This window comes from Populus euphratica, unplaced genomic scaffold (assembly GCF_000495115.2).
Source record: "Populus euphratica unplaced genomic scaffold, PopEup_1.0 scaffold2.1, whole genome shotgun sequence".
NCBI lineage: Eukaryota > Viridiplantae > Streptophyta > Magnoliopsida > Malpighiales > Salicaceae > Populus > Populus euphratica.
In genome coordinates this window covers 5,943,746-6,013,379 of record NW_011499846.1, presented here as the reverse complement: position 1 = coordinate 6,013,379, position 69,634 = coordinate 5,943,746, and the positions used below count along the sequence as shown (strand labels likewise).

Genomic DNA, 69,634 nt, shown 5'->3' with positions numbered 1-69,634 from the left:
ACTGGGTAGGTTGCCCAAAGCAATTTGATCCATTTTAAAAAAAAAAACAAAAAAAAAGTGGGTCGTCTTCCAGATGTCTTGTTCTCTCTATAAAAGTCATGTCAATCTACTGTTTTTTTTAGGTTTTCAAGACTCTATATATAAAAAAATTTCTTTCTGTATCTAATTTTCTTTATAAATTTACTACACAAAGCTAAAAGAAAATGAAATTTTCTTATATCGTTGCATAGTAAATGTTATAAAGAGGGGGCAACTGTCATAACCAAATTTTTGATTTTTTTTTTTTATTATTTTTTTTTATTTACTAAAGCTTGTTGATAAAATAAAAAGTAAATGAAGAATGAATTACAATTTGAGTTAATGAAAACATGATTGGAAAGTTTAAATATTTAATTAAACTCTTGACTAGTTTAATTAATTAAATCAAGGGTTTAATTGGAGAATTAATAAATTTTGATATTTAATTGAGCTTGGGATTAAGTTAATTAATTAAATTAAAAGAAATTTGAGGAATTATTGAGTTTGAGGACTTAATTAAATTTTGATTTAATTAATTAAAAGAATCAGGGGTTTAATTGAAAAAATACCAAAGTTTGGAGGTTGTTTAGAGAAATTATCAGAAAAGTAAAGTTCAAGGACTAAATTGAATAGTTCAGAAATTCAGGACTGTTGTGTAAATAACGTATCAATTTAGGGATCTAATTGAAATTAACCAAAAAAAAATTAAAAGGAATTTTAATTGATTAAGGGGTCCAATTATCGAATTTCCAAAGCCCAGGGGTCAAATTGAAAACTCCCGTTTCCAGCCGAAACGCTGTTGTTGCCATGTCTTCTCCATCCCGAGTCAATAGGGAAGTTTCCGATTCAGCAGGGGAGCTGATAATCTGCAACAAACCCGATCTTGGATAACATCTGTTGCCAATAATCTCGTTCAAGGATTCCATAACACAGTCCTGCAAAGACAGGACTGGGGAGAGCCAATTTCTCTATAAAAGGGAGAAGAAAACCAGGCGTGGGGGGGAGAAAAAGCTAAAAGAAAGGAGAAAAGGAAAACAGAGGAGGAACAACGAAAACAGAGCAAGAATAGAGGCAAAACAGAAGGAACCCGTAAAATACCAAAGAAATACCCAAAAATTACAGAATAGAGTAGAAAAGAAATCAACCCAATTTACACAGAGAAGGAATCAGTGACCGTGGTCTTCATTCCTACAGAAAACGACCCAAAGATTGTTTTTCATCACCCACAGAAGCCAACACCTTCATTCTCATTCCCGGAGAAATCCATTCTTTCCATTCCATTTAAATTATTTTTAAGGCCGCCGCGATGTCGGGTGCGACACCTGTAATATTTAATTTTCATTTTCATTTTTATCTATAATATTTAAATTAAATTTTCAATTTAATCAAACATTTTTAGAAACCCCTCAAATATTACCAATAATTTTTCAGATCGCCGAATATTCTGTCTACAATATTTAATATAAATTTTTAATTTAATGATAATTTTTTAAAAATTCCTTAAATATCACTATGACTATTCAGTCCGTCGAAAATTTTATCTACAATGAATGGTAATTGACAGTATAATTGAGAAGTGAATAATTTCAAAGCTTTCAGGAAAATTCCGATAGACTTAATCTATTGGTGATTTTGTATATAATTGATAACATGAACAGTGTAATTGATAAATAAATAATTTCAAAACTCCCTAAAATATACCAATGAACTTAATTTATTGTTGATATCTATATTTAATCCAATAAACAGTATCAGAGAAAGAATGTAATAGTTTTAATGCTCTTTGGAATATATCAATAGACTTATTTTGTTGGTATGTTTGTAAGTATTTTATAGTTTCAGCACTCTTTTAAATATTACAGACTGATTTACAAACAGATTTTATCAACAAATTAATATTATCAATAATATCGTTTATATAAATAACACATCATCATAACTTTTGACTTTTTTAAAAAAAAATTCTCATTATAATCCCTTCATGTGGAAAGAATATTTTTATTAATGTTTACCTATAAAAATAGTAAGGAAATATTTTGTCAATAAAATTCATTGTAATTTATCAACTGAAATATTTTGTCAATATTTTTGTTTATATTTGTTAATTTTTTAGTAGTATATTATGTTGCTAAACAATTCTTATGTATATTTTTAGGTGAGTAAAACATTATACTTGGATCTGTTTCATACAAGTGTGTGTTTTAATTCTATGATAGAGATAACTTAGGACTAGCTTGTACGTCAACTGTGATCCCCCATCCACACACACACAATAGCATAGTGTATTTAGAGGAATTTAATAAATTTCTCCAATATTGACTCCAAGATGTGAACATAGAAAGTCAAGAAAGAAATCAAACTTTCTCAACCACCCAGCAAACCCTAGCTTTCACTCCTTGTAATTAATGCAATATAAACATATTTTTCACAAAAAATTCTATACAAGCGCATATAAACTTCTTCTTCTTTTTTCATGAAAAAGCAATCACTTATCATTTATAATATGCACACTTTATCACAACTTAATACATCAGTTGTAAAAATTTTGTTATAGAAAAATTGCTTAAACACAAGTAATTTTTCTATTCTACTTCTATAGACGAGAGGAAAGAATGACTTTTTACTTATATATATATAAATCACAAGGTTGGATTTTTTTTTTGTTTTAGGGTATTTAGGCCCTACTAGTTTGGTATAAATTTCAACCCGTATAGACAGCATACCACTGCTTTATAAAACAAGTGATTTTGATACATTACCTAATAACCTTTGATTTATCGTGAACCAACCACTTCCATCTTTTGAATCCATTGTCAACGTCATCTTTACTTGTTACAGGTGATGGATATCATACCCTTTTTAGCAGTCTCTAACATTTTATAATCAGAGTCCTCCAATTACTATAACACAAGTTATTGTGCCAGGAAGTAGTAGGAATACGCACGCATTACAGGGTGCTATATATTGACTAGCTCGTCAATCATCAGTGTATCTCTATTTCCTTTCACATTTGAATTTTTCTGATTAATTATGTGTTTGTTGTTGTGGGAAAAAGAGTATTTTTGAAACTTTGACTTTCTACGCATTTGTAAATGTACATGACGCATCACTTGTCAGGAATAGGAGGGTTTGGAAAACTTCAAATTAAGAATGTTGATGAGCATGCTCTTGCGGATATTCTCTTGGACTCTATAGATTACATTGAATTCTCCCAGCCTAGGCAGACCACAGCTGTCTGATCTACTATCCACTGCTCCATTCGTCATTTCTCGAAAAACAAAGTTCCCGCAAGCTTGATCTCATCGAACATCACTTCTTAAGATGAGGTAATACATGTAAAGACACCGTGCATCCCCATATGGAAAAACTGTTTATAAGGTAGTGATTACAGGTTACAACTAAAAGGCAAACGTCTTTCCTCCATGATTGAGCATTAAAAAAGTTAATAAGATCTATATATCGCTCGGTATGAAATGTGAGAGACACATTAGCGGTAAAGAATGGCATTTCAGAATCCCTAACCAGAAAAAAGAGAGAGAGAGAGAGAGACGATAATAATCATAGTTGATAATTGACCCCATTCAACATGATTAATTATATATCTAGCATGAATACAGGCAATCCTTGGACATGCAAAGTTGTAAGGGTCCACAATTTGAAATATAGGTAATATAACTGAGTAAAATCTTAAGCTATATGTTATTTACATATAGAGAAAATATAATTTAATCTTCCTATTTTGAATGAAATAATTAATAAATCCCATTTCATTTGAAAAGTTTAATGTTGAATTTTATTTTTTTCTAACTTAGTTGTTCCATTAATTATTCATGAAAATTTGATTACTTTCATACCTAACATTTCATGTCATGATAACTTCCATACCTGCCATGTACGTCATTGTTTTAACTCTCTCTGATTTGACGGCCCACAAAAAAACAACATTAAAAAGGGTAATTCTTACGTTTAAAAATAATTAATTGTTAACTCTAGTACAATAATTAACATTTAGTGTTCAATACTACAAGTCATTAAAATCATATATATAATTTGCTTTTATTCTTGACGTTGAATGCTTGCACAGACGCGATATAAATCATGATTTATTTATTTATTTATTATTATTGTTGTTATTATAATCTCATATTAATAATATTTAATTCAACGACGAAGACAGCGTTTTGTAGCCTTGACAATCCAATCACCAGTGTCCTTGAAGTCAAAGTAGAAGCAGCCTTTCACAGAATGAACGGTCCTAATTGAGCCGCCACGGTGCTGATCATTGCGAATAAGGAGAAGGGCAGATGGGGAGGAAGGGCCGCTGAGTTACGTGCTCATTAATGCACGAAATTTAAGTGGGCAATGTAAAGTGTAAACCAAACATGCCAATTATAAATAGAAATTGCCTCGTTTTAAAAGCAAAGGAGAATGAGTGTTCTGGGTCTTCATTAATTAATTTGCTAGAGGTTTAAAAGGGGGGGAAAGCCTGTCGATTATTATGCTCATAACTTGGAGCATCTTAAGTCTTCAGTAAGATCCCCCTTCTCAACGATGTCGTTTTAGCTAGCTCGTTCTCTCACTTTTTTATTCTCCTTTCACACTTGGAATTTGAGTGAGGAAAGAAACATAAGCAGGGAAATGGGAAGGGCTCCTTGCTGCTCCAAGGTTGGCTTGCATAGAGGACCGTGGACTCCCAGAGAAGACGCGTTGCTTACCAAGTATATTCAAGCTCACGGTGAAGGACATTGGAGGTCTTTGCCTAAAAATGCTGGTAATTATGTATCTAATTAGTCGAGACTAATTGCCTCGCTCTTCTTCATTCATTTTCCTTTCGTTTTGATTTTGTTCGTTGACTTTCTTTTATTTTTTTGTTCTTTTCTGCGCTCTCCTTCCTCTTCAAATAAACAAGCTTTAGTAATCCTTCTCAAAAAAAAAAAAAATAGTACTTACCAATCAAAATAAACGTTCCCTATAGTTGCTCTTAAAATTAATCGTGGCTTGAGTTTTTGTTTGTTTGTTTGTTTTTATAAGTATAGTTTCGGGAGAGTTTTCTTGACGACTTCCAATTCTTTTTTCTTTTTACAAATTTTCCCTTTTCTTTAACTTTCAAATTTCAATCTCTAAATCAAACAAAAGCAATATTAAATTGTTTTCTTAGCTTTTTCAGTGTTGTTAAACTAGTCCGGCCTTACGAGTCAACCTGATGATCGGCAAATCTAATTTCTAGCTTGGGCTAAGTTTTAAATTTAACAGAATAAGAGTTAAGTCGATATGATCTAATTACTTTTATAAGTTCATTATAACCTGATTAATCATTTAATTTTGAAATGATTCAAGTGAATCTCTCTATCTATAACCCAAGTTATTCCATTTAACTATAATTCGGGTCTTAAATTAACTTTATAAAGAGTGTTCAATTATATCTTCATGATATATTCTCTGTTAATCCAGACCGATGTATTTATGATCTTTATGTCTCCTCATGTTCCTGTGCACTTTTTTTTTTTGTTTTTTTTTTTTTGTGCAAATATGTCATGTGCCATACGTATGTTTATAATTGGAAGAAACCCGACTTTAACTAATTATCTGACCTATCTTCCGCCCTTTGTATTTCTAAATGAAGGTCTCCTCAGATGTGGCAAAAGTTGCAGGCTAAGATGGATGAACTATCTAAGACCAGACATCAAGAGAGGAAATATCACTCCTGATGAGGATGATCTCATTATTAGAATGCATTCCCTACTTGGTAACCGGTGGTCTCTCATTGCCGGGAGACTTCCAGGTCGAACCGATAATGAGATCAAGAATTACTGGAACACTCATCTCGTTAAGAGACTTAGAAGCCAAGGAACTGACCCCGGCACCCACAAAAAGTTACCAGAACCGGTAACACGTGAAGTGAAGAGAAGAAGAAGTAACAAAAACACCAGTAACAAAAAACAAAACAAAAGCAAAGCAAAACTTTTGCCTGCTGAAAAGCATAAGGTCCACCTCCCTAAACCTGTTAGGTTTACCTCTTTACCTTTACCAGGAAATGACAGTTTTGAGAGCAATACAATTACTATTTCTCCAAGCCAAGGAAGAGATCAAGGGTGTTTCGGTACTGGGGATAGCTTTCTTGTTGGAGATAATGATCGATACGGTCTTGTTAATGGTTCAGATCTTGAATGCCAGTCTCTTGTGCCTACGACAAACACATTAGAGAAGCTGTATGAGGAGTGTCTTCAGCTCCTGGAGATAGATGATTGTCAGGATCAAGTACTATTAGACTCCTTTGCCGATTCATTGTTGGCATGACAATTAATTTCAAGAACATGTAATAATTTACCCATGCATGATATGTAATATACTTTCAAGTTTCGTGGATGATGAGCTTGATTGACTCGTAGTTTCCACGTGCTTGCCTTCTGGCTTAGCTGGCCAGCCGGCGAGGATGGAGTTCGAGGGTCCGATTCTATGTTTAATAATTTGTAATTAGATAATGATTAATGATATGTAAGATAACGATATGAGAGGAAACCGTGTGTTTTATGTGATACACATTATGCTATTTGTATCATTAATGACTCTCGTCGCTAATAATAATCACGATGTGCAGTAGAATACAAAAAGTATTGAGCTCTCCTCGAATTAGGAATAACACGATGCATCATGTTGGTGAAATTCGAACTCTGGGTTTCGTTTTTACAAATTACTGGGTGGTTGAAATTTTTTGAAATTGATAATTATCTTCTACATAATAAAATTCAAAACATTTTTTTTTTAAATTAAACACATTAACCTGAATCAATTCAAAATAGTATTATTTTAAAACTTAAAATAAATTAAAATAATATTATTTGTTAAAAAATAATTTTTAAAAAATAATTTTTTTTTATTGTGTTATTGGTTTACTCACTAGGTTGATTTGGTTTTAATGAGTTAATTTCCATTCATTTTAATTTAAAACCCAGTCTAAACTAGTTACTGATTTAGCTGATTTCCAGGTTAATCACCAACGCGGACAGGTTTAATAATTCTAGTATTCGTAAGTTAATTTCTGATAATGAACAAGGATGCTATAACTAAACACTAATCTTTTCTAGTTGTTTTACAAAACTTATTTTTCTTTGATTTCGTAGATATTAAAATAAATACTTATAAAATTAAAATAATTGAAATCTTAGAGTAAAAAATGTATTTCTTCATTCCTTTTTTAATTCATTTCTTTATTTTGATGAAAAATAATTAATTTCTTAACAACATGGTAATTTAAAATCAAATTTAAAGAAATTAGAGTAAATAATCATAAAAATTAATATGGTTTAAATTCAATAGAAAAAATATGTTTCTTTAATTAAGATCCATTTTTTTTTATCCATTTATTTGCTTTAATTTTATCCATTTTTTCAGGATATTAACCTCTATATTCAAAAGTTATCTGCTATAATAAATCATGACCATTGGAGGTGATCAGAAAATCAGAATGTGAATAATTTAAATTTAAAAACCTAAATTTTAATAGTTTTTCACGTAAAATCAACTTGAAAGCATACGAAAACAATAAACTAACAAAAAAAATTAATGTAACACACTCATTTTTTGATAGCGTGTATGACCATTCCGGCCACTATTAATTATTTTTCTTGATATTCATGGATTTATCTTAATAAAATCTTTTTAATAATTCTAAAGATATTATTATTGGAGTTTCATTATTACAATGGTTTCTTATTTTTTTTCATTTTTATTTATTTATTTATTTTTCTTTCCTGTTTATTTATTGTGGAAATTAAAACAAACTTTAGTATTTTAAGATTATAATTTTTTTCAAAAAATAATTTACTTGCGCTAGTTTTCCATTTTCGAAAAAAAAATGTACTAATTTTCGAAAAAACTTTCTTTAGCATGTTACATCGTCCATTTACTTGGATTCCTGCCCCCGTCTATCAATGCTTTATACGAAAACAATGAGCTGACAAGAAAAACTGAGTGCAAAGAAAAACGAGACCGCATAGAAATTATAGCTTCGAGAAACATGCACTTTGAATCCGAATTTCCCAATCAATCAATCTATCCCGATTTTTCTGGCATTGGTTGGACGTAAGCACATTGGCTGAATATTATATATGCAGCCAATTAGTTTTTTTTTTTTTTAATCGATCTCCGAATGTTAAATATCGGATGAGTGAAGGAGCACTATGAGAGCGGAACATTACAACAAGAGTAAGAGTTTGTTTTTCAAAAAAATTAATATTTTTTTAGATATTTTTATATTGTTCTATATATTGATGTTAAAGTAATGTTATTTTAATATATTTTTAAATAAAATATTTTAAAAAATAATAATTATTATTATATTTTTAAATACCCATTAAATGTAGATGGGTGCATGAAGTATTGAAGGTGGGTATTTATTTTTTTTAATGGCTCTGACCTCTCCGATTGTCTTCCAAGTAAAGGCGAAATGGGTTGTAACTTTTCCCCTTTCCATTACGCTCAATGGGAGCTTCATGTGACGAGTTTATTGGATTTTGGGGTGTACACTACAGACAGCTTTCCAATTACAATGCCCAGACCTCTATTTTTAGCAACCTTAGTTAGTATGTCCCGTGCAAGTTCTTTACATCATTTGAGCTTTCTTCACAACACCTGCACTGTGCCAAACACACATATTTACTCTTTTCTTTTTATATTTATAGAAGAGATTTTCGAGTAGAAATCTTCAAGTTTTAACCATGAGAACGTTCTTATTCCCAATATATATATATATATATATATATATATATAAACACGCGCGGGGGGTTTAATTTGAAAATAGCTTCAATTTTAATCTAGACATGGATTATAGACATGATAGTTTGATTTTTAAAAATACTTAATATCTCAATGGATTCTGGATCTGATCCTATCCATCACACAAATCTCTCCCCTCAAGAAAATAGAACTCAACTAAACTTCTTAATTAGAATTTCAAATTGAAATCATTTCAATGTATTATTGGTGGGTGAAGTTTTCTAAAATTGACTGACCTAAGGAAGGCTAAGGAGGCGCTATTAGTTGATTTTTATTTGTTCTCAGATAAATATTGCATGATGCCATTGATGATGTTGATGCAAATATACAAAATGGCCCCTCATTCCTTCTCGACACTCTATTACTTAAAAAAAAAAAAACAGTGATTGTTTAGCTAACTTATCATAAATATGTTGATTAATTTTTTGAGATCTTAAAATTTATAATATTCAAACTTGTAATTTTTAAAAAATTAAATTTAAAATCTTATTAATTGAACTATACACATCTAAGAGTTGATGGTCTATTACTAATTTTTTAATCATAATATTCAAACCAATTTATGTATATGTTAACTAATCTTTCAATATTTTAAAATTAATAGTTATATAAGTTTTTAGTAATTTTAAAATTTATAATATTTAAATTAATAAATTTTATAAAATAAAGTTAGAAAGTGATGAATTAAATTATGCTTTTTAAATTGAATGTGTATTACTATTAGCATTATTAGTTACGAACTTAATTAAAGACTAATGCTGCCGAAATAGAGAAAAAAGGATATTTGCTAAAATGCAAGTGGTCGGGGCTCGAGAAAATTTTCAAAGTCACCAGCAATTTGTCGTTGGCGATGACAACTATAAATTCCAAAGGCTGATAATTTCTGATTATTACCAACTATGACTCTCCAGTATTAATTAGCCCTCGTCAAGAACGTGTCAAATTAAAATGTGGATCCACCTATACGCTATGCTCCTATCTATTGTTACTACTAGCGTGATCGGATTCTTTTTTAAAATAATAATAATTTATTTGTTTTGATTTTTAAAATTATTTTGATATATTAATATCAAAAATAAATTTTAAAAATTAAAAGTGTATTATTTTAATTTATTTACAAGTAAAAGCTATTTTAAAAAATTAAAATAATTTTCTAGAAATGCATGTACGTATTCGGCAGGAATACCATCAAATCTTTCGATAAGTTTTCTATCACCCTCCACGAGTACAAGGAGAATGTTCAGATGGCAATTTTTGAAACCCTTTTGCATTCAACCTTTCACTCTCAAGACTCTACCACATGGTTTTTGAAATATAGGAATTATGACATTTCTCGAAACGACTCATCAGCATTCGGATGCATTGCATTTTGTGGGAACGATTTTACATCAGAAATGAATTTTATAAACAGTTGTCTGCATCAGTTTCAAGGAACCATCTAGGAACCATTTCATCTAAAAATTTAAATTTTTAGGTGAGGTTTCAGAATATAATTTATATTATTTTCTAACACACCCCCTCAAGTGAAAGTCTTTTAAATTTAAAACTTGTATATGTTTATATTACTCTGTACTTAATTTTTATCAAATAAATAAGGATGATGAGATTCGAACTTGAGACCATTTGGTTATCAAGACTCTAATATCATATTAAAGAATTATCTCATCTAAAAATTTAAGTTTTTAGATAAAATTTTAAAATATAATTTATATTATTCTCTAACAATCAGGAATATCTCAATAGCATAAATAATTAGGTTTTAATTGGATTTGGCCATGGCTACATGCAAGAAATGGTGCCTAGAATTTTATTTTTATGTTCAACGCAGAAGGAGAAAGTGTGAACACGTTAAGCTTTCCGATTATGTTGGCTATTCACAGGCAAAGTAGAAATACCATACGCAATTTATTAGTATTTGGAACTGTTTCTTCGTAAGGAAAATGCATCATGGAATATATAGAAATAATTCGATCATCCACCGTTTCTTTGTCCAAATTTAAAGTGACATGCAATGAAAGTTAATTTATTTCAATAAAAGAAAAATCCCTGTGGCCCCGTTGATATATTTGATGGAGCCCAACAACTTTCCTTTGCTAAATTATCAGTAGTCTTGTTATACGGATCCACTTTGAAAAAGAAGTTGGAACTTCCATTTTCATGCACCATTTAGACATCCATGTGTACTGCTCCTCCCTACACCACAGCTATTTTCTTCAATTGCTAACCCCACATCCATTGTCATCAAGCTCACGATGTTGATCTTTATTGGACAGACACGTGAAGTACTCGATCAATTAATTAAGTAGTCTTCAACAACTGGTCTGTTGCATAGCTGGGCACATTTATGTTTGAAAATGATCGAGGAAGCATTATTGCCATACATTTCAATCTAAATGATCGCCATTTTAGGACATTAAGCTTCCACGACGGCTGCTTAAGAAATTAATTGAAAAACACAGTTGTGATTTGACAATGCTAATTGCCCTTTCCTTTTCTTCTTGCTCCGAGGGGGATCAATACATCCTTTCATAGTGCCGAAGGAGAGATCTTGTTTGTCAGGGCAATTAATTATGAGCTTCCAGGTAAACGATGAGAAGTACCGGTTCCTAGTATATAGATCATGAAGGGAACCGTCATGCAGATCGGTCGGTAAATCCAGTATTGGAGTACATGTTCTTGATCTGCCCTATATTTTCACGAAAAAGAGAGAGATGGGGGCGATTTTTGTTATAGCAAACCTGTTACAGCCTAAAATCTTTTCCAGGCTTTGGGTCGCTAAAACACCGCAGTTGAATTCACTAAAATAAAAATCTGCTAAGAATTGTGGCCCCAAACATATCTATGTTAATGGGCTTCTTGGGTGGGTAACAGAACAAACGGCCCATAGAATACCATGACAAAATACCATTTCTAGGCAACGAGAGCCCAAACTGTTCAAAAGAAAAAAGCAAAGAAAGCCCAAAAAGACTTTACTGTTTATAGATTTCGAGAGAGCAGGAACGGGGAAGCAGAAGAAGTTAAGGGGAGAGCAGGGACAGGGAAGCAGAAGGAGTTAAGAGGAGTGGGGGTGAAGGGTGCGTGAAATGGGAACAGTAACTCAATGGAAGCAACTTCTTCTAAGCGCATTAGAGTCAAACTCTCACCTCAAGCACTCTCCTTACTTTCAATTTGTATGCACGTCTCTCTCTCTCTCTCCACTCATAATTTTTGTGCTGATTAGTTATTAATACTGTTACTGTTTCTTTCAGGCAACGATTGGATGTAATGGCAGACCATCCAATCGCTCTGTCGTTTTCAGGTCATCCTAATTCTTTTATTATATCTTGAAAATTTGTTTCTATGAATTCTTAAGAAGGTTTCTTTCTGTCTGACTGTTTGTTTGCTGCTGCTGCTGCTGCTGCTTTTTTTCTTACAGAGGATTTGAAGAGAATAGCGATAGAATCCAAATCAACACAGATTTCCGTACACGCAAGGTTTGCTTGTTTCTTCGCTTCTTTTTTTTTTTTTTTTGAATTTGGATAAGAATAATCCATTATTTCATCTCTGAGAAAACATGAAGTCTTGTGCTATTTTTTTTATTAATAAAAACTTGACTATGCAGATTGAAGAACTAAAGCATTGTCCATTTGCCGAGGTAATGATAAATCTGCAACTCCTGTATTTCAGAATTAGTTGTTCTTCATTTTTTTGATAGGAAAGTGTTTTACTTCGACTTAACTCAACTTGTTGTAGATATGTTGGTATTTTTCTGACTCTTGGGAGCAATTCCGGATCAGTGGAAGAGTTGATGTTATAGATGGGTCCAGTCCTGATCCGGAAAAGCTTCAGGTTCCATTCCTCTGTCCATTACATTATTATCATATTTTCTTACAAGATGTCTTACCAAACATATAGTTGATATTAAGTGTAGATGTCAAATGGTAATGCGCCATTCTTGGGCATGAGAAGAGGACATCTCATGCTGAATGTTAAGTCGAGGCTCATGATATATTCCGTATAGTTTTATGCTTGCATGAAAATTACAATTTTATAAGCAGTTTGATTGTGTGCAATGCACCAGGGAGAATTAAGTTTGAAAGATACAAACAGGGTAATGAGTAACGATACCTATCTAAGAGGAGATGCTAGCATGAGAGGGTATATAACTATATATTAATTGGTACTGACACTAAGAAGAGTTTAAACATGGAGGGAAACCATTTTTTGTTGTGGTTTTTAGTATGTGTAGATGACATTACTGAAGTAAACAACCCTGTCAAATTGTGACAATCATGAAAAGATTGCTTTGGATTTGAATCCCTCATATTTCTCATCTTGTTAGTTCTTAATGCCTTCAATTGAAGACTCTGCATGTTTGAACCATAAATTTGGGGCTGAATCCTGCCCATGGGTTGTTGTGGCTGTTTGAAAGTAAAAAGGGAGGGGTTCCCAGCTCTATGTACCTCGTTGTCTGCAAGTTGCAACATCACCCTTTCAACAAAGAAAAAAAGAATATTTGTCAATTTCATGGCATTACTTTACTATCAATCTTTAATGAAAACACAATATTATCTTCATTAATGCGATGCTTCAGTTTCATTATAACAGCAGCCCATGAATCATAGAAGAGCAGTATCATCCTGTTATCTTCACCTTAATATTATTGTCATTGCAGAATTAATTGAAAACAACATGATATCTGCAAGACTTTTCTGGTTAGAAATGGCAAAACCAATTTTTGTAAGGAATGGTTCGTGTGGTTGTATGCTGAAATAAGGCTTTTGTTAGTTCAAGATAATGATTTCTGATGTGTTATGTTATTGATTTTTCCATTTCTCATGCTTTCATTCACCTGGAGCTGCTTAGAGTTTGCTCATTTCTTTAAATCAATCGTGCAGCAAAGAGAGAAATCATGGTTTGCTAGTTCTTTGAAATCAAGACTGCAGTACTTGGGACCTAATCCTGGTCTTCCTTGTCTAAGTGAGCAATCTCTGAACGAATTCTTTCTTGACCCCTCTTCAGGCCCAGTTGCCACATTTTGTCTGCTGGTTTTAGATCCAGATCAGGTTCAACTTTCTGCAATATTGAATTAATTGATGCCACTTATTTTTTCTTTTAGTCTTCGTAAAATCCATCCAACTCACAGGTTGACTACTTGAATTTGAAGAGTAACCAGAGAACAGTGTCCACCTTGTCACGATGTGCCAACGGAGAAATGTGTTGGAATTCAGAGATGATCAATCCGTAAATCTACATACAGAAAGAGTTGCTAATTTGCAACCATTAATTGTACACGTGGCAGAGAATAAAGAAGAACCCGCTGATGTTTGCTTGAATGAGTTTTATATAATTATCTGTTTTGCCTTCAATAAAAGGACCAAGATGTATTAGCTAGAAAAATCTTCAATGTCATCTTAATGTGAAAAAACCCTGATCAGGCCCTTGGATTTAAAACTGTTACTAGAACATAACCTTTATATCTATGTAAGAGTTTTAGTTACCACTTGGATGTGAAATCTCTGATACGAATCATGTGATGTTTGCCAGCCTCCCATGTAAAGCATCTTGCCTAAGTGTGCATCTCATTCCTTAGGTTCAAAGATACGAGGAGAATGTGGGACAGCCTATTGGAACAATCTTAAAGAGGAAACTTAAATTCACCTCCACTGGGATTGTGGAATACACATTTGAGTAAGAGGCTTTAGTGCTTCCCTGCTGTTCAGGGCAAAAAGGCACTGCTCTTGTATTCTCAGTGTTGCACTTCGACTTTATAGTCCCCGTAGTTTTGTTTCAACTACCTGAAGTTTATCTGGGCATGAGAGGTGGTTGTACCAGCCCTGGAAATGATTCCTGGGTTGTATTTACGTTGTCTGCGGTAAAGATCTTGTCAGCTGTTAGCTGGAAAACATGTTTGCTGGCTTTAACCTGTTATTCTAGAGTTTCCTTTTCCAACTGTTAGATAGTGTTCAATACCACCAGGAGGTCTCGAGTTTAAGCTCCCTCTCGCTCCTTTCCTGGATATTAATTAAAAAAGAAAAAAAATGTGTTTCCTTGGTACTTTCCAATCGTCAATATTCAATGGAAGTTTCTATTTCTATGAAGATTTTTTCAGTTGTTACTCGTCTAACTGGTTGAAATATTTTCTCACCATTCTACGGAACCGGTACAATGTTTCATTCCAAGTTTATTGTACTTCCAAGTTTATTGTACTACGCTGGAGTACTGATTGTTCTATCTGGAGGAGGTACAATTGATTAGTTTATGCATATATATATAGTAGTGCAACTATGTTGTGCTTATTGTTTCTTATTTCAACACTTGCAAATCAAGGAATTTGGAGAGCCATGAAAATATGCAATCATTTCATGCATGTTTTTTTCTCTAGTTTGATTTAGCTTAAAATCTCTTGTAGCATCTTGTGTCTTGTACGCTTCCAAAACTATGTTAAATTGATGAAGCTGTTTTATGATACTGTAGGATATAACAATGTCAAGTTTGGTTCAAATGGATGCAACCAAGTGACTAACTGAAAGTACATCAAGTCAAGGTACAATCTTATTTCCTATTACATCTACTCTTTTTTCTTATTGATATCCCTTGATCTCTCTGCAATCCAATAACCACACACCATGGATCACACAGTTCATGATCAGGGTGCCATCGCCTTTCGTTAAAGGTTCAGGACCCCATTCCATATAGTGTTTGACTTGCACAGGCAAATGTTTCTGTGTTGATTCACTGTCATGTGCACGGTACCTGCTGCTCTAGTCCTAATCATAATCGTCCCCATAATAATAGCTAAGATCAGCCTGAATGAGTGAGGTTTCTTTTGGGGTTGTTGTATAGACTTGTCAATCTGCATTAATCATTGTGTGATGGGCCAGTTTCTTAGTTGCTTATTTATGTGAACTCATTAGGTTAATGCATCTTGTCATATTCTCAATGCCATATTATCTCATCTGCAAGCATGAAAGGTTCTTTTCCTCCTTCAAAGCTCTGTATGTTTCCTATTCCCAACTTGTGGAAGTTGTCTCATCTTTCTTACCAACATCTTGGATTCTTGACGTACTGACTGGATTGGCTTTTGCGTGACATCATGTGAGTCTGCCATAGTTTGAATTTGGGAATTAGGCGTGGTGGTTTTGGAATTGCATAGTTGACTGCATAATATATCAGTATACTGCACCAGCATTTCGCATGGGGTGGTATATTTTTTTTTACCAATTTTTTTTTTAAAAAATATTCTAACTAAAAAATTAAAAAGTCTGTGCATGCATTAAGAACATCTGTACCAATAACTGTAAAAAAAACAAAGTGTGAATATATTTATTCAACTTACCTCGCTGTAGGTCAAATATTTTTTTTTTAATATAAAAAAATTAATATATAGATATTATTAACATGTTTTTTTGACATCAAGTAAAAAATATAACTGTAAATTAAAAAAATTGATACTTACATGTAATAAAACATAGAATGTTAGTAAAAACATGTAAGATCTCAAACTAATTTTTAATGTTGTAGAAGAATATAACAATGTTGAAATTGCTACAGTAAAATATTATTTTCTTAGTTTTTGCATAATAATTTTTCAAAAAAAATTAAAAAAGAATAAAAATAAGAACAAAAAAATTGATATAAATAGATGAAGTATATATAGAATAATAAATATTTAAAGCATAAAAAATAAAAAAATAATATTTTTTTCGTAAAAAAAAGGAAAAATAAAAAAATATATAACAAAAAGATAAAGATAAGAAAAAAAAATGATGATAAATAGATCAAGTGTAAAATGATAAAAATATCAAGTATAAAGAGAAAAAAATATAAGAATATTTATTTTTTTTATTAAAAAAACCTTGAAAATTATAATTTTGCCATCGATGCACTAAAAAAAATTAGCAAAATTTATAATTATATCATTTCTACATGAAAATACCATTTTATTTTTATTATATGTATAATTTAGTTTGTTCTACCTTAATCCTTCAGGTCAGTCAAAAACATTATAGGTTGCTGTATCATCCCCTGGTGTGGTTAGCATGATTTTTTTTTTTCTTTTATGGAAAAACATAAAAAATAGGTCACAGGAGGTTTATTACCACCAAATACTTGTAGAAATACAAATGCGAAAGGAAATGGAGAAGTTTATTGGTTCTTTTTTCCCCCCTCTTTACACCCAGAAATTGATGATCTGAAAGAAATTGACCACGCATATTACACTAGCTGATAAAGAATCCATGATTCAAAAGATCACATCCATCCATCCATCTTCATGTGCTATGTATTGAAAAATCTGACGGCCCTAGCAGCGGGGCAGATCTGCTGGAGGATGAGGGAGAGTCTCGAGGTGCCCTTTCCCATTCTTCACTATAAAAACCGTACCTAACCCCCACGATTGGTGTATATCAAAGTGACAATGCATAAACCAAACACCTATAACAAAATTAAGAAGGTTGGTCAAGTAGAAGTTCTTAAAAAAATAGCAGTAATGGACTCGGATAAATTTTTTTTTTTAATCAAGTGATATGTTGGCTTATAAATGTCTTACCAGGATTGTCAGCAACAAATCGAATGGCGGCCCATCCACCCACTGGAACTCCAATTGTGTTCATGTATGGTGGATCAACTAAATTTAGATTTACTGTCTGCGGATTATAGTTTCCTGCGCCATAACCCACAACGTAGAAGCTATAGCCGTGAAGATGAATAGGGTGATTCTCAGTTGTTACCGTCCCAGTATTCTGCAAGATCATTTGCACGCGGGTTCCGTATTCAAGGACCTTGACCCTAGTCCCATTCATCGAGCTGGTGTCGTTAGGAGCGTTGTTCGGGGCCCCATTGACAAAGTCATAGAATCTGAAGGGTGCCCCGGGAAAGTTATCGGTGAAAAACCCGTCAATTCCTTTATAATAAGCTTCCAAAACTGAAACTGTTGGCTTGATGAAACTGATATTGTTCATAGAAGCTGCCATTGTCCCATTATTTAGGCCTTGGCAGTTCTGCTGTGGTGTCTTGGACGTACACTTGTTAACGTTCATCCCAATGGTAAGAAAGAGGTTGGTATCAATCTCTTTTGGAACATCGGAAGTGTTTAGGCCTCTTAGGCCATCCATGACTGTCTTAACAGCCAAATTGTCGTTAAAGCTAGGTAATCTAGCTGGTAAAGATAAGCTGTTAGGCATTGCTCCCACGTACTGGAAGTACGCAATTGCAGATATATTCTGGAATGGAATGTTTTGACCTGACACATAAGGTCCCATGGCCATGGAGTATTTTCCAATTGTCTGATCAGCGGTAACTAGGACGATCATGGTCTGGCCTGGTCCGAGCATCACACGGTCTGTGGTGAATGGTTTTGTGTATTCAGCATCGGCTTCCACTATTGTTAATTTGTGATTAGCAATAGCGAAGAAGTTCTCCATGTTTAAGCCTGCGTTTATCAGCCTTAACAAGTAGGTCTTCCCAGGGACCACATCGATCTTGTACACATCTGAAATGTATTACGACTTCATAGTTACCACGTAACAAATTTAAAAGCAGGATTAAATGTAATATAGTAATGAAATAGTTAATAGCTGAGCTGGTAAAAAAGAATCGATGTGTTCGATATTCTTTTGTTTTCAAGACTTCTCATCATCATGAATTTAATATTTTTCTGCGTACTTGAATGTTTCATGATTTAATTTAATCCTTGAAGTCATTTCTTGCTGACGAATGCACTAGGAATTTGACTGCTTCCAACTCTCTGAATGAACTTATTGTCTCATGTAATATTATTTGGTTGAAGCTAATTGTCTTACGGCGTCACTGTTAGCTCTAGGGAAAATTAAGGGGTTTTTCCTTTGTTCGGTTGTTGCTGTTCTTCATAATTCTTTTCCAGTATAATAAAGATACTTTTAACCAACCCTTTTGATAGGAAATTGAAACAATTAAATCTATAACTTATTAATTACCATTAGCAGAGCAATTGTAGTTAGGGCCAGGATGACCATTAATGGTGTACGCATTTGCTGGTGGAGGACCTCCCCCGCTTGCTACGACTTGGCGCTCAAGTTGTACAATATCCTGGAGCCAGTATTCCCCTAAACAAAAATCCAAGCAATGATGGAAATATTAAAATAACGATTTAAGAGAAAATCTGTAAACTAGCAAGTGTAAATCATTGATTAGCAGTGCTCTTTGCATGATGAAGTAATCAATTATACAGTGATGGTTAATTAGAGGCTAATGATGTACCTAGAATTACAATATGCTCTTCGTATGGGTACTTGAATGGGTATGGGATCCCAGGCTTTGGATATACGACCAGGGCACCATAAACTGTGGCCCTCAGCCAGGAAACATGAGCATGCCAGAAGAAGGTGCCCTTTTGCCCCACCAATGTGAACTCATATGTGAAAGTCTGACCAGGTTGAATCGGACACTGGGTGATATACGAAGGTCCGTCGAACCAGCATGATAGTATCTGCCTGACTCCATGCCTATAACATAGCCAATTTTTACCAAGAATTTAAAACAATTAAACAACGACTGATAATCGATAAGTTTGCGCAATATAATTAATTAGATTATTACGTGTATCATTGAAAGTTATATGGAGTAAGCATAATTACCAGTGGATAGTGGCGTTGTAAGGTGACTCGTTACTAACTTTTACGATTAATTTATCGCCTTGTTGGGCATAAACAACTGGTCCGGGAAACATATTGTTGACTGTCACGATTTGCTTAGAGTTGCACAGTTTATCGACTGTCGTCGTTTGAATCTGTTTATCATAATCAAAAGAACAGAAGAAAAAAGAAATGGGGAATGGTGTGTGAATATTATATGGAAACATCCAAGTAGAAAGTATGGAATTGCCATGCATGTATGTATACATGGATAGAGTAAAAGAGAGACCTTGAAATCATAAAACCTGGTCGATCTCCCTCGAGGCCACTCTGGAGCAGCATGAATAGTAGTGTAAGCATATGATATCAAGCATAACCATAGCATAAATGAAGTTACTAGGTTGGCCATGTTGAGAGAGATGAGAGAGAGAGGGAGTGGTGAGTTTGAAGTGGGAGGCTAGAGGGCTGGAAAGGATGCATTTTAATAGTGTTAAAGCATATTAATTTTTTAAGCATGGGAGGGAAAAAAAAATAAAGGGCTTGTCTAGTTTTATTATGTTTGTCAGCTTTCATGATTCCTCTAACATGGATTCGTGATAATAAGGTGTTGGGGGCGTGATTATTCAATGTGACCCAATGTAGGGAAGGGTTTAGCTCTCTCTCTCTCCCCCTCTGTTTATGTGTTCCTCTCGATTTGTAAACCTTCAGCAATTTTTCAGTGACGATATCATGTCATTTGACTCAGGAAATGGCACACCTGCTTCCAATTAAACACTGTCTAAATCCACTACAACAGCTACGTACCTGCCCTGCTGATAGTTTATAGTATTCGCCATGAAAGCATCTTTAGTTGACTGTTACATATAACCGCAACATGCAAACCATGTCACAGAGAAGGCTTCAACTTCATTTTTCAATCAGTATTGTTTTTGAACCATTTATATACTTCTTGTTATTGTCATTTATTGCTTTGTTTCTCAACCTGCATTATCTGCAAATAAGACAACGCATAGAGAGATCAGTATACTAGCCATGTATCTTTTCATCCATGTTTATAGAGAAATGTGTGTGATGATTTTGAGAGAGATGAAAGGTCAAACAAAGCTACAAAAAAGATTAAAACAATCCAAAAGATCGAATTCCAGCCTCTTTTTGCTCTTTCTTTTTTTATATGTTCAAGGATCCTACCTTCTAGCGCTAAAAGACAGCAAAAAGTGAGTAAAGGTAGGGTTTGTTTGCTGTGTTTTTCAAAGACATCTCCTGTACTCAAATCATAAGCATTGTTGGTGCACGCCTTCCCAATCCCCATGGACCTTCCTTGGGAGCCCTATGGCTTGAACTTCCAAAGCCAAAATCTATGTATCTCTACAAGTGCTTTAATCGATGTTTCTTCCCCGGCCCAGCCATAATTAATTACTCCTCCTCCTTAAAGGGTAAAGCTTTTAAAATGTGCAATCCTTTTTATAGATTAACTTGGCTGCTATAAATAAAGCGTTTTATTTGCTCATTATGCCCATCATTTGCAGTTAACTATATATCCCCTTTTCAATCCTTTTGGACTACAAGGGGGGCAAATTATGATTTTGAGACGATATCTGATAAGAAATAATAATAATAATAAAAAAGCCTTCCCATTTAACCCATGCCCTTATGATAGATTTGCTTTCCATGGATAATGCACGTCTAATTGGGGAAGATTTCCTTTGGTAATTGATACAGAAGAATTAATTATTGATATAATGAAGTAGTGATTAATTTATCGGTCTGGTTTTGACCCCCTAATGATGCATTAATTTCTTTTATTTTAACTGCATGAATACTAATATATCAAAATCTTTTTCAAACGAGTTTTAAGAGAATCATCTATCCTTGATTTGATGCATGTATTCACATCAAAAGAGAAATATTTTTCTCGCATTCTCACTGCCTCATGGGCTAAGACCTTAAAGGTTTATTAATCACACATCATAATACATTAATAAAGCCATTTCCCGTTCATGGGTAAAACTAAAAGATATTGATGAACAGGCGTGAACAAATCAATGCCATAAAGGGGAGAAGAACTTCACGTGATTAGTGTACGAATATTTCTTTATGTTCCCTTTTTAGTCGTTTGTTTGATTAGAACATCAGAGTACAAATTAGAGACGCAAGTGTAGAGCTTTACAAAATTGCCAGCAGAAGTTTCCCGACATAGAAAAAGTGAAATTAAATAAAAAAAAATTACAGGCGACCAAAATTGAGCCACTAGATCATTGTGCTCTTTGGCATGATTTTTTAACTTCAAATTCACGCTTCAGGAATCAGGAGTACTGCTGGTGTTATATCGTGTCAGGACTTAATTCTGACTTCGAACCCATAAGCATGCATTTGATTCTCCCTCGTCTCGAGCTCCAAGGCCTCCTTTCCAGCTTCTTCTTCTTCTTCTTCTTCTTCTTTTTTCTTTTTCAATTGCTCGAGTTCCGCTGCAACAGTACAGCTGTTAAGATTAATTTAAATATAAGGAGCAGTTAATCAGCCTAAGAAAGTCCACTTAAACGAAAGATATTTAACCACATCCCAACTAACTTGATTGCAGCTCTATTTCTGACAAATTAACCAGTTCTCTAATTAAATAAATAAATATATTCCAACCATAGCTTACATAGACCTTTTTGTTCTTAATGAATTGCCAAACTGAGATATCTGCTGTGATGCATGAAAGAAATATTATTTAATTTATTTGTTTTATATTAATGCATGCAAGGATGCCATTGCATGAACGAATTAATGCCCACCTTTTCACGTAAAATTATAACTACGACTCCTTTCTTTCATAATTAAATGAGGATTAGGATAGGATTCCACATGCATATATCGGTCCATTGATTAGGGTAGAAGCTCGGACAAGAAAAGTTAAACTCTAAAAGAGTTGACCCTTCTAGCTACTTGTTTAATAAATCCGAATACTACAGCATAACTAACCTCGAGAAATTTTCAACAGTTGCATGGAGAATCTGCTTTTCGAGAACCATTTTTTTATCATCTTTCTCATCGGTTCTGGAATCAATGGCGAGCATGGCCGGTTCACAGATTAAATTATAAGGGATTTTTTTTTGTTTAATATTTATTTAATTACTTTGGAAAGCCCGTCTGTGTAAGGATCCCTAGCTAAGATGCTGTTCACTTGTAAGAGCTTTATTATTTTAATTAGAGAGTTAATTAATAATAAGCTCTCTTTCCATGCAAATTGCAAATGTCTCATTAAAATTAATTTACGATTTACTCATTTGGTCCTTTCTAAAAAAAAAATTCATCTGATTAAGTGGGCTACAAATTTAGTTTATTAGGTGCGTGGTTCAATTAATTAATCTCTTCTGTGAACATTCTTTGGGAAGGCACTGCTCATGTTCGTCACCATTGTTCGGCGAATAATAAGCTCTAGTAAATGTTGAAGAAAATGCCTTGTCGTATTAAAAGCATACTGTTAGGGGTTCGTGAGTGTTGAGGCGCCATTTATGCACAGAAAATGCTATATATTTGACGGAGTATTCCATTCAAATTTGAAGCTTGATATGGGTGGGTTAAAGGGTTTTTCTTTTTTCTTTTTTCTTTTTACCGTTACTGCTTCTAACGCGGTATAAAAAGCTTTGACATATGGAATTAGTTTGCAAAACATTGGATTTAAACTGTGAACCTACTAAGCAAATGAGGGTAGATGAAGCATCCCCCTCCCCACTCTGCATATGGTAAAAATAATAATGATCAATTGTGGGCATTTTAGTTTCAAGTTGGCAACAGATGAAAATTAAGTAACCATAGCTAGGATGAGTTACGAGCAGGACAAAGATATAAATTATGAAAAAGAACTTGCCAATATCCAGAATGCAATATCTCAACTAATTCTAATTGTAATGAGGGATTTTCTGCCCTTGTTTAAGCATCTAAGTTGAAAAGGGTGGCGAAAGAAGATGATAGCCAATATCTAATTAATAATGGGCTAGCTGGTGAAGAATCTCTAAATGATTGCATCATTTGCCAGGTAATACTGATATGAAGCATATGAGGATCGATGGCAAACATTTATTAATAAACAAATAAGCTTAATTTGCATGAAGGTTCTTCTAAAAGAAGCTTCGTCAAATATATATATATATATATATATATACACGCGCGCGCGCGCGCCCAAAGAATTAATTTCAGATCCTACTGAATGCATGAGACACTGAACAAGGCTTCTTTTCTAATCACCGTTTTCATCACTGTGCTGTTAAATAATATCAGGATGATGGAGGATTGAGAGGGAAGGAAAGGCAAGGCAGTCCTGCAGGTTTGTCCTCATAATTGTAAACACCAGAGGGACATGAGAATTGTACAAATCAGCTTGCTTTTATTAGAAGATCCAAAATTCAGATATTATCCCATTCTCTTTCTCTCTTTCTTTTTGATTTGTGGGATCTCATGAATAATTAGCAGTACCATTTTCTTTTAGAGGATCGTAAGTAATTAACTACTATGAACGAGGGATCCAAGGAGCGAGCAGAAACTATGCCCAGTATTCCAAGAAACACCCCCCCACCCTCTCCAAAAATAAATAATAATAATAATAATAATGGTTCCTTTTCTTCAAAGGTTATCGATTGGATATCTATAAATAAATAACTCGTTTTTCATTTCGTAAAACATGTTTCTTACTATGACTTTCAAGCTAAAGTTGCCATGTGAAATATATGAATTGCTTTGAATTGAAAATTTATTTCTAGATTTACCATTTGAATTCTGTAATGAACATTTTGGTTAAATGGGCTCAAGAATTCAACTGTTTAAATATTTATTGATGACTGGAACCCCAAATTCTCTCTTATGTATTGTACGTACTAGCTGAGCTGTATGGCCTGCACTTTTCTGCGGGAATTTTTTTAGATTAAAATAAAATTATTAAAAAATAAAATTACCATTTTAAAATTTTAATAAAGAAAAGAGAAATAAATTTAATAATTTTTTATTAAAATAAATAAATTTAAAATATAATAAAAATACCATTTTTGAGATTAAGGTTATATTTTTTCAATAAAATTATTGTGTTTTTTTTTTTTGCAGCTATTCATGATTCATTATGTTTTTAATTTAACCTTTTTTAAATGCAGTTTTAATTATCGTCGCATGATTAGGTAAAAAATAGACTTTAAAAAACATTTTGTTATATTATTCTTATATTTTTTTAATATTTTCGGCATAGTGATGAAAAGATTATTTCCTTATTAAATTTAGATTGCTAAAATTCTTTAAAATATAAATTCTAGGTTTAGAAAATCGCATGCAACATTGTGCAGATGACTAGTTTGTTTCTGATTAGGATGGGAGAAGTTTTATTCCCAATGTGTAATCTAATTTACAAATGGGATCTTTCAATAAAAAATGAATTAATATAAAAGAGTGTGCCTCCTGATGACAAAACCTGTCATTTCACTGTGTTGTTCAAAGCTTTGTTGCGTCTTTTTATTTTTGCATGGAGCGTGTCGGTGTGGTATTTTTTTTTCTTCTCCCCAGAAAAATATAACTTAATTAATTTTTTTAGTTATTTTAATTTTAATTTTAATTTTTATGATTTTTAATTTATATTATGATGTTTTTATAAAAAAAATTGTTTTCAATTTAGCTTTTCAATTCAATTCATGTATTATTATTTTTAATTTAATCTTTATTGTTTTGATTTTTAATTTTTTTCTTGGTTAATTTGTAATTGTTTTATTAGTTTTTAATTTTATTCATCAATTCAAATTTATGTTATATTTTTTATTTTTTTTGTTCCTCATTCTTTTTATTTATTTTTTGTTAGAGTTGCTTTTCTTTTCAATTTAACCTCTTATTTATTTTTATTTTTATTTTTACTTATACTCTCATTCTTTTAATTAATTATCATTTTTATTTTAAATTCTTTTATATAAGTGATTTTTTTTCTTGATATCATCTCTTGGTGTTGGATTTATTGGGATTGAACTTTATAATTTTTTTTATGTATGGTGTTTCCAATATAATGACTCAAGTTAAGGGATTGAAAAATTAACATTTTTTTTACTTATTTTTTTATTTTGTCATTCAATATTAGTTTTTTTTAGATTGATTTTGTGATTTTTTTTAATTTATTTTCTATCAAGTTATCTTCATTTTATGTTCTAATCCATGAGTTTTGTGAATCAACCTAAATTAACTCATTTTTTGTTATCTAAGTTACATATCTATCATGTTTCCTTAAGTTGACTTAGACTCATTATTTTTATTTTATTTTTTTTATCAAATTTAATGCTTTTATAGGTTTTTTTTTTCAACTTAACATGATTTTATATACATGAAATTTATTTTTTAAATAAAATAAAATTTATTTTTAGATGATATATGTGCAATCTTGCATGCTTCTCTTTTTTTTATTTAATTAATTGTTTTTTGTGTATTTATTTGTATTATTGTTTAATTGAATAAATAATAATTTTAATAAATAAATTCAGTAAAAATATATGGATAAACATTTCATGTTGTAAGATCAAATATCTTAATTTATATTATTTTATTTTTAGTTATTATTAGGATTTTTTTTCTTTTATTTACATGGATGACTCTTGATTATTTTTGTTTTATTTGATGCTTGCATAAACATTTTAACTCACACTCAAAAAAATTTATGTTAAAAAACATAACTTAAAATCCTGTATATAATTATATTATCACCATAGCCTTTGGTAAGTAGTTTTTAATGTGTGGGTGTTGAACATTTTACTTTCTTGGTTTTTTTGTTCACTATAGCCTTTGGTGACCAGTTTTTGGTGTGTGTATAACTTTTACTTTTAACTGTTGCCTCTCTCTCATTCCTGGGTTTGGTTAGTTTTTGTTTTTCCTCGACTTCATAAACATTATTCATGGAAATTTGACTGACCTCCGAACTTTAGTTCACGGTCCATTTAGATAATAGCCAAACAAATAATAAGTTGTTTGTATTTGTATTTTAAAAATATTTTTGAAAATTTATATATTTTTAAATTATTTTAATATATTAAAATTAAAATTAATTTTTAAAAAATAAAAAATATTTTAACATATATTTTAATATAAAAAATTATTTAAAAAATAATTATAACATGCAACCTAACAACAAATATTAGGGTATGTTTTTTCGAGGTGTGCCGCGCATGAAGTGGGTCGGGCAACACGCCTCACAAATAAATATTTTTTTAGTCTAAACACAGCAAATTACTTTATTTATTTATTTATTTATTTCTGTACCATCAACTACCCGATTTTAATATCTTCGTCTTCCTTTCTAATCACATTTCTGTTTGTAATGTACATGATAACATACAAAAATAATTCCCAAGTCATTCATAACTAATCGATATCTAACCATTATTTAATTTTAACCATCAAAACTCCACAAATGCTTAAAAATTCAATGGAAACCAATCATTTTAAAAATAAAAAATTATTAAAATTTGAAAATATAGTAAATTATTGAACTTGAACGTATTAACTTCAAATTTATTAGAGATTCATAAAATTTTATTCTCTTGGCAACAATATCCAATATTAATTAAGAAAGAAACATTTCATTTTATATGATTTATAAAAAAAATTATTCATATTTATATTGTTAATTGTTTTATCCACGCCACATAAAAACTTTTTAACATAAAAGGATTCATTGATGCTACAAATAATATACTAAAATTTCTTACCACCATCATATCAAAATTATGCACTTTATTTATTCACACTACTTGAATGGATTTTAATTATACAATCACTGATGAGTTTAAATAAAATAATTTATAAGTATTATATTACTAAAATAATTTTTTAGGAGAAAACCTTGGAATTTCATGATATTAAAACACAAGTAATAGAAAAAATGATTTATAAACAATGATTTTGCTGCGCATATAACTATATTTATAATATGTAAGTGTTGATCCAATACCAAGGAGCGCATCTAGTGTAGTGGTATCATAGTACCCTCCCACGGTACTGACCGGGGTTCGATTCCCCGGATGCGCATTGCTAATTTTATGCCAGAGCAGTTCATTTCAGCCTGCATTTAAATATTACCACAAAATAATCGGATGTATTTTGCCATCATTCTAAAGAATTCAGGGTTTATATATATCTAAACGGGATAAGAGTTCGAGCGGATGAGCCTTGACTTAGCAGCAATCTTCTTGTCCTCTTCAAGAGATCATTAGACGAGTGGAAGGATTTTAAAGCATCATTTTAGCAACCAAATAGCCAGCAAAACTCCAGGTCTGATTTTTCCTTGCTTGCTCCCCAACATACCTGCCAGTCTTACCATCATAATACTCAAGCCACATAGACTACAGGAAAAGCTGTGCCATAAAAAATTATGTCTTGAGATGCACGGAGTCTAATAGTCTATGGCACTCACTTGGCCATGACCCGCCATTATGATAACTCCAGCTTGTGTTTTTAGGATCAAATCCAGTGACTATCCTCCATTCATGTCCCTGTGCAGGAGTCACCAGGGAGCTCAAAATGGCAATACAGTTCCCAACTAAGAACCACCGAAAATTCATGCGAGCTGGGCTGGCATTGCCTATCAGGTAACCTCCTCGCAAAGGCATGAAATCAAACACCTAAACAGGAATGGACTCCGGGATGACATTAAATTTATTGACTGTAGTATGGGAGTACTCCTCAGTTTTGTAGCGATATATGTTTTTTAGCTGTGTGAAATCCAGCCAACAGTGTAGCTGAGAGCTGTGATGCGCTTCTCAATTCGCTCGATAAACCCCTTGCTATCGCGCTCTGGTCTTAACATCTGCTTTGCACACCTTAGTGCAAAGTAGAAAAGTGCTTGGATCTCAATTGGATAACCGTATATTCCCTGTTCCAAAAACAAAAGGAAGTTCAACTAGAAAATTACAATCCATCAAGAGAAATTATTGAATTTTCCTAATTATCTGGGAACCAAGATTGGAATGCACTAATAGAACAACTTTAAGAGTCTCCTATCCGAACCTCTTCATTTATGCTAGTTGCCATTCAGAATATCCACAAGTACAATCACAGTTGTTCTCTCCAATGGAGTTAAAAAGAAAGCGAACTGAATGGGCTGCTATTTCAAATTCAAGGGGTAAGCTCTCTGCATTTGATGTTCATAACTGCGCATATAAAAACAAGATTGTACTGAAAGGGAGAAGATGTAGAAATAAGAAGGGAAACCTAGTTTTACGTTAACCTAAAATGAATAACTCAATGACCAGACCTATACTATATAGTGTGGATCAGCATTATCAAATTGAAATGATATAGTTTCCCATATTCCATCAAGATTGTGGATAATAATGAAGAGAAAACTCACCATCCTCCTGTCATCATGCAGCACCCATCTGCACATAAAAGTGTTGGGAAAGTGTCAAAGCCATCCAAAAGGTAAAGTTTACGCATCAGTTTCATTCCTGTCTGCACTTCTGGGCGATATAATTGGGCACAATCACGAGTGCGCTTGATATAGGACCTAAGAAGAATTATCCACCAGAAACCTGAATCAACAGGTGCCACTCTTCCGATTGCACTGGCACCAAAATCCACAAGCAAGGTTTCCTTTTCCTGATCAGAGTCACAGAGGACCTTAAAACTTGCGGCCAAGACACCACCTCCAAGAGTGAAGTTATCAACCCTTTTTCTCCAAACCCCGCAGGTGGGGGAGGGGGGGTTTTCAGCAGAAAATTCTTCACAATCTCAGGTTCTGCAGGTTCCTTCCTTAGACATGCTAAGTCACTAGGAACAAATTCTCTTACAAAAACCTGCAGGTAATATAGGGGAAAAGGATAAAGCTACAAGTCATGAAAAAAGAAAGAAACAGCATGGGCCAGTCTGGAATAAGTGAAGTTACATAATATAAGCATGAGAACTATGATGGCATTAGCACTATGATCTGACACGATCCAAAATTATGATATGGAAGGCCCAGTTAGCGAAACCTGAGCAAAGCACATTGCAAGCACCGAGTTCCATTAAGAAGGAAATGAAAGCAGCTTTCAAAAGTGGAAGGAATGAGTGGCTAATGTAATATGTGACCAGATGAGAAACAATTTCAAACATATTTGAAACACCAAAGGAATTTAGCTCTTTCCACATCATCAAACAGCTTGCTGTAATCCAATTCATAAGCACTGTGATCAAAGGGCCATCTACCTAGGCAGCATTAAAGGTGGATTGGAACCCAAGGACCCTTCAGAGAATCCAAACGATACATTTAGTATACAGCACACAAAGATCAAACTTTCAACCCACCTGGAACTTCAATAACGCTGAAAAGTATTCTAAATCAGAGGACATCAAACCAGGCAAATTCAGATCAGATTCCAATGCTAAGTAAATCACAAGTTAAACCATCCTTTCTTAAGTTTAGCATGTCTGAAATACTAGGACGTCCTTAGATCTGATCAGCCACTGAAGCATGCAATTATAACACGAAACACAATTATTTGCACACTGCTCCATTAAATTTCACTTGCCTTCTTCTCTTATTTTAAAACCGCCCGTTAAGCATTTCATTTGCCTTCTCTTATTTGCACACTGCTCCATTAAATTTCTCACACTTCATAGTAACTACCTATACGAGGAACACAATTATTCGATTTCCGACTTTTTTTTTGGTCTTCAAAATCAATAAACCCAGTTAAAAATCATTCCTTCTTAAATCTCAGCCTTAGCTCATCCTATCTAACATCTACTGAATACTTGCCTTGTTAATTCTGTGCCTATTTTGAATATATATATTCAAAATAGGCACAGCAGTAACAAGGCAAGTAGTCTGCAGATGTTAGATGTTAATTACCTCTAGAATCACCGTCGACAGATGCGCCAGCCAAATGAAAAGGCCCAGAGAGGGATGAGAAGGGTTTATCGGTTTGACAAAGCAAAGGCCACAAAAACACCAGAGTAACACACCGTTTGGTTATTTAAATGGCAGAGGCCGTAATTTAAATACAGTGGAGGGGGTTTTGAGGATATTTTCCAGTGACAAACAGACAGCCACTAATTACAGTACTACCCTGAAATTGAAACAGCGATTGCTGAGGTATGAAGCAAAGCATGGTGTTCTTAATAGCGTTAAAAGAAAGAAAGAGAACAGCACAGTAAAGCCTGACTGCGGCAGAGCTGATGGATTTTGTGTCTCTGTTTCTCCCTTTTTTCGTTGTAAAGCTTGTTGTCAAATTAAAATACTCTAACTGCTTCATCATTATAAGTCTCTTCCAAGCCACCACCATTAATAATTAAGCCCTTTGTGCCAGAAAAGAGAAACCCATTAATTTTTCCACTCTATTTATCCAAAACCATGCAATGTGAATCAAAACATAGCCGCTTTCAGTTTCAGCTCTCCTTTGAACCGTAGAAACTAATCTGTATTGTGGATTGCTGGGTTTTTTTGTAACTATGTTGGGCCTAGTCTCTGCAAAAACCACACCAAATGCCACACCACAACATGTTTCCTTTCCTCAGAACGACAATTGCATCCATAAAAAGGGCTATGAAACTCCATCTCCTCTACTAAAACGAACCCCATCACCCTCCTTCGCCAAACCAAAAATCAAACCTCCTAACAAGACACTGCAAGAACTACGCACCCATGAATCGTCTCTTGATAACCCGGATCTGGGTCCCTTTTTATTAAAGCTTGCCATAGACACCGTAGCTTCCGGTGATGACCATAATAAGGCCTTGGATTATGCCGCCCGTGCGTCCATATCGTTTGAGAAATCCTCGGGTCCAGGTCGGGACCTGGCTATGAGCTTGCAAGTAGAAGCAGCGATCTATTGCAGCATGGGCCGGTTGGAGGATGCAATTCCGGTTCTAAAACGGTCTATTGAGGCTCTGGATCATAAAAACGGGTCGGATCATGCGGTGGCGAAGTTTTCCGGGTTCATGCAGCTTGGTGACACGTATTCTATGCTGGGGCGAGTAGACCGATCCATATCATCTTATGAGTCGGGTTTAAAGATCCAAACTGAGACTCTCGGGGATTGGGATCCCAGTGTTGCTGAGACTTGCAGGTTAGGCCCTCCTTTTTAGCTGGGGGCTTATTATAGTCTTTTGCTCTGTGGTTTGCTAACTTGCGCTACTATTCATTCAAATAGGCTAACATAATGATCCCCTTTAACAAATCCACCAATAAAATACCTATCCAATTCAATTTAAATTCTGGGGCAATTTTAACCACCTGCTAAGTTAAAAGTAAATTTGTTATTTGTAGTGATAATTAAATATGTATATATACAGGATGTTTGCTGTGAAACTTGTTTTAACAGTGACAATGGCAGGTACTTAGCCGAGGCTTATGTTCAAGCAATGCAGTTTGACGAGGCAGAAAAACTATGCCAAAGGAGCCTTGAAATTCACAGGGTGCATAATGCCCCAGCATCACTTGAAGAGGCAGGTGATCGCCGGCTTATGGCTCTTATTTATGAAGCAAAGGGGGACTATGAATCTGCACTTGAGCACCTTGTCCTTGCTAGTATGGTGATGATTGCTGCTGGTCAGGAAAATGAAGTTGCTGCCATTGATGTTAGCGTTGGCAATATCTATGTGTCCCTTTGTCGATTTGATGAAGCCATTTTTTCTTATCAAAAAGCCTTAACAGTCTTTAAATCCATAAGAGGAGATGATCACTCTACCATTGCATCAGTCTATATTCGCTTGGCAGATGTGTATTGTAAGACAGGCAAGCTAAGAGAATCCAAATCATATTGTGAGAATGCCTTGAGAATATTTTCAAAGCCAGTGCGTGGAAGTGCAACCGAGGAGATTGCTAGTGGGCTGACTGAAATCTCAGCCATCTATCAAGCTTTAAATGAGCACGTGGAGGCGTTGAAGCTCTTGGACATGGCAATGAAGTTGTTGAAGGATACCCCAGGGCAACATAGCATGATTGCGGGAATAGAAGCACATATGGGGGTGATGTTTTACAAGGTTGGAAGGTACGGGGAGGCTCGAAGTTCCTTTAAAAATGCTGTAGCAAAGCTCCGGGCTAGTGGGGAGACTAGATCAGTCTTCTTTGGGATTGTGTTGAACCAGATGGGATTGGCCAGTGCACAACTGTACAGGATAGATGAGGCAGCTCAGTTGTTTCAAGAAGCAAGGGAGATTTTAGAGCAGGAATGTGGCTCATGTCACTTGGATACGATTGGAGTGTATAGCAACCTTGCAGCAACTTACGATGCTATGGGAAGGTGAGAATATTTTTGTATTCATCCCAAGGTCTTTTTTACATCATTACCTGCTATAAACATTTGCAGCTTCTTGTTATCTGTTAAAGTCACTTATTTGGCTTTATCATACCGTCGAACCAGGCGAAACTCTTCATTTTCTACTACGCATGGCAATCGTTTTGCATAGGCTGGTTTTGACAATTGGCATGTATAGTTTCCAAACGGGATAACATTCACCCTTTACTACTGGTTCACCGAAGGTGTCTACCAGGAATAACGATCCCTTTTCCCCCCCTCAATATCTACTCCAGATGTTCTTAGATTGTCTTGAAATCCTCGTATTTTGCTTGGTAAAATCTTCAACCTGACTATATGGGACCTATTTATGATTATGGCATTTTGCTTTGGCATTTTTTGGATTGGACCACCTATTCACCAATCTTACATACTGGGTGATATTTGAAGCCATAGTGTATTCGCTCAATGTTATGTGGCATAATGCATTGCAAAAATTCCAGCAAGTCCCTGATGCAAGTTTCAGTGGGTTAGCTTATTGGAGAAACTTTTGTGCATTTGTTGATTACATTTAGGTATTCAATTTATGCGATTACTTTTCAAAGCCAAAAGTTGAGGTTCCTCTGTTGTTGGAGGCGCTGTACTGAATGGAGACTTGTGGTTATCTTTATAGGGTAGAAGATGCAACTGTGATATTGGAGTACATACTCAAGTTGAGAGAAGAAAAACTTGGAACAGCAAATCCAGAAGTTGCCGATGAGAAGGAAAGGCTAGCCATGCTATTGAAGGAAGCAGGGAGGGCTAGGATCAGGAAAGGCAATTCCCTTGTAAATCTCCTAGATTCTAGCTCGTAGAGAATAAAGGATGAAGCTTCAAAGAGATTCTCTGGATTTGGTTTTAGAACTTGACTAGGAATCTCTCCTACACCTTGTTCTCGAAGACTCAACTGTTTGTAATATAGAAGATCGTGACGTAATTTAAATATTTAGTGGAATCTTGTTTCTTGGGATTCCTTAACAATTTGTTTCCGTGGCAATTTGTTCGTTTATTTGAATAATCCTGTCACCAAATGAAATCTCAGATTTATTGAGTTAATAAGTTCTAGTATTTGCTTGTCATAGTTTCGAATGTTGTATATGTTTCTTGTTCTTCCATTTGTTGAAAAAGAAGATAGCTATAGATGGAGCTTGAAGAAGTTTAACTATGTTGATTCGAGGATATACATGCCATTTAAAGCTTGATTGATCGTCACTCTATCAGGCTGTGGGTGCTACCGTTGATCGTCAATCACCTCATTACTGGATTCGTTTTTGTTAAAATTTAAATTTTTTTATTGTTTTAAATTATTGTTTTTTATATTTTTAAATTGTTTTAATGTATTTATATAAAAATTAATTTTTTAAAAAAAATATTTTGAACATCTTCTCCTGTGTTTTTGCAGGAGCCCGAGAGGGATTTATTTTTACTTTTGATTTGCAGCGACACTAATGCTCTCAGTTCCAGCCGTGCAAGTTTAGAAGCACCCTCTAGCATTTCTGTCACTCAGCCCAAGTGGGATGGCATCACTTTTCTCATGCTTTCACTTTCAGAGCCCAAATGCCAGTCAACTATGAGGTACGGCCAATCCAAATTTCAGGTAGAAGAATTCTATGTTTTGTATTCATAAGCATTTATCGAAAAAGAAGAAGAAAATAAAAATTCATGAGCAATTGTGGGTTTCACCAGCCCAAAACTCGAGTTCAATTTTGATTACAAAATTTATCTATTAAAATGGGTCTTCAACTTAATTTACAGTTTCAATTGAGTCCTCAAGTACAAAAATAAGAAATTTATTATAGAAAGAAGCGTTGTTCACCATCTTGTATTTCATTGTGATTTTTTTTTTTGATACTTAAAACTTTTTTTCTTGCATGATTGCATCCTTTTGAGGCCAAATTAAAGGATAATTTATTCAAATTTATTGACCAGGGACAAGATTGAAAGAACAAAGTTCAATGTGAAAAACACGCTGAAAATAAATGGTGGGTTCAAGGTTCTCATGAAAAAGCCCAGTTTAGTCCTTCAACTTTCTAAATTCTATTCATTTGATCCCTATTTTTTTGCAATTTTATTTTGGTATAGAAAATAATTTTTATTATTTTTTAATCTTTGATTTAAGAGAGGAGAAAAAACACTAGATTCAAGTAATAAATAGAAAATCCATGTTAACACTAATTTTAATTATTAAAATAATTTATTTTAGTGTCAACATGTTTCATTTGGCAAGGGGAGTTTAACTTAGATATTTTTTTACTTTAATATTTTCTAAAAAAACAAATCTAAATTTAGAAAGTTTTTTTTATTTCAAGTTTTGTGTAGTTTTTAAAGTTATTAATGGTTTTTTCTAGGTGTTTAAGGTAAAAAAAAAAAGTTTTTATATAAAAAAATTATAAACCTTGGTTTTTTAGGTATCATAATGGCTAGAATCCAGGGAAACACAGATGACACATCCTTTACTGCTTTTTTTTCTTTCAAAAACAATTGAGACAAATAATATATTGTTCTTTACATTAGCATGTTTTAAAAAATAAATGCTAAAATGCAGATCTTTTTCAAACAAATTAAATGTGCTTGTTAAGCGCAACTATGCTTGACATCTTTATTTTTTCCCTTTTAATTTTTAATTTTTTAAATTAATTGGTTTTTTTATTAGTCATTTTAAAATTAGATTTTTGAACATATATATAATTTTTGAAGAGATTATTATAATTCATATATATAAATTTTTATGTTTTATCTAAATAATTTTTTTCAAAAAATATAGTTTTGGATAGTGTTTCAATAAGTACAAAACTCTGTCTGATCTTTTTTATTTAAACAATTTAATGTGTATATTTTTTTACGAGATTTTTATTTAATCAATTTTACTATTATTTAATTAAATAAAAAATTAATTTTAATAAATAGTCATTAAAAACAACTCGAGTAAATGAAATATATTACGAGATCAAATATTTTAATTTATATATGTTTATTGATTTTTTCAGTTGTGTATTTTAGTATATGTTAATGATTTTTTTATTGATATAGATAATTTTTAATTTATTTAATTAGATGTGTAGATAAAATTTTTAATTTACATTGAAAAAATTCATATAAAAAATATATTAAAAAGCTTCCATACTTTAATTTCTTATATTAAAAAAGATTTCAGCTCGTGGGGAAGTGGAGATCGTGTAAAATTATTCCTGGTTATCGCCAACGTGCCATGGCCAGCATGAATGAACTTTCCGTGGCTATTTTCCTGGGATCTCCTACGTGATATATATTTTTTTAAAATGCATCCCTTTCAGATAACATAGGTTAATTTTATTTTATTTTGAAAAATAGCATAGATTACTAAAATATATACTTTTCAAATACGGTATTTGAAAACACCACCCTTAGAAATGCGATATTTAAATTCTAGGAGATGGGAGAAAAAGAAAAGACGAAAAAGAGTGATACCAACAAACCAGATAGGATAAAATAAAATAACATCAGAAGGGGAGAGGTGGGAGTGGCAGAGAGGAGTGTCTATGAGTGGGATAACGCGTGTGATTTGTAGCCTAACTTGCCTTGATATTAGCGTAGCAGCATCTTCGTACTTCATGATGATGTGACTGATGACGGGTGCCACGTAATCAACTACTAGCCATAAAAGCATAAGATAATACAATTAGGGGTTGTTTGTTTTCGTGTTTTAAATATATATTAATTTTTTTTAATTATTTTAATGCCATAATATCAAAAATATTTTTTAAAATATAAATAATATTTTTTAAATAAAAAATAATTTTAAAACCAACTACAACGACTCTCCCGATCTCGGTGGACCGCTCTCTGATTCTAATCTTGGGAGCTCCGTCTCTAACATGCTTTTGTTGCATTTAGGTAGATGCTTCATCTGCCTTGAATATTGAATTTCTCTCCCTCTAACCAATCACAGCCCGCCACATGATTAATGAGCACTCTTTCTAATCGAAAACCTGGTTTCTTACAGAAGTGTGAATCCAAGCAACCGCGTACCCTGCCCGAAAACAATGTTCACTCGCTCCCGGGATACCTATCCCGTGTGCTACTCTTTAATCATCTGCTCTTATTCAGTTTATTTTTTTATTGTTTTTAACAGGTTAAAAAGTAAATATAATATTATTTTAATATATTTTAAATTGAAAAAATACTTTAAAAACACTTATTATTACAACAGTAAAACAACCCCTAATCATTACAGTGCATCCAGTGCAAGAGCAGTGGAGCGACTTGATTTTAAAATTGGCCTTGTCGTTTTTCAAGTTTCTTGACACTTTCTTTAATCTGACAATTAAATATATGACAACAGTAAAAATTCCATGTCTTTTGTTTCCTCAAACTCTCTTGTTTTAGTCTATGGAGACCTGATGTTTCAAATGGTAAAAGGGTTTCCATGTGATGAATTAAGGACAACAAAAAAATAATTTTTCTCTTAATTATATCAATTTAATCATGAATTGTTTATTTTAAGTTCAGTTAAAAAAAGGTTAAGCATATATTTTATTTATAAATTATTTCACTCTTTTCAACACAAATATTGGAGTTAAAAAATTAGAATTGCGACAACTGAGATTTGAATTCTCAACTCATTAACAAATATTCTATAAGAAAAACTCATTTACTATTACACCGACTCATTGTTGATATAATCTAGTCATATGAAAAATAAAAAGACAAGCTTAATTGTAAAGGAAAACAGGCGGAAGTTTTTTATTATTATTTTGGGACGTGGATAAAAAAAAGTAAAAGGAAACTAATTCTGTTCATTGGCTTTGTAGCAAAGGATTATTTTTATATTTAAAAATTATTTAAAAAAATTATTTTATTTATTTTAAATTAATATTTTTTATGTTTTCAAATTATTTTAATATTAAAAAAATAAAAATTATTATCTTAATCTATTTTCAAGTAAAAATCACTTTAAAAATAAGTATAACTATATTTTTAAATACCCCACATTTGTTTAAAAATACGTTTCAAACAATATTTTTAAAATGAAAAAAATTTTATATTTAAAAATTATTTTAATAAATTAATATTTTAAAATTATTTTAATATATTAATATCTAAAATTAAAAAAATATATTATTTTAAGAGACAACTACTGCACTTCCTAGCATCATCGTAGCGTACCTGTAGTGGATTTTTATTTAGGCCTAGGTGAAGTCGAAAGGCTTGTGGGGTTGGACTATCCCTGCGCGGCCCTATCATTTGGTGGTCAGCCAAATAAAGATGGAAGGTCTTATCTCGAAAATAAGGGGTGGACCCACACCCCACCTAGGCAATTGCCGACTTGCCGTCTTAATCAACTGACACGTGTTAAGGATGGATAACCGCTTGACTTGTATAATATAACCATGGGAGAAAAACCACCAGCAAGAAGAACGGAGTAACTCCTCGGGCCACAATGGGAAACGTGGGCCACGCTTGTTAAGAAGGAACATATAGAAACGGAGCCGTTTAAGATGACTTTAATGAAAAGTAGCTGGGTTAGTAGAGAGAAGAATGTGGAAGACGGTATCGTAGAGAATGATAACTGAAAGAAAACCTGACAAAATACTTGATCGGATTCAATCTGTTTGGCTTGACGAGTACAATCGAATCGAATCGAATCGAAACGGATCGTTTCATCCTCTTAATGATTTTAAAACTGTCTGCTGTGAGTACTCAGTTAATTGAATACAATTAGATCTGCTTGCCTGCTGATTAGGGACAATAATATATCGCAGGCAGACAATAGTTTCATCCACTTGCTCATATCATTTCCTTTCAATTTTTTGACTGATTCAATCTCCACATCCTCTCTCTCTCTCTCTCTCTCTCTCAGGTTTGTACTCATCCTTTTCTCGCTTTGTTTATTTGTTTGCTTTATTTATTATTATTCTGCTAGTTGGTTGGTTACTTTGGATATGTTTGCTGCTACTTGGATGGTAACATTGAGGCAGATTTGTTAGTTTATTTCTTCGGTATTTTTGTTGTTTTGATTTTATGGTTATTTGTTCTTAATCTAGTGTTCATGCTTTAATTTTCTTTGAAGGATTTTGATATTGCTTCTTCTACATGTAATAATGTGAGATAATCTCGTTGAAATTTACTGTAATCCTTATCCTTAGCCACCTTGTGTTAGTTTTAGTGTATGATTTTGTAAAAGAGACGCTTAGCGAGTGCTTTGGGGATAATAAGTTGATGGTGTGTGTGAGAGAGAGTGTTTATGTGTCACTTTATCGGGATTCATGAAATTTTCTCTCACTCAATTTGCTTCCATCCAATCATACAGTTGCAAGTCTCGTTAGCACCTACGCATTCCTTGCTTAAAGTTTGGAAGTTTTCTACTGCTTTTGAAAGGAATTTGCTTAATTGTGCATGACATCCAGAAGAATTTTGCATCTTCTAAGTGTTTTCTTGTGGATGGATCTCCTATGATAAGATCGTTTTGTTTTGTTGCCTGCTTTAGCCATTGGTTTCATTTGCTCTTTTTATATAATAGAGATCCACTCCTATGTTCAATTATTGTTTTAGCAGCATGCTCTAGTTTTTTGTGCAAAGCTTCTTGTATAATCTCTGATTCTAGTTACCAGTCTCGTATTTCTGAAGTCTCGCCACTACACTTTATATAATGAAAACTTCCTCGAGAACGTTTGAATCCTCTACAAGCTTGTCCTACTCACGTTATTGTCTGTGTATCAGTGTGGGGGTGTTCCAGTTCAATGCTTTCTTTGGATAAGCATTGATTACGCGTACCAAAATACTGATTCCTATATTAATTGGTATCTGAGCATGATTTAATGTTTGCTGTTATTGAAATTATCTAATTCCAGAGGACTCTTTATTCTCCATTGCATTTGAACTGCCAAAATTTTCCTCCACTTCTGAGCTTCATTGTCTGTAGAGCTGAAAAAGAATTTGTACTCTTATGTAGGTGAATTGTGATCAAAGTTTCTTATAAATAGTCGATGTGTGAAATAAAAGACACGGATGGCAGCAGCAGAAGCCAGGGCTGTATGGCAAAGAACGGCTAATCGCTGTTTTGTTCAAGAAGATGCGAAAAGAGCTCCCAAGCTAGCTTGCTGCCAGTCATCATCTTCATCATCTAAGCAATTGGATGGCGGACCAACAAGTGCACAAGATATGCCAGATCAATCTTCTGGAGGTTTCATGCCTCTCAGAAGGTACCCCTCATATTCCAGTCTACCCCCCGATACAAGATGGTGGCTTCAACTGCAGCCTAGCTATGGTTACCAAAAATGTTTTACACTTGAGCAGTTGAATGCCTTAGAAGCTGAGTTGGAAAGCTTGAGAGCTGACATTGTAGACTCACCTTCTAAAAGCAAGTTTTGCCAACAAGATGACACAGATAGCATTTTTGTGGATGGCAGCAAGAATAGCGAGTCTTCTCTTGATTCATGTTGTATGATCCCTGCTGATTATGTGATGAAAGATCATGATGTTAAGAAGCAAGAGCTAAAAGTTTTATATGACAAGGATTTTCAAGAATTTAAAGAACTTAAGGGTGCAAGGAAGAACTCCAAGTCGACGGAGATAGAACCTACCGGATGGCCCATATCACAAAAGGACAGTGAGTATGCTTTTGATCCAGAATCTGCTTGGATTGGGGGTGAAAAGAACATGCCATGGTGGCGAGTGACAGATAAAGATGACTTGGCCTCCTTGGTTGCACAGAAGTCACTCGATTACATTACGAATTGTGACCTCCCCCCACCTCAGAAGATGAACATCGGGAAATACCCATGTGCTCGCCCTGGATCTTTTCAGCATGATAATACACCAGCATCATCTTTGGATTGGAAGGAACAAAGCGGTTGCATCTCCTCTGCAACTGATCCTGTACAGGGCTGTCCCAAATTTGAAGGCATGCCTGGAAAACAAAGTGCTTCAACTGACAGGTTATCACAAAGTGATTCTGACAAGGCATGCAGGTATTTTTTTAGATCACATCAGCTGGTGGTGATATTTGTTATCCATTAGTTCTGTACAATATACAAAGGCATCAATCTATTGGTCAAATACAGCATGGTTCTGACCAGTCATCCAAGTACTTTCTTAGCTTGTATCATCTGGTGATATTTGTTCTTGAATAGGTCTGCCTGATATGTAAATGCATCAATCTATTGGCCCAATACTGCTACACATGTCCTATTTTACTGCACTACTTCTCTGCTATTATGTGTCAAGCTAATGTAGCTGTTTATTATGTCAATTCTACTATGTGCATGTATCTGCTGATCATCCATGGTGTTCAAATCCCTGACCTGCAACCTGAAATACAGTTTTACGAAAACCGATATGGAAACTGCAGAAATTGGACTAGTTTCTCAGGGTGATCCTTGCAAGGCTCAACTATTGGAAGCACTCCGTCACTCTCAGACACGTGCAAGGGAAGCTGAGAAGGTAGCAAAGCAAGCCTGTGCTGAGAAGGAGCATACTATCAAACTCTTCTTCAAACAAGCCTCTCAACTTTTTGCATATAAGCAGTGGTTCCAACTGTTGCAGCTCGAAACCCTTTACTACCAGATGAAGAATAGCGATCAGCCCATGTCTAATATCTTCCCTGTAGTTCTTCCATGGATTCCTCGGAAAGGTAGGAAACTGCGCAAGAGTTGGCAAAAGTCATCCAAGGGTAAACGAGGAAAGCGATGTCATCCGAAGCATGACATGGGCGCGTATGCTGTTGCTTTTGCATTAGGGTTGAGTCTTGTTGGTGCTGGATTGCTGCTGGGATGGACTGTGGGTTGGATGCTGCCTTTCTAGATCACCAGCCAAAATTCTCACTTGTGAAAATTGATTTACAAGGGAGAGTGATTGCGTTACATTTGCTTCCATATGTAAGTAGTTTTTTTTTTTTTTTTTTGTATTTGTTTCTTCGTCTTGATGTTACCTCTTGTATAGATGATGTGAGGAGTTGTTCATGTGTATATGCTGGGTTGAACGTGTTCTGGCACTAGAAGATCTCATCAATTATCTCTCTTGGTGATCATCTGTATATTCAATTTATCTATAGCAACGATTCGGCAGTATTGCTGCTATTTCCCTCTCTTGCTTCAATGTTGTGGTAATTAGTAAAACATGGCGGGTGGGTGGCTTGGTGTGAGCCTCAAAAACTCAAGCAGAAAGCCTCTTTAGTAACGGCACGGCCTGCCTCTTCTCAGGAATCCACCCTGTTTCTTATTTGGCGAAATGGATTCATGATTTGGTGGTGGTGTGCTGTAATGCTTTCGGTTTGAGAGAACTGTAAATTCCGATATAAATATGCGTTCATGTGTGGTCATGGAAATGAAAATTTTCAAGGTTCAGGGCTAACTTGCCCTTCTAACCTGAATGCTGACTCTCTGTTTTATTAATTAATTTGCTTGATTTCATGTGTATGTTCAACTGTAATCCCAGGTATCTCAGGATCACTCCGGCTTGGCACCTATCAAATTGTTCTAAAAGATTAGAAAACATGATAATGGACAATGCCCAGCGAATATTGTGGTGGTGTTGATGATCACGAAAATATCATCATCATTGATACCTGCCTGACCTCTTTACTCAAAACTTGTGCAAATGCAGTTTGATAAGCTGCCTTACAATTTATCTACAAAGAGTTCCGACAATGATAGCCAACTGATTGAAATTTGAAAATAAAAGTGGTGTTTAGTAATTTTTTTTAAATTGAATTTTGTTTTTAGTTTCATTTTGTTTTTGTTTTTTTTGGATGGTTTTAATATGCTAATATCAAAAATAAATTTTAAAAACTAAACTAAAATACTATTATTTTAATATATTTCTAAATAAAAAAATATTTTAAAAAGTAACCTATATCATATTCTCTAACAAATAGTAATGAATTCAGAGATTTTACTAAATCTAATTTTAAAAGTAAATAAATATATATTTTTTATTTACACACACTAGTTATTTTGACCTTTTTATCTCCATCCTCATTTGAGAATACAGCCTAGAAAAAATTCAAGAAAATTTAATATTTTTATTAATATTTTTAATATATTTTTTAATTATTTGAATATTTGAATATTCTCAAACATTTTCTGCTGAGTTAAGTGGAGTTTACTTTGGGCTTTGAGGAGAATGGCATATATAAAATTCCAGCGATCCTGAACATTCGGGGGTCCATCCAGCTTCAGAAGAAGATAAAGTTACAGACAAAAGACAAGAGAGAAAGGATCTCGTCTTCAAAGATCCCTTAACTGATAGAATACACCAGAAATTTGGCGACAGAGAGAGAGAGAAACAGAAATGCTGGTGATGGAAAAGTTGAGAAGGTTTGTAGCGCAAGATCCGGTGGTGGCTGTTTGTTCTTCGTCTTCTCAATTCCGTGCTTCAATTAATGATCATGGTTCGGTAAGATAAGATAAATTAGTTAATGAAATTGTAGAACAATCAATTTCGTGTTTGGTGGTTTTTTCGTGTGAACTGTACCAAAACAGTATTAGGGTTTCTCCAAGCCATGAAGTTTTCGTTATTTTTATTGAATATTTATAGTTTGATTGAAATTCACAGCTAAATCCAACTCTACAAAGCTGTGGCGTAGCTGCTCACCCCCTGACTAAAGAATATTTCTGGGGCTGAGAATGATACTGCAAAATTCTACTAATGTGCATGCTGCAACTGAAACATTCTACCGATCCATGTGGTGCTGTTGTTTATAAGCTGGACAAACCTTATGCAAAGACACCATCCTGCTTTATTTATATGCGATAAAGGCTTGATTTTTTTTTTTTGGCAGATGAAAAAATCCTCAGTACTGTCAACATTTTGTTTCTAGTAATGGATTTTTTAATCTCTTTGAAAATTTCAGGTCTCTTCCTTCTAGCTGCTGTGAAGCCCATATGCTGGATTCCTTAGAAGGAAGGAAGCACGTCCCTGAAAGGCAGCCTTCCATTAGTGATGTGAGTGCTTAGTTTTATGGTTCGTTATTTTTGGGATAAATATTTAGTTCTGTACTACTTTTGGGTGGTTCGTGTTTCATACTTGTATGCATAACTGAGCTCTTGTTTTAGGTGTTAAAACTCTAGAACCTGTGGATAATTTTAGTAATTAGTATTGCTTGAACATGGCATATTATTCATGCAGTAATTATCCTTGTTTTAAAATGAACCTTGCTACAAGCATTGTTGTTTTGTTGGAAATCCGTGGTGTCTCGACTTGCTCATTTAAGTTGAAATAGGAGTATCTTGTCCGATCATGAACATTTTGATATAATAAATTAATTGAGGAAACAATTATTCTGGGTCTGATTGGGTTACAGCTAATTGATTGTTTGCATACTTAAACAAAAGTTTGTTTGGTTCTGCATTTTCAGTTTTCCACCACATGTTTTGTTTTTGTTAAGTTTTTATGATTATTTTTAGATGAAGAATACACAAACCTGATGAAATTATCAAAGCCTCAGAGTGTTTTCACTACGTTGTCGGGACCTGTTGTGTGCTGGATTCTGTTGTTTTCCTGATCTTGTTGAATTAGGAAAGTGCAGTCCTTAAATTGGGCATCAAAGAGCTAAGCCAATTTTGTGATAGTGCAAAGGGCATTTGATATCCATGAACCATCTTCATGAGGATTTCCAACTATGCTTTTCTTCCTTTTTCTGTTTTTGAGTATCGATATCTTGCATTTCTGCACGTTCTTGCAGGCATGACAGGGAAACAGCAGGAATGATTCATTTGATTAAGCAAGTGTCGACTAGCAATATGTGCATGTAATTTTTTATTAGTTCTCAAAGAAGTCTAATTTGTATCATAACATTATCTCCAACATTAAATTCATTATGTCGTCTACGAAAATCACCTCAAAGTTTATATTGTACATTATTTGCTTGAATCTTCTTTGTGATCTTAACATGCAAATCTTAAACTTTATGTACAAATGACTCGGTTAACTTAAACACCTTAACATAAAAAGACATGGGAAAAAGGTCTAAAGACTTTCTAGGCTTGTAATCATGTATAGCTTCAAAGTGACTCATGTTTATGAACCTATTAAAGGATGTATTATAGACCAATTAGGTTGTCGGAGGAAACAAAACCTAATTTTTATTATAATAACTTACTAGACATCTCAAAAGGTTGTCTAAATTTCTATTAATTATCTCAGTTTGACTATCAGCTCAAGGGTGATAGGCATCGGTTTCGGGGTGGTAGGCACTAAAAAACTTGAACTTAATTTCCATTATATGCTAAAGGGTTTGCTAGAAATAAATCTTATATCCATGTATGAGACTATGATTTGGGATAGATTATACAACTTAACAATTTTGTTAAAATAGAATTTTGTAATTCTAGAAAAATCTATAGTTTTGGTACAGGAGATAAAATGGGTCATCTTAGAAAAGTATTTGACAAACACAAAGATATAATCAAGCTTCTTTGCAAGACGTGGAAGCTCGAGCAAAAAATCCATCATATTTATATCTTGCTAAGGTCAAATGGGAATAGATAAGGGGGTATAAAGATTAATGTTCTGTTTTTTATGTTTAACTAGTTAACATGTTCGATATTAACCTACCAACTTAGCTATATATCTTTCTAAGCCAGACCAGAAGAATTAGTATTTCACCTTTTCAATGGTTTTATTTCTTTCGAAGTGTTTTGAAAGACTATATGCATGAATCTTCCATACTAAAAAATCATATATTGATGTCTTCGGCACACAAAGCTTATTATCTTGAAACAAATATCTTTCATAAAGATAATAACCATCTATAACATAATTACTTTAATTTCTTAAAATCATATATATCTTTTCAAATTTTGGGTAAGATTCATACTTATTTTTAAGTATTTTAAATCTAGTAACTTCATTACTCATTACTAATAATAACACTATCAGGCAACTCAAAACATTCATGGCCTTGTTTTTCATCCCATATTTATGTTTCAAGTTTCAATATAAATGAATAGGCTTGCAAATACTCAACTTAACGACCATATCTATGGTGAAATTTTTTTTAGAAGTTGAGATATTAGAGGGCCTTATGGTTGAAATAAAGAACAAACTCTTATGGTGGCAAATAATATCACTAATAGCGTAATGCCTAAATTATTGTGTAAAATTCTTTATCACAGTTTCAGTACTTTGGCTTTGTTAAGTTTCTCACTAAAGTAAGTTATAGGATGACGTTTATAACTATGTATTCAACTTATATCAACTTTTAAGGCATCATAGTTTACTTCAAACACCTTAGTAAAGTCAATAAGCCGCATTATTAGGGTCTGTGTCACTTTCTTTTAACATCATTGAATGCCTTATTAGCTCATTTACTCCATTGAAACTCACCTTGTTTCAAATAATTTGTAATAAATGACATGATGGTGGCAAATCCCTTGGTGAAACAATGATAAAAAGTCATAAGTCCAAGAAAACTATAAACCTTGTGAATATTCTTAAGCTTGTGCCAATTTACAATCATTTGGACCTTTTGGGAATAGCAGAGACTTCCTTATATAACACGATAAATTCTAAGAAAACGTTTCGACATTGATAAATAAACTTTTTTTTTTAAAGATGGTGCAAACTTGAATAAGATGATTTAAATGTTCTTTCTTAAATTTGCTATAAATAAGAATATCATCAAAATACAAAATTGAATAAGTTGACGTGGGATAAAAGAGAATTGAAGATAAAATGACAAGCTAAAAGGAGAGAAAAGAAGAAGCTAAGAAGAAAAAGACAAAAAGAAGAATAGGATTGGAAAAGTCTACAACTTCGCAATTTTTATTCAATTCATCAACAACTTTAAATGACAAGTGTAAAACCAGAAAAGTAAATTTTGACAAATCAAAAAGTAAATGATGATTTGAAGTGTTGGAGGCACTACTAAAAGCTATTGTGGTGGCACTATTAGAAGAGTTTAATTTGCTTTTTAGTGGCTGGTACTATGTTTAGGGTTTTAGGGTATTAGATTTGTGTTGAAGATGAACAATGATTTTTTTTTTTTACCGTAAACAAGGATTAAATAATTTTTTTTTCAAGTCTAGATCAATAATTGATTATGATTCAACGCAAGTCATAATAAATCAATTAATTAATTATAAGAACAATTAAAAATATATGCTGTAATACTAAAATTGACATGGGACAATGAACTAGAAATAAATTAAAAGCAATGAAAGAAAAGCTAGGAAGATTAGAGTTCAGAGGAGGAATAATTTGTGATTTTTATTAAATTCATCCAAATTATCTCACAAACTAAAAGAGAAATATATAAATACCATAACCTTAAAACATCTAATTGTTTAGCTTTTCAATTAAATTTTTTAACATAAATAATTTAAATAAACAAATAAACAAATTAAGATTATCTAACATAAATAATCTCAATAAATAAAATAAAGACAATAAAATAAGTCTGAATGTGCTCAATTTCTTAATTAAAAAACAACAAATTAAATTATTTTTTATCATTATTGTTAATATACTTATGTAATTTACGGTAGAATTTGCGCTGTGGGTATTCCCACCATTTTCTTGTCTGAGTTAATTGAACACGTTAATCAAAGCTTCCTTAAGTACCGCTGCTCCCTCTTCCGCTAAATATTTTCGTCCGCAGGAATGAATTGCTTTCTATGTGTATTAACGTTAATGATATATTGGTAAGCTACTAACCACTGTTACTGACAGCAATGATAGATTACCAAAATGTTAATTGTTTCTGGGATTCATCAGATCAGATTAACATGGAGAGACAAAGTCAAAGATGTTACCACCTATACAGATTGGTGTTGCCGTTGGTTTGCCCAGTCGAGGCAAACTGATCAACTCGTAATTTCTTGTTCTATTTTCTTATGTTGAAAGTTGACGGCGGAGCGCGCCAGCATGATTTTAAGGATGCTGCTCTAAAATGTTTAATGTGACTCCCCTAAATTAAATTTCAAACAAGTTTAGCTTGTAAAAGTTGATAATTTAGCTTCACCAGAGATCACCAAGGTCAAGCTTGCTGGTTTAATTAGGCAGCGCATGCAGAGTCGTCCTCATAAGCCAGGTTCACCCCCGAGAAAATTTCAACTACAGTTTAATGATTCTAAGGTAAATCGCAGCAATAGTTTCTTTGAAAACTTACCTTTAGTACATTTCAGTCTTTACAAAACGCTTTTACTGCTATTCATGAAAGAAAGAAAGAAAAGCTTTCACTCGTACATTGACGATACCACCAAATTGCTGCCCTCGTCAACCACTCGGCTAAAACGTCCAGTAAGCTCTCCCCACAGTTCAGAAAAAAGGTTGCAGTTTAAGGTCAGGCCCTTCCAAAAACGATGCAGATGACAGGCTGACAGCACAGCAGGAGAACAGGCAAGGGGTGATGATGGGAAATACCATAATAAAAACGCCATTTTCATTTGACAGAGAAATAAAAAAGGTCGATAGGATACAGGACCATCCTTAGCGGTTAACAGATATTTAATTGGACATGTCCACCCTGCACTTCACAAACCCGTGGTCTTTCTTCAGTTTCTTACGCCTCCATCCCGCGACGTGCTTCAAGCCCCCATAAATACTCGCCTGCAAAATGGGAGAACAACTGTTTCTTTAAGTGGTAGTAATGAAAGGTTACACTGTGCACGCTGAAATTTATACTTCACCACACTCTTGGAACCCACTCTAACCTCCTCTATCATTGTCGCACATAGAAGCTGCCTCGGCTGGCGTGGTGTAAATGGGACCTCTACTAAATTATTTGCTCTACTTATCAGCACAATTAAAGTTGTTCAGTGATGGCCTTTAAAGGCTGTATAATTTTGTTGTTTCGCTATGTCACAAACTCATTCATTAAACTTTGGAGAAGTGAAAGGCTAGCTAGTTTTGTATGTAAAACAAGGAAAAAAAAGAAGAATAGTAATGTTTTTTTGACTAATTATGAAGAGATTACAAGAGGAAAATTTCTAGTTCCTAACACGACAAAATCAACGCTATTCTTTACTTTAAGAAAGAGGATTCGTAGTAAGAATCGCACATGCATAAAATCAAACCAAGGAAATTGAGGAAGAGTTTAAGACTGGAACTAACCCAGAATTGAGACCTGGCATTGGACACAGCAGAAAAACTCCCTGACCTACTCATTCTTGTCATCTTGACTTTGTCGCTGCTACTGACCATCTCTTCCTCCTCATTGCTGCTTTGATCGGCAGCTTCTCTATCACCCGAAGATGGAAAGACATAACTACCCCCACCAGCCTCTCTATTACCCTTCAAATCCCTCCTTCCCCAACTCCAAGAACCCAAAAACCCGCCTTTCTCTTTGACTCTCCTCTTGCTAGGAGCTATGGTGCCAAGCTGACCCCTCTCAGGACTACCACGCCTGCGAAAGGACCCATAATTATATTCCCTTGATCTGATTATTCTAAACGAAGAAGACTGAAATCTTGATGACCTCCCCGAGTAAGGACCCTCCAAGACTGTGGTGGGTGAAGGTAGGGTTTCTATTAACAGCCTCGGAGGTAACTCTAGGCACTTTTGTGGGAAGTCTATGGGCCTGGAGATCAGGGTGGTGCAATATTCCCTGGGTTTGCCAGGCTCTTCCTCCCACCGAAATGGGACAGATGCTGAAGTGTGGAGTGGTGGGGTTAGTGTCCCTGACCTTTCCGGTGACTGTCTAGGTCCATATGCACGTGGTTTTGGTATTAGCAGTGACCTTGGTGGTGTGAAGCGTGGCTCTTCTTCTGCCTCCGATTCCATTTCTCTCTCAAAGTGCCTATATCTAGCGACTTGTTTGTGCTTCAAGGGGTGTGACCTTTTTGTACTAGGGAGACAATGGGGAAAAGAAACAGGTAAGGGGCAGACTTCTTTTAGTCATCGTTGTCTTCATTAAATGGAAAAGATTACAGTAGGACCATTTCTGAATCTGCATTTGCTGTCTAGTGTTTACCCTCCCCGTAGCCTCATACGACTAATGAGGTTTCGGTAAAATTAGTGATGGATCTATCACGAGCAAATATTCTTATTAGAGCTGGCCCGTCATATTTATCTTTTGGAGGAGAAAAGAAAAAAAGCGATGGGAATTAAGTGAAAGGACACCTTACTAGTAATATATGTTTTTTTTAAAAAAAGCATTTAAAAAAAATATTTTTTATTTTAAATAATATTTTTATTTTTAGATTACTTTGACGTATTAATATTAAAAATAATTTTTTAAAAAAAATATTTTAACATATTTAAAAAAAATACTTAAAAAAACATATGTCCCTGAATACCAAATATCCTTTAAATTGCATATGCATTATCTAATGCTGATTCTGAAACAAAACCTGCCCTCTCATTTTAAATTGGAAAAAAAAAAAAAACAGTGAAAGCACTAGACCAGAAACTGTTTTTGTAAATGAGAACAGCTAGCCTTGAGAGTGACTTTGTAAAGACTAAAGTGTTCTATTTATTTTATGGTTTCTTTTTTTTTTCTTTTCAAAATAAAGAAATGTAACACATTTCAAATATGTCAGCCAATCTCAACTTTTTAGGTGTCAGGATCTCAACGCATAAGAGCACACCTGATTTTTACGTTGAGTAGGGCAAGCATCGGATGCCAGAGAGAGAGACAATCTCTTTGCAAAGACATGACTTCTTGGACTTTACTTGGTACATCTAATACCGGGCCACACTACTTTCCATCAGACCACCATTTTCCCAACCCTTTCCTCGGGCCAATGGCGCCTGTTATTTTCGAGTGCAGGGCTCTGAGGATTCTCTGCTTGCAAAAATATATTTCCTTGCGACTTAAGAAAGGCAACATCGACGAAGAAGATGCAGCAAGTTGTGAGGTCGATCCTCTGCATTCTGGAGTATGATTACGCATTTCCTTAAGCAGATGACTTGTATCCCAGGATTATTGAAATGCAATACACATAGGTGTGATTTGTGTCTTTTAACTAACTCACACAGTATTGTGCTGACAGTTCTTCTGCTGCTTAGCCGACACCAACCTCAAGGAGGGAAAAATCTGTTTCGAGCTCTACATCAATTACACGTATTCCCAAATCAATTGATATCATTTATAAGGATTCAATCCGGTGATACTAAGAAATACATCTTAATATGATTAAAAAAAAACAGAGTTTACTATATATTATTGAAGGGATATTATTCTTAATTAATATCAAGGTCAGGTGAGTGCTTTTTTAGCGAGTGGAAAATGTGAGAGGAATGGAAATGAAGCAGCACCCGCCACCATAAACGCGAAAGTCAAAAGTGAAACGAAGAAAGTATCGGTCATTTTCAAGATAATAAAGAAGCTAAGCATGCCCCCAAGCATAGCCCTGAACAGGGTGGTCACGTACAAAGCATATATCAGAGTGCCTATCTCTTTCCATTGACTCTGTCTCCAGCTCTCATTCACAGTGAAAAAGCATATGGAAAACGAAGCCCATCTGTATAGCAATTCTCGGCGATCCGATTTTCCATGTTTGTGTGGGAACCCATTCAATCATATCATTCTGATGAAGGGAAACAAAGAAAGTCAAGCCAGAATTACCCAACATGCAAGACTTTTTGTTGGTTGCATATGCAATTTAAGATTATAACGTCATGGATTTTAGTGGGGAATAGAAAATGGGCAACAAGGCTCAATCTAGACTCTTACCAGAAAAGCATAGCGCGAATCATTTGTGTTTTTATCCTAAATCCAGATGGGCAAATCAGAGCAGCATAATTTGCCTTTGTCTTGTCCATGCAAACAAAAAACAACTTAATAGGATAAACAATCAATGGCAAGGATACAATAAGTGGGGAGCATAATAATTTGAGCGTTGAGCACTTACCACAGCCATCAAAGCAACAGCAAGTTGGGCAGCCGGCATGCTTTTTTAATGGAAGTTATCAAGGACAGAAATGTAAAGAACATGTCGACCAAGCCCATCAACTACTTTAGAGCTGATTTTCTGGGCTGCTTCTGGCCTAGTTAGGCCCTGCTTCATTCTTGCTCAAGCCCATAGCTTTTCAAACCTTTTTTTTTTTTTGTGGGTGTGCAATGGGTGGCCCAAAGGAAATTACCTAAAAAATTAATGATTTTGAGCAACGAAGGAAACCTTCGTTGATAAGGCTCAAGTACCATTAGGGCCCATAGCTCTAATGTGCCAGATGGACCAAACAAGGCGGCCCAAATATTATGAAAGCTTAATTTAAGTCAAAAAAGCCCACCCAAAAGAGGATGTCCAAGAAATTCCCCAGGCAACCAAATGTTATAATGCTGTACACTAAACTCGAGAGATTCGGGATATTCACAATCCATTCCCTCTCATTATAAATTCAACTAAAAAATGTGGTCGTTTTAACAGTTTACATGGATCGTAAATCAGGTGAATATATTTTTCAAAAAAATGTTTTATAACAACTTCGTGTTATAACTTAGCTGGCTGAAATGTGCGAGATTGAATCTAAGACTGTAAATTTAATTTCTACTTGGCATGCTATTTTCTTTAAAACAAGCACAATGACCTATCATTTCTGATTTTTTTCAAAAAAAAAAATAACTTTTTTTATTATTTCACAATACTTCAAAGAAATTTTTTAATTTTTTCCCTCTCAAGTTTTAAATAAATAAATTATATTTATATGGTTCATTTATAAGAACAAAAATCATATGTATTTAATGACTAAAATTAATCTCAAAAATAAACAAATAAAAAAAGGTCGAGATAAAAACTTTGTATAAGCATTCATTTTTTAGTTTTTTACAAGGAATATCAATTTCTCGTTTCAATCTTTAATCAATATTAAGGATTGTTATTTGATTCAGCAATTCTTATATATTTTTTTAATTCATTTTATTAAATAAATACATTATATTTCTGCTATTTAATTTTTAAAAATTATGATATAAAAAAAGCCTCTGTGACGCCATCTTTATTTTTCCATTAAAAATCAACTTAAAATCACATCCACTGATTAGTGTATTTGACACGGTCGATTTAATTTAGACTAAAACTTTTTTCTCAAATGATTATAACAATAATCCTTCACATGTTGCAGCAAAGATGTGTTCATCAAAATCTTAATAAATTTTCTAAATTTCAGCCTTTCAACCAAAATAATCGCGAGAACACACCGACCTCGTAACATCGCCATTTGACATTTGAAAGAATCTGTAATATCCATGTTGCTCAGTGCATATTCTTGGAGGATAGGATCTCTTGCCATTCAAAGTGTTTGGATACCTTCGATGAACAACATAATATTCTTGCAAGTGTATTATATTGCAGGCCTCCCACCCAACAACATGTCTAGCTTGGAATGATTCTCATAATGGTTATGCTGTAAGAACAAATCTCCTCGATGAGCTATTTAAATTATTAGTGATGGCATTTCTTTGGGCCAGCCACGCCACTTTTTGGGGAACAAGATCAATCACGAGCGCCTATTCAAGGAGTGACTGGCATTTGATAACCATGAACAGACAATTAAATGACAATTGGCAATCATATAAGCATTCAAATTGCTGAAAAAACTTTAAAAAAAAAAAAACAGAGAGAGAGAGAGAGTTAACTAATGCTCATGTGACCTGCTAAAATGTAAAGAGAAAGGACGAAATTGCATAGAGAGAATCATCTTTTATGCTGTATAGAGTTATGGTGACAGCGGGCCTTTCACCTATCAGCAGAGCCATAGTTGGTAATGATGGCCTGAACAGCTGCGAAAAACACCAAATATCCAGCTACATTTATCGCTTTCGTTTTCGTTTTCGTTTTCGTTTTCTTTCTTTCTTTCTGGGTAAAAACGGGAAACTGATAGTGAAAAAAACAACACTTGTAGGATATAAGTGGCAGAGTGATTAAAAACTAAAAACACTAAAACTGTTTGGAGAAATCTTTTCAAAATTCCTTTTGGAACTCATTTGGTATCAAATAAGAAGTCGGGCTTGGATATTCTCGCATTCTTGGGAACAATAGAGGTAATATCTGTACAGAGATCATGTTTGTGGAACTAAACCTCTTAATAGCTCAACCACGACTTGTATGGAAACTGGACGCAAGCTCTGGTTGACTCTACCGTTCTCCTTCATGGTTAATTAGATGAACGGAGAAAAGGCTGCAACAACGTGCGGCACGCGATGAAAAGATGATCAGGAGATCCCCTTTCCACTTGGATTAAATAATCCTTTTTAAACAGAGAAAAACTGCTCCCAAATCTTCCCATGTCATTGTCGAGCAGATTTTACAACTTTTTAACCTCAATCCCTTCCTACTTCTCCATTTCAACTACTTCTTTTAGAATAAGCTAGCGATGTTTCCATTAAATGCTGCCCACAAATTTTCATGGAACTTATTTTCTATTTAATTATACAATAATAAAAATAAGTATACACCAAAAATACAAGGGGGAAAATGTTTTTTTTTTTAAATTATCTTTTCTAATTCATGCAATCTGTTTAATCTGACAATAAAATTATTTATCTATTAGCAGCATAGTTTATTGAACAAAAAGTAAAAACAATAAGAAAAAAAGTATTCACAAAAACTATAATGGTTTGAAGTAAAATGAAATTGAAAATTAATTAAAAACTTTATTCTCTTATTAATGTGTTTCTTTTTTACTCTGACAAACATTTTTTCTTATGAAAAGCATTTTTTAAGTAAAATTTTATTACAATTATGAAAACAAGCTTCATTTAAAAAAAATTAAAAATCATGAATTAGTCATTTTCATGCACCTATATAAGAAATATAAAAATAATAAATTATATAAAATTATATAAAAACTTATAATAAAAAAAATAGTTAGTTGATTCTCATTCAATGTTAATGAGAAAATTATTTTTACAAAAAAAAAACCATAATAAGCTGTCATAATTATCTATAAAACAATAAATAATATCATCATAAAAAGCCTTAATCTTCTAAAAAATAATTAAATAAACATTTTAATATTATTTTAATAAATTGTTTTAAAGAGATATTTTTCAAAAAAAAATAAAAGAAATGGATAGCTATATGAATGTTTTTTTTTTCAATGGACAAGTAACACAGCATCCACTCCTAATTTTTCTTATATATTGCAGATGGCATGTTACTTGTCTGAACAAATAATATATTATCTTTTAGTTAACTTTCAAGTCATTTTTGATGGTTGGAAAATTATTGTTTGAGTTTCAAGACTTTATCACCTGAAAAATATCTTAAAAATACCCTAAAAATTAAGATAAATTCATTTAAAGTAAATAAAAAAACTTTAATCAATTGAAAAAATCTAACCAAATAAAAAAAAATGTTATAGTCCTATTGATCCTACCTTTTTTTTTTACATTTATAAAAGAAAATAACATCTCGATTAAATCTTTTTTGTTGAAAAAAACATGTTTATGTCAAAATAAGCTATTTCCTTAGCTGAAATATTTTCAACCAAATACTCTCTCTTTTTATTTTTCCAACAATTTCTTCTCTTAAATTTTAGGGTTTAGAACATGAAATAAATGAAGTTTGAGACTGAAACATGAAATCATCAAAACATAAGATCTAAGAATTAAAAAAAAAACTTCAAGGATTGAACTATAGTTTTCTGTGCCCAATAAATAGTAAAAAAAAGAAGACTAGATTGATTTAAATATTAAATCTGGTTCTTATAATAAAAAATTTATAAAATGTTAATTTAATATTAAAATATTTATTAGAATCGCAAATACATTATAGCACATGAAACCAAATAAATTATAAGGTTTAAAACTATACTAATATAATGTGAGTATGGGAAAAAAAATAGTTAAGATGAGTTAATAGTTTTGTTAAAATTTTTATAGATAAAAATTATCTTAAATAAAATGGGCTTGGCAAACATATCAGATCCAAAAATTTTAAATTTAATAGTTAATCAAATATAAAATAATATGAATCTAGTAAACATTCATGACTCAAAATATTTAGACAAGATAATATGTGCTTGGAGAACATGTCAAACCCAACAAAATTTGATATTACTAAATTCTAAAGCTATATACATGAAAATTGATGACCATCTATAATAAAAATATTAAAAACATGATAAATTATAATGTCTATATTTATAGATGTATATAAGATCTTTTAAGAGACTTATCATATTTACTATCTCATTAGTGTTATATAATAAATGTTCATCTCCCATTAATTTCATTAAAAGTATAAAACTTTTTGGTCTTTTTTTTTCCTGAAAATAACAAGATTAAGGAGGTGTACCTCTTAAACCATCAAAGTAAAATGTCAGGACTTTTTATTTTTTAAAAATAAAAAAATATAAATTTTAAAGTATTAATCAACTTAAAACTTAAAAACAAACATTTTTTTTCCTTAAATTTAGAGCTATTTGAAGTTATTTATTGTCATAAGTCATTTAACTCAAGCTTATATTATAAATCTGGAGTTCTTTGGATTAAAAAAAGAAAGAAATTCAAGTGCTTAAACATATTAATTAACAACTATCTCAAACACTAAATAACATTTTATTTACCTATCTTGAATTTTAGAATATCATCAACTATAACTACACAAAGTTTAATAACTATAATCCACATGTATGGGTTTTTTTTCCTCTACGTTGTATAAACAATCCATTCTTTTTATATGTAGCAGGCAATACACCACTTAATTGGATAAACAACATGTCATTTTGTTATTGATTTTTTTGATTTTCAATGGTAAAAAATCAAGGTTTAAATTTTAAGACCTCAAAAACCTAATTTTTAACATGTTTTTACATTAAAATACCTTTAAAATATTCCAATTACTTCAATCTGATCTTAAAATCCTAAAAAGCTTATAATCATTTTAAATAAAACAAAATCTAACCAAATAAAAAACAACTTCATATAAATCAGCGTTGTTCAAAGAAAAACACTACATCAATTGAATCCCTTTATCCAAGATAAATATGTTAATATTAATATCAATTTTTTTTTACTAAAACACGGTCAATCATACACTTTCACTCTGTTCTCAAATTCTATGCACAAAAACTTAAAACAAATAAGATTTAGGTTTGAAACATGAAATCATCAAAACATAAAGTGAAAAAGTGAAAAAAAAAAAACTTCAAAAATCAAACTATAAATTTACACATCCCATAAATACTAAAAAGAAAAGAGCTAATTTTTCACATGTTAAATCATGTTAAATCTAGTCATTGCTATTTTAATTATTTTAATTAATATAATTAAATTTTATTTTGCAACATCAATCATAAATAATATCAGTATATTTATTAACATCAATAATACACTATAACATGCAAAATGAAATAAATTGCGAGGTTTAAAACTACGAGATTGAAGAAGAAAAATTCAGTGTATAACTTTCTTTAGACAAAAAAAGAGATTGAATTCAATTTATGTTTTTTTTATTTTGTATGAAATTAGGGCCTAAAAGCATCCACATCCTTCCTGGCTTCCTGACTCCTTTACTATAGTAGCATCCATAAATTTTCACGGAGCATTGGTGCTAGCTAAATGGCCTTTTATTTTGGCTCTGTCTGCATCCCTCTCTAACTGCAGAGCATATTCGCGGGGTAAAGGAAGCTTTTCGCGCGAGAAAGAAATGGTGGAGAGCCTGGTCTGCACGTGCTGGTTGTGGGGGTCGACTTCTCCGGAGATGAGAGATCGAGACCGAACCCGGTGGAGCTGTGGTAATCTCTGCATCCGAGGAACTCTATCGTGAAGCAATCAATTCAGTTTTTTATCTTTTTATCTCCTTTTATATTCATTTTTGATTTATTTACTGACATGGGCTTTTGTTTTTTTTGTTGTTTTAGTGATTAATCCGACTGTGAAACCCTAATAGGCCGAGGTGAATGAAAGATGGGTTTTTGGTCTTCTCAGGTTTCTTGAAAACAAAAGTGACATGGAAAAAATCTTCTCAGACCTCTCCAAAACCAGAGGCAACCTTATGGATTCAAATTCTAATTTTAGTCTAGAATCGAGGTTCTGATTTCTGGTTTTGAATTGAATCTTGGAAATGAGGGTGAACTTTTTAAGGAGTTATCAGAATATTTAGCTAGGCCAATCCAGTAAATGCCAACTTTTTTGGCTTCTAATTTTTTGTTATGAATTGAATTTTGGAAATAAAGGTTGATATGTTTTAAGCTCTTGAGTTAGTGAGGAGCCATGTAGTGGAAGCCTGGCATGGTGTTCGGCAGAGAAAGCTTGTCTCTTCGTTAAAGTTTAGATCTTGACAGTTAAAACTGCTGATTTAATGATTTGTTTGTGTTTATTGGGCATGTGATCATACACTTTGCAATCAAAATCTTGTCTGTTTCATCAATTTCTGGGATTGGTATGATTCAAAGTTGGTTTTTAATATTGTTGGCGGTCAATTTTCATTCTTAACATTGTTTTGAGAGTTTGATTTCACTCTGGTTGGTCAATCTTGTTCTGGGATTGGTTTGATAAGATAATATTAATGACTCTGGTTCAGAGAGCATGGATGTGATAGCGACCTTTAACTAGCCAGCTAAAATGGATATAAATGCTCTAAAGTCTCGAAGAACAGGCTCCGTTGAACCATAGCAATCCTGAGAATGGATCAGCATAAGATGCAACCGTTCGGCAAAAGACTCTCTTTTTGTTTATAATACAGTAAATATTGTAACAATTATAATCTCCACGGGAACAACTCTTGCCTTCCCCCATACGACAAACTAAGGGCAAAAAAAAGGCGCCAACCCGGTTTCTCCTATTATGGTTCTGGCAATGTGAAAATCACCTTGGCAAGGACATTTTCCAAACCATCTCGGAAAATATATACTGGCACCTGAAAGATGAACATGAACTTGGGAGCGGAAGACTCTTGACCGACTAAACTGCGAAAATTGGAAACCCACCATTTTTACAAACTACAAGCAGTAACTAACAGCCCAGCTAGCTGAGACTTGAGAGCAATTACCCGTGATAGATAAAAAGGCGAAAAGTGCTTTCCACCCAATCCGAGAGCCAGACCATGCGTAAACTATCATCCAGTTCTCAAAGCAGATTTCATATAAAAAGTTTCTAGGATCAGATGTGATATTAATCAGGATTCTCAAGAGACGGGTCCTTGTCAAAGAAAGGTCCTCTCTGGGACCAGCAGCAAGGACAATTATCACACCCTGAAAACTCATTGACTGCACTGGACACCCTTGGGCCTCATACACCTTGTAATGTAATGGTCCCAGAAAACAAAATCAGATAAAGCGAGTTCAAGGAAAGAAAATGAGGGCATCTTCTCTGTTGGCTTTCCCTGAGGTAGGCACAGAAAATGGTAAATAGTGAAAGCAACAAGTCACAGCTTCCACTGGCAAGAAACCAAGAACCAACTGCCAGCCAAAACACAAGCACGCATACATATAATTTTTACAGGCTGCTTAATTAAAGTCCTCGCCAACCCAGAATCATGGTATACGCAAATACCAGTTCTAACCCTGACTTAATTTGACCTTTAACAAAAAACACGAAATCCCTACTACAGCTACCTAGAGACCAAAATACTTTCCTCCTTCAGTCCTTACCAAACAAGTGCAAGCTCCCAAAAAAACTGAGCAAACTTAAGCACCACGCTTCCTCCTTTTTTACCCAAACTAAATAAAACAAAAATAAAATAAAACCCAGTATAAAGCAAAAGGGTTTCTGAATTTCATGCATCAGACTTGTGCTCCGACTCCATGCTTATAACAGTCCCTTCACCCTCAAAAGAAGATGCAGGAAGCTTGCATTGTGTGTTCATCTTCTTTACTTCCTCCCTTGAATATATGAATATCTTCTTCACCATCTTACAGAACTCACTACAATTAATAAGATATATTTCAATAATCCAGTTACAGTTTTAATGGAAAGAAGGTAATCAAGTGATAATAGACGAATTTATAAATCACTTACGGCCACGGATCATCGCCCACAAGCATCGTATCGCCCTCATTATCTGTAAACACAATAGCCCATTTTTCACGCATGGAAAGTTCTCCAATTTCAAACATTTTCTCCAGCTCATTTATAAGATCCTTGTACCCCTTCAACACAGTTAAATCAAGAGCACGGCCGACAACGACCCCTTGCATTTTCACCTTCTCAAAATGAAACAAAATTTTATTCATCACAAGCTCAGACAGAAAGGGATGAGCCAAAGAGGACATCAAATTTTACCTTGGTACGAGTTCTCGTGGAAGTTGTGGAGCTTTGCTTGCTTTGTGACTCCTTTGCCCATGTGTCTGGTACAACTTGCTTCTGTTCTTTTGAGGACATTGAAAAATCCATGGTTTGAGCCTTCTCAGCCTCACTTGAAGCTGGAACAAGTCCTTGGGTTCCAATATAATCAACAATTGGATATGCAGGTTCCTTCTCTGGAACAGCAGCAATGCCGGAGTTACTTGTCAGATCAATTCCAAATAACCGGCAACCTACAGAGTTCTCGAACTTCCTCCCCCCCTCCACCTGCTCATTTATCAGGCCATTGCTTTGCCTTGATATAGAAGAGGCAAAACCAGAGATAATAGACTGTGTTTTAGCACATTTGTTGTCCCCTGCTGGATCTGGAAAAAAGTTGAGAGAGACGTTCATGTGAGATGAAGGCGGCCAGATTCCTTCTGGTCCCCTTGAGTTACAGCCACCGCTATTATTGAGATTGCTATCAATATCCTTCTGCCTCATAGACCAGACATGGCTTTCAGAGCTTTGAACTTCAGTAACACTCCCTCGTTGGATTAACTCACGAGATTGGGTTGGTCCATGGTACCAGAAAGCTGAAGCAGCTGGATCTGTTGTAATCTCTACACTCCAATTAGTGCATAAAGTTTTAAAAAAATATAGACAAAATAACTCATAGAGAAACCAAGACAATTATTCCACAAACCAGATGTAGGAATATCCATGGATCGGGGCCTTTTGCTCTTCACCACCTGTTGAGTAAGATTTGGGGAAGCAGGAGCTGCAAAAGGCTCTATGTCCCATGGAGAAACTCTCGCTGGCCTTTGAATTGTTGCTGGTTCATCCCAATGAACCTGTGTGGGAAAATAAAAGGGAAACAAGTATCAAAAACAAGACACTGGATATGTCAGCATTCACACACAAATTCTAAAACTGCAATCTACCTTCAACGACCGCCACATAGAACCAGACCACTCTGGAGAAATATCTCCAACTCCAACTATGGTCCCTGTGAACCTGATCAGACAGTTTCCACAAGAATTAATTATCTTAAAACAACCATGAAACCAGTAGCCAAAAATATATGGCAGAGATACCTTCTTTCAGGAGTATCCTCTCCCTCAAATCTCATCTTGAAGCGCATACCAACAGAAAATCCATTCTTAACAGCCTCCAGATATTTGTTCAGCCCAATGATGTACTGGTTCGTCCTGCAGAAGAGCACGGAAAGTAAATTGAAGATAAATAGGATCTGATGACCAATTAACAAGCACGTGGCTTTACAGTAATGAAGGCAATGATCAAACCTTGGCTTGTAGTACACAACAAAGAGAGTGTGTGTCAAAACAGCATGAGAGGCAGTCGCAAGCACTCCTAAATGCATGCTTTGGCTGGATATCACAGATGACGGAATGGAGCTTTGCTGACAAGCAACACGCCGAAGCCCAACTCGCAATTCCCCATTATCACCTCTAAACATCATATACGATATAATTGTAAGCAGAAATGGAAACCTGAATTTGAACAATAAGTCAGATCATTTGGGTCCAACTACCTAAGAAACACAAAAGAATCTCCCGCAACCAGTCTTTTGGAAGTGACAAATGTGCTCCATCCTGTTGTAAGCAAATGCCTCCGTGGTTGACCTAGTTATATAAGTAAAAAAGAAAACAAGTCTAAACTCCAGTTTCTTAATGTGTTACCCATTTCAGTGAGCTAGAAAATAGCAATATTGCACAAAGCAAAATTGATATGGAACATTTACCTCTAAATATATGCTTGAACCGCCACTCATAGCCATGAAGATCTCTGGCAGCCAGTTCCTGAGTAGGCGTTGCTTGGCTCATGTCCTGATGAAAAGAAACGGTGGTAGTGGTGATTGATTACAAAATTTCCAATGAACATCCATCACTACATCTAAAAACCATTTAAGTAAGAGTTATCACCAAAGGAGGCAAGCATTCAGTTGCATGCTTTCGGAGAACAGAGAAACCTCCATGGGTGCTCGTATCAGAAGCTGTTAGAATTTTGCAAAAGGAATGAACTGTTTGCTTTGCCGGCTCGGGTGGACAAGGGTCTGGACTTGTAGGTTTGGTTTGCTGAAATTGAATTGAACGAAGAATGTGAAATAAGACAGATTGATTCATCAACAAACCGAAAAAATAAAACCAAAAAGGAGAACATTTACTCACATCTACTTCTGGGTGCAGAGTAATCTGAGCATAAACCTCATCCGTGTCCTGTTCAGCCTAGAAATTTAAAGAAACCAGACATTAATGAGATAAACTAATAGAAAGCCTTGCAAGGAAAACATAACTATGAAATAAGAGCACCAGAATTAGAACTACCAGAAGTTGAATGTTTACAACACGACAAAGGATCTTAGGAGGAAGATTAAACCGTGGGATTTGCTGGTTCAGTTCTTGATTTGTTGATGCTTCTAACTGCATAAACAATCCATAAACCAAAAACAATATAGGTAGAGGCTCAGATTTCGATCTGAGAGTTTTAAAAAATGAAAGCAGAGAAATGAAGTTAAAATATTTCCAGGAAAAGTAAATCAAAAGCTACATACTTGTTCCATGTGACCTTGAGGAAAGTAAAAAACTCTCTCTCCATCCTTTGGGACATCCACCAATGGCCCTGCACATGCCTTCCATAGCTCTGTATACAGATTATCACCTGCTACAGCCGTCAAAAGCCAGCCAAATTAAAACACGAAATAACAAGAGATTTGAAGATAACTTTTAAGCGGGTCTAAAACTGTCTGGTTGCTGAGAAAACCAGAGAAAAGAAGAGAGACCACCAATTTGAGAAACATAAATTTGGCATCATTTTAGTATTTTCAAAGCAAAAACATCCGCTTCAGCAAATATTAATAATACCAACTCAAGTGGGATCAAAATCTTCAATCTTTTGCACACCATTTTTTTCTTTTTTTGGTAGAATGCACAACAAAATTAACTGGAAGTACATCTCAAAGCCCCATTACTTTTCCTTTCTTCTCCATTCTCAGCAACCAGACGAAGCGGAAAAGGCCCATTCATTTTCTTGGTCACCAAATTAACAAAAAGATACCCATCTCCACTCACCTCTTTCAGCATGAGCCATCAAAACAGCCAGGCAAGCAAGGTCGTGCAACAGAAGCCGAGAGAAAACAACGGAGTTAAGAAAGAGAATGAATCCACTAAAAAGATCGAAGCTGAACGAGAGAAGGAAAGAAAAGGGCTTTCAGGCAGTAAAGAACTACCCCATTAAATGAGCAAAGTCTAAGCAGGCATGACGGTTATGCAAGATTTCATTTTTCTTTCATAATTATATATAGGAAGCAAGCAGTGGGGAGTGGCTCAGTCTCTCTCTCTCTCTCTGTTTCAGTTACGAAACTGCTTCTGTTTTTGACCTCGCATCCACACAAAAAACGCTGTAATTTTTACAACACACAAAAAGAGAGAGGGGAGTGTTTTGCTGCTGCTGCTGATGATGATGAATGATTTCTTGCTGTGATCTCTCTATCTATCTATCTATCCAAGGAATTTGAGTCGACGTTACCAATATTTTTACCAAATCCCCTCAAACTAGAATAGCTCTCTCCTGCTGATCATGGTCATAATCTCATTCTGGTCTCTCTCTCTCTCTCCCCCTCCCCCCAGCTACTCACTCTAGTTTCCTCCACTCTCTTGTCTCTCTTTCTACTCTCTAGTCCTTTTCTGCCTCTTTAGTCCTTTTAGCTCAGCTTACCCCTTGTTTCTGATTTTTTTCTTTTTCTTTTTCCTTTTCCTTCTCACCAATTGCCGATTACTGCTGCATGAATAGCCACTAGCTAGTCACTAATCTAAGGAGTATATAGACCGTACTACTTCCTGCGTCAGCAGCAAAGAATGAGAAGGCATTGGTGAGGGATCCTAATCACTGATGCTAATTGCTAGACCTTTTATTGTACCATCATTATAAAAGATTGTGGATTAGTGATTGTTTCGAACTGTGTTTCCACATGATTCCGATTGTTTCAAGAATATATTTGTTTAAAAAATAAAAAATTAATAATTTTTTTAATATAATTGAATAATTTTAATATGATGGTATTATAAATTAAAAAAATAATATATTCATGAAACATGTTTATGTGAGATATTTTGTCAGGAGCAATGCACATGAACAATTTACAATCATTCAATTGATTTACGTGAACATGGAAGTGAGTATAATGATTGATTTGTTCAGGATCACAATAAATAAAATTTTAAATTACATTGTGATTTGCATGTGTATAGGTAGATCCTCCAATTATCCATATGTAAAATTCAGAAAAGTATAAGGAATTAAGGGCTAAATTCAATATACAAAAACGTTTACGGGGACACTTGTCCTCCTTTTTCTCTATATAGAATGTAAACATGTTTTTATCAAATACTTTTTTAGAAGAAATATTGCATTAGATCTCGTTAAAAAAAAACTGAGTAATTTGCATGTTACTAATAATTTTGTCTTCACTCTCGTAAAAAAATTATTTTGATCACAAAATTTATTAGCAAATTGGATTGAAGATATATGTATAGTGTTTTGCTTAATTGGTCTGATTGAATATTTCTTTTAATCATAAAACATTTAAAGCATTTTATGATATTTACCATAATATTTTACCTTTTCATGTAAATAATCGGTCTATAAGACGATGACAACAACAATATCAAAAGAAACTAAGTTTATATATAAGGATTCACTAATTAATTTAAACTATTTTATTTTTAAATGAGTTTGTATCAAACTCACATTAGGTCGAGTTTTAAATTTTCAACTCATTATGGATACATGTTGAATCTAAATTTATGTTTTGGATTTGTTATTGACATGAAGTATTTAATGAATATATTTATAAATCAAGTGGGCAAAGCGAAGCCCAAAAAAAGTATAAACACATCAAGAGAGTTTTCTAACAAAATCGATAATAAACAACCAAATCGAACATAATTGATGATCAACCAATCATTCAAGATCAATCATGCTCAAAAATTATTAAAGATATTATTTATTTTCAATGTCTGTTTACTTATAAAGTTATTTTAAGATTTTTTTTCAAGATTAGGTTTCAAAGTTTTATTTGGTTTAGATTTCCTAATAATATTGATTTGAACTCTTATTCAAATATTTTTATGTTTTCTTTTTAGTAAAGATTATTACTATTTAATTCCAAACTTATAGAAAACAAAGTTATTTATGTGGAGTTTGGTAAGGAAGAAATTGAAAGACACTATAAGGGGTTGTATATTATTATAAGCTACAATGTGTGAGCCAACCATACCCAAAATAGAAACTATAAGGGTATGACAATGAATGAATTCTCAATCTCAAGGTAAATATATACAACTTAAATGGAGACTTAAACATGAAAAATTTTCTTGATTAGGTTACAAAATATAACAAACTTAGGAAATATATAAATATCATATAAGAGAATATGACATATTTTATCCCTTGTAAAAAAAACTAACAATGCTTCAAGAATTACTCAACTTTTCTTTCGAATATATTTTGTTTGCATAAGACACCAAAAACCATTACTATTTACCAAGATTGTAAGTTTTTTAGTCATGTTTGGTGAATATTATGAAGAATATATGATTCATATTTGAATTTCAATGGCACAAAACATCCATAAACAAATGGAAAAGCATAAATGTTGAATTAGGTATTTGATAATGTGATTTGTAATATTTGCGGTGTTAAGCCTGAATAATAGGTTATTGCATTTGCACAAGTAGAATTCATATACAACAATATGAAATACAATATAACATATAAACCACAATGCAGTTTGAATCAATTTTTTTAACATAAGAATACATTTCAGCCTTGTTAATATTTTTCTAGTAAAGTAAAAATATAGTGAGAATTGATCTAATATGATTCAGTCGTCTTAGTAGTCTAAAGGCAACCCATATTACTAATAAAAGTGTAATTTAAGTCTAGATAAATATTTAAAATAAGATTTTTTAATAGATATTGAGACAACAACATATTTGATCGACTTGAGTTAACTTGGATTAACTTGTTAAGTTGTATACTAAATCATGAGATCATGATAATCCCATAAAAATAAATCAAAATTAATTACAAAAATTAATTTTCAATAGATTTAATGTTAAATGATGAAAATAAAAAATAATCAATTAAAAAAAACCCAAAAAATAACTCATGTCAACTTAAGTTAACATGCCAAACTTGTGATCAAAATCATGAGATCAAGACAACCCAATAGAAAGCAAAATGAAATAAATTAGAAAGTTTAATTCTCAATAAACTCAATGTTAAAAGATAAAATTAAAAAAAATAATTAAAAAAAATAACTCGAGTCAACTAAAGTTAACCGACCATATTTATGATCTGATTTATGAGATAAAGATAACCTTTTTAAAAACAGATCAAAATAAATTATAAAACTTAATTTTTAATTAATTTAATGCTGAATAATAAAATTAAAAAAATTCAATTAAAAAAAAAACTCGAGCTAACTTATTAGCACGATTCATGTCATGAATTCTAGGTAAATTTGTAAAAAATAAATTAAAAAATATAAAATTCAATTTATAAGAATTTTTATATTGAATGATAAAATTAAAATAAAATAAAATAATAATAATAAAGGATGGAAATAAAAAAATAAAAAAATTCTAGTGAATAGTTATATAAGATGGGTCAGAGTGAAAACCCCCTTTTTGTTTCTTTTTTTTTTAAAAAAAAAGTTAACTGCAGCCTTGTTATAACAACAGGGCTATGGCCTCCTTTCTCGGTCAATGATATCATGGACCCATAATACAAAACTCGAATCTTCAAGGGACAATAACATGAAAAATTATTCTAACAAGCAAATAAAAATCTTCTTATCATGAAAGGGTTAGGAAAGAGTCATGTGAATATGATTTATTTTTAAAAATTAAATATAATTGGGAAAAAGAAGACATGTGAACATAATTTTAAAGGAAATAAAGTTGTAAAATTTGATATTTAATTAATTCTTTGACTCTTTTTTTTTTAAAAAAAAGACAAACATCTCGGGACCTGTAAAAAAATAATAAGAAGAAGAAGAAGAAACACTCCCTTTGTTCTCACGGAAGAAGTGATAAGAATCACCTTCAATTTTAATTGGAGCCATTAAATATCAATGATGTCGAAAGCTTCCACACTTGGATTATCCCAATAATCCTTTACTCCACGCTGGAAATTAAAATAGAAACATAATGCTGGCTAGTTTAGGAAACTACCTGCCATAATATTAAATGATATGTCGAAATAAACATGACAACGTGATAGACATTTGCGTGAGACGTGGTCAAAGACAACATGCTCAGTATTTTCTCACCTCGAGGAGCTGAGTAAACTATATCTATCAGAATTTATTTCATTTTATTTTCAATCCCATATATTTATGTGTGAGGACTTATGTAGTCCACACTCAAAGATTGATGTATTTTTTATATATAAATAAATAAAGAATTGAGTTAAGTTTCCCACTACTGGCATTGTTCGAGAAATTTGGGATGAAGACAAAGAAACATACGAGATCAACTGGCTTAAAAACATTGTTTTAAGGATATTTATTTGTTTTATATAGAAACAATACATGTATCACCCATTAAGCCTCTAAACTCTATAAAAATAATAAAAAGGAAAATAGAAGCAAAATTCGTTTGATGAGTGTTGGTTTTGTGCAATCACAGTTCTTATTTATAGAATCAAACAATGCAATAGAACTTTAGATAAGGGTTTTTTTCCCTATGTTATACAAGCTTTCTTCCTTCCACTGTACAAACTACATCAAAAGTTATTATCCTTATTCTGATATTTTTTTTTAAAAAAGCAAAAGTTATTATCCTTATTCTGATATTTTAAAAAAAAAAAAAAAGAAATCATAATGCATATCAATACTTGTGTTAAAAACATATAGATACAGTACCAGTTTCTGGAAGATTTAACATAGATAACATATTTGAAAAACCACCATTGAAAAGTGCCTGTTTTCCAAAAAAAAAAAAAAAAACTGCATGAAAAACCACCATTGAAAAGTGCCTGTTTTTCAAAAAAATAAAAAACCCTGCACTTTCAAAGTGCTTTTTATTATTATTATTATTATTTTATTTAGTTTATTTTTTATTTTATCATTTAATATTAAAATATTTAGCAGCACCATAACAATAACTTAGCAATAGGACCATACGAGGCCTGGTTGGTTGTGACCAAGATTCTGTTTAAGCTAATTTTATTAATTTACTTTGATTTTTTTTTAATTTTATGTTATTTTTAAAATTTGTGTTATTTTTTTTAATTGAGATTGACATTAATTTGATAAAGCTTTTTTTTCAAAGAAAAAATAAAAATAACATAAAATTAATTAAAATAAAATCTCATATACCTTATCTGAAACTATTATAAAACTTGACTAATTACGACATACTAAATCTCTTATAGAATGGCTCATGAAATTACTTGAAAAACTTTTAATCAAATTTAATAATTAAATTAAAAATTATTAATTTTTATTATAAAATTACTGGTCTAACATTACCATGATAAAGATAAAAAAACATACCCAAAGTAGCATAGTTAGAAAAAGATTTCCAAATTAGTATTGTTTGATTAGCCACGCAAGCCCACCCTAAATGTCCAATTTTATTTTTATTTGTTTGGCATGTGTGATATACATGTTAACAGAGTTAGATTTATTATTTTTGGTGCGTAGATTATATGAACTAAAAGAGCAAGCATTACACTAGATTTATGAAACGCATGTGATTCAGGACCATTTAAAAATACGATCTAACCTGTACTAAAAATTATTATTTTATATTTTTAAATAGTTTTAATGTGTTAATTTTAAAAATAATATTTTAAAAATAAAAAATTATTTTAATATAATTCTAAACATAAAACACTTTAAACAACAACTACAATTTCAAATAAATTCTCACCATAATCTCCAAAAATGACTTTTATTGGTTTTTAAATATTTATCTTGCCAAATTTTTTTTGATGATCATAAATATATTATTTTGGAAACTTCAATATGCCACCAATATTTTATCCTTTATTTCTATCTGTTTTTTTTCTCATGCTTCAGTTATTCTTAAAGCCTATTTATTTTTATTTTTTATCTACTCAAATTACATTTGGTCCCACAATTTTTTCATGTTAGTTTTAGTTTCATTATTATTACAATTATTTCATCAATTAAACTTATTTTTATTTAAAGTAAGTAATAAATAACTATCTTGTGGACGAAAAATAACTATTTTTTTAGTAATCTTGTTCAAAAATAAATATTAATTTTAGTTATTTTTTTGTAAAAAGAAGTAAAAATAACAATAATAAAATTAAAATTAACTAAATATAAAAATAGTGCAGAATAGTTTTTTTTTTTAACATGTGAGAAGAACCTGCGCCTCTATAGCTATCGCTACGCAGGTTGGACCTGCATGATTACTTCAAATTTATATTAGTTTAAGAATTATTTTTTTAATAATTTTAGTTTGGGTTTTTTTTTATATGCTATTTTTGAAAGAAAAAAATCCCTAACGTCCCTACGGTTACTGTGGTGAATAGCGAGTTCACGGGACTTTCCGTACGTCACTGTAGGGAAGGAAGCCGTCTGATAAAAGCGGCGGGACTCAATTAAGTTATTACCCGTCACATCATCAACGCGTCCCGAGAAGGGTAACTGTTCTCCGTTACATTCCGTTAACTATGCCGCTACTACGGTTTAATTGCCGTCTCTATCTCTGTCTACATCGTGGCAGGCAAACGTGTTGGCTCGTGTAAACCCGGCAGTTTTTTTTGTAATTTTAATTTCTGAGAAATTTATGATGTTTTGTTTTTTTAACGTTGGAGAATACAAGTTTTAATTTACACGTGTTACT

At 33.1% G+C, this 69,634-nt stretch overlaps 7 protein-coding genes, 2 long non-coding RNA genes, 1 other non-coding gene and 1 pseudogene across 17 annotated transcripts; 7 read left to right on the top strand and 4 right to left on the bottom strand.

Moving 5' to 3' along the window:
* Positions 1-4,420: 4,420 nt before the first annotated feature.
* LOC105135355 (myb-related protein 308-like) lies at positions 4,421-6,563 on the top strand. The gene is made up of 2 exons (XM_011040207.1): positions 4,421-4,789; positions 5,642-6,563. The coding sequence occupies exons 1-2, from the start codon at positions 4,657-4,659 to the stop codon at positions 6,313-6,315; spliced, it is 807 nt and encodes a 268-aa protein (XP_011038509.1). The 5' UTR covers positions 4,421-4,656; the 3' UTR covers positions 6,316-6,563.
* Positions 6,564-11,795: 5,232 nt separating this feature from the next.
* LOC105135345 (Pyridoxamine 5'-phosphate oxidase family protein) lies at positions 11,796-14,282 on the top strand. 2 transcript variants are annotated; one of them, XM_011040186.1, is made up of 7 exons: positions 11,797-11,963; positions 12,042-12,091; positions 12,209-12,266; positions 12,395-12,427; positions 12,526-12,621; positions 13,671-13,838; positions 13,919-14,282. In XM_011040186.1, exons 1-7 carry the CDS (start codon positions 11,877-11,879, stop codon positions 14,018-14,020), a joined length of 594 nt encoding a protein of 197 aa, XP_011038488.1. In that variant the 5' UTR covers positions 11,797-11,876; the 3' UTR covers positions 14,021-14,282. The 2 variants fall into 2 exon arrangements, with proteins under 2 accessions (XP_011038498.1, XP_011038488.1); XM_011040196.1 differs by lacking the exon at positions 12,395-12,427 and having other exon boundaries at positions 11,796-11,963; positions 13,919-14,281.
* A 2,622-nt stretch (positions 14,283-16,904) lies between these two features.
* Positions 16,905-19,856, bottom strand: LAC6 (laccase 6). The gene is made up of 6 exons (XM_011040172.1): positions 19,675-19,856; positions 19,389-19,540; positions 19,012-19,256; positions 18,729-18,857; positions 17,324-18,265; positions 16,905-17,208 (listed from the first exon to the last, which is right to left on the bottom strand). Exons 1-6 carry the CDS (start codon positions 19,792-19,794, stop codon positions 17,078-17,080), a joined length of 1,719 nt encoding a protein of 572 aa, XP_011038474.1. The 5' UTR covers positions 19,795-19,856; the 3' UTR covers positions 16,905-17,077.
* A 7,482-nt stretch (positions 19,857-27,338) lies between these two features.
* On the bottom strand, positions 27,339-30,321 carry LOC105138282 (alkaline/neutral invertase CINV2-like; annotated as a pseudogene).
* On the top strand, positions 27,340-27,410 carry TRNAG-CCC (transfer RNA glycine (anticodon CCC)). Its single transcript has one exon. It is a non-coding gene; the product is annotated as a tRNA-Gly (tRNA).
* Positions 30,322-30,377: 56 nt separating the features above from the next.
* On the top strand, positions 30,378-33,794 carry LOC105135322 (kinesin light chain 4-like). Of its 3 annotated transcripts, XM_011040151.1 has the most exons (4): positions 30,378-31,429; positions 31,697-32,605; positions 32,692-32,778; positions 32,824-33,250. In XM_011040151.1, the coding sequence occupies exons 1-4, from the start codon at positions 30,813-30,815 to the stop codon at positions 32,903-32,905; spliced, it is 1,695 nt and encodes a 564-aa protein (XP_011038453.1). In that variant the 5' UTR covers positions 30,378-30,812; the 3' UTR covers positions 32,906-33,250. The 3 variants fall into 3 exon arrangements, with proteins under 3 accessions (XP_011038453.1, XP_011038461.1, XP_011038446.1); XM_011040159.1 differs by having other exon boundaries at positions 30,381-31,429; positions 32,692-32,891; XM_011040144.1 differs by lacking the exons at positions 32,692-32,778; positions 32,824-33,250 and adding an exon at positions 33,273-33,794 and having other exon boundaries at positions 30,389-31,429.
* Positions 33,795-38,030: 4,236 nt separating this feature from the next.
* LOC105135311 (uncharacterized) lies at positions 38,031-41,703 on the top strand. Its single transcript, XM_011040133.1, has 3 exons — positions 38,031-38,477; positions 39,570-40,587; positions 40,939-41,703. The coding sequence occupies exons 2-3, from the start codon at positions 39,626-39,628 to the stop codon at positions 41,417-41,419; spliced, it is 1,443 nt and encodes a 480-aa protein (XP_011038435.1). The 5' UTR covers positions 38,031-38,477; positions 39,570-39,625; the 3' UTR covers positions 41,420-41,703.
* A 1,016-nt stretch (positions 41,704-42,719) lies between these two features.
* Positions 42,720-51,709, top strand: LOC105135286 (uncharacterized). 4 transcript variants are annotated; one of them, XR_844151.1, is made up of 4 exons: positions 42,720-43,012; positions 43,172-43,560; positions 44,301-44,392; positions 51,699-51,709. It is a non-coding gene; the product is annotated as an uncharacterized LOC105135286 (long non-coding RNA). The 4 variants fall into 4 exon arrangements; XR_844153.1 differs by lacking the exon at positions 51,699-51,709 and having other exon boundaries at positions 42,723-43,012; positions 43,172-43,365; positions 43,470-43,560; positions 44,301-44,503; XR_844155.1 differs by lacking the exon at positions 51,699-51,709 and having other exon boundaries at positions 42,724-43,012; positions 43,172-43,365; positions 43,485-43,560; positions 44,301-44,503.
* LOC105135302 (uncharacterized protein At4g00950) lies at positions 47,686-49,579 on the bottom strand. Its single transcript, XM_011040125.1, has 2 exons — positions 48,671-49,579; positions 47,686-48,166 (listed from the first exon to the last, which is right to left on the bottom strand). The coding sequence occupies exons 1-2, from the start codon at positions 49,337-49,339 to the stop codon at positions 48,065-48,067; spliced, it is 771 nt and encodes a 256-aa protein (XP_011038427.1). The 5' UTR covers positions 49,340-49,579; the 3' UTR covers positions 47,686-48,064.
* A 5,348-nt stretch (positions 51,710-57,057) lies between the features above and the next one.
* LOC105135281 (uncharacterized) lies at positions 57,058-57,697 on the top strand. Its single transcript, XR_844149.1, has 2 exons — positions 57,058-57,238; positions 57,365-57,697. It is a non-coding gene; the product is annotated as an uncharacterized LOC105135281 (long non-coding RNA).
* A 1,051-nt stretch (positions 57,698-58,748) lies between these two features.
* Positions 58,749-63,408, bottom strand: LOC105135274 (auxin response factor 18). 2 transcript variants are annotated; one of them, XM_011040082.1, is made up of 14 exons: positions 62,819-63,408; positions 62,302-62,411; positions 62,075-62,170; positions 61,919-61,975; positions 61,673-61,825; positions 61,492-61,576; positions 61,282-61,372; positions 61,034-61,198; positions 60,824-60,937; positions 60,671-60,743; positions 60,433-60,580; positions 59,727-60,349; positions 59,463-59,647; positions 58,749-59,368 (listed from the first exon to the last, which is right to left on the bottom strand). In XM_011040082.1, exons 1-14 carry the CDS (start codon positions 62,835-62,837, stop codon positions 59,221-59,223), a joined length of 2,067 nt encoding a protein of 688 aa, XP_011038384.1. In that variant the 5' UTR covers positions 62,838-63,408; the 3' UTR covers positions 58,749-59,220. The 2 variants fall into 2 exon arrangements, with proteins under 2 accessions (XP_011038384.1, XP_011038394.1); XM_011040092.1 differs by having other exon boundaries at positions 62,302-62,408.
* Between the last annotated feature and the right edge of the window lie 6,226 nt (positions 63,409-69,634).

What these genes read in the sequence shown, in the direction of transcription:
- LOC105135302 (XM_011040125.1), bottom strand. Translation starts at nt 49,339, where the DNA reads ATGGAATCGGAGGCAGAAGAAGAGCCACGCTTCACACCACCAAGGTCA. An exon ending in ATGCCAGGTCTCAATTCTGG is followed by an intron (nt 48,167 to 48,670) that starts GTTAGTTCCAGT and finishes CCCATTTTGCAG; the next exon opens with GCGAGTATTTATGGGGGCTT.
- LOC105135274 (XM_011040082.1), bottom strand. An exon ending in CTCTGCACCCAGAAGTAGAT is followed by an intron (nt 61,826 to 61,918) that starts GTGAGTAAATGT and finishes ATTCAATTTCAG; the next exon opens with CAAACCAAACCTACAAGTCC. An exon ending in GAGGATACTCCTGAAAGAAG is followed by an intron (nt 60,744 to 60,823) that starts GTATCTCTGCCA and finishes CTGTCTGATCAG; the next exon opens with GTTCACAGGGACCATAGTTG.
- LOC105135322 (XM_011040144.1), top strand. Translation starts at nt 30,813, where the DNA reads ATGTTGGGCCTAGTCTCTGCAAAAACCACACCAAATGCCACACCACAA. An exon ending in AGTGTTGCTGAGACTTGCAG is followed by an intron (nt 31,430 to 31,696) that starts GTTAGGCCCTCC and finishes TGACAATGGCAG; the next exon opens with GTACTTAGCCGAGGCTTATG. An exon ending in ACTTACGATGCTATGGGAAG is followed by an intron (nt 32,606 to 33,272) that starts GTGAGAATATTT and finishes TTATCTTTATAG; the next exon opens with GGTAGAAGATGCAACTGTGA.
- LOC105135345 (XM_011040186.1), top strand. Translation starts at nt 11,877, where the DNA reads ATGGGAACAGTAACTCAATGGAAGCAACTTCTTCTAAGCGCATTAGAG. An exon ending in AATCGCTCTGTCGTTTTCAG is followed by an intron (nt 12,092 to 12,208) that starts GTCATCCTAATT and finishes TTTTTCTTACAG; the next exon opens with AGGATTTGAAGAGAATAGCG. An exon ending in CAGATTTCCGTACACGCAAG is followed by an intron (nt 12,267 to 12,394) that starts GTTTGCTTGTTT and finishes TTGACTATGCAG; the next exon opens with ATTGAAGAACTAAAGCATTG.
- LOC105135355 (XM_011040207.1), top strand. Translation starts at nt 4,657, where the DNA reads ATGGGAAGGGCTCCTTGCTGCTCCAAGGTTGGCTTGCATAGAGGACCG. An exon ending in GTCTTTGCCTAAAAATGCTG is followed by an intron (nt 4,790 to 5,641) that starts GTAATTATGTAT and finishes TTCTAAATGAAG; the next exon opens with GTCTCCTCAGATGTGGCAAA.
- LOC105135311 (XM_011040133.1), top strand. Translation starts at nt 39,626, where the DNA reads ATGGCAGCAGCAGAAGCCAGGGCTGTATGGCAAAGAACGGCTAATCGC. An exon ending in GATTCTGACAAGGCATGCAG is followed by an intron (nt 40,588 to 40,938) that starts GTATTTTTTTAG and finishes CCTGAAATACAG; the next exon opens with TTTTACGAAAACCGATATGG.
- LAC6 (XM_011040172.1), bottom strand. Translation starts at nt 19,794, where the DNA reads ATGGCCAACCTAGTAACTTCATTTATGCTATGGTTATGCTTGATATCA. An exon ending in CCAGGTTTTATGATTTCAAG is followed by an intron (nt 19,541 to 19,674) that starts GTCTCTCTTTTA and finishes TATGATAAACAG; the next exon opens with ATTCAAACGACGACAGTCGA. An exon ending in TACAACGCCACTATCCACTG is followed by an intron (nt 19,257 to 19,388) that starts GTAATTATGCTT and finishes GCTATGTTATAG; the next exon opens with GCATGGAGTCAGGCAGATAC.